Below are 72,089 nucleotides of genomic sequence, written 5' to 3' on the forward strand. Positions count from 1 at the left end.
ATGAACGGATTTGGGTATGAAAATTTGGATAACTCCATAGAGTGCTTCAGAGGGTCGATGAGGAGTTCTTGCGCGTCGGAGAAGAACAAATCGCACGGATCGAATGCACTCGAATATCTTGAATATTGAAAAACGGTGAATATTGTTCAATTATGATTTTGAATACGGTTATAAAAATCTTCATTCCATAATCGTTTTCGAATCCAACCCAAATGATATATATATAATATGTAACATAATTTATATATAATATAATATTATCATATAATATATATACATATATATATATATGTACATATGTATTTATATTCATTATTCACCGAACCTATTAGATGTAAAATACAAAAGTTGCATTTTGTGAGAAAGTTCAAAAGTTCTGAATCAAAATCAATGAAAATTTAATGATGCTTAAGAGAGATATCAAACGTTAGCCGACATCATTAATGTTTTAAATTCAATGCTTTAATTTTTGTATCCTACTATATTTGTTCATTGAATCATTTCATACAACAAATATTTAATAACGAAATTAGTATCTACTAAATTATAGTATATCAATTGAATGAATATATTTTTTGTATTGACAAAAATGGATATAACTGCTAATCCATGGAAAATCGTTACCGATGGATATGGTTATGGATAATCCCCGATAGTTGATTTGCGGTTATTGTTATAGTTAATTTTCATGGTGTTGACCTTAAAAACTACCTAACCTACGTGGCGTACAAGCCGAATAGTTAATAAGCTAACTATATCTTTCGGTTGAATGCGGAGGGTGCCAACTTGTTGGCCGAACTTAGTCAGGGAGTAAACAAATGTTGACACCTGAGCGGGAAGAGGGTCCAAAGTGAGCCTACCAGCGACGAGAACGAGGGTGAGAAGTCCTCGTGCTCCCACGATGGTGGCAGCGACGACGAAGACGGCAAGGCAGCGACATGTCAAAGAAGAAGCTCATGCTATCCAAAGAGCAGTCTCTGCTGCGCGATGAGACGTTCAAGAAGCTCAACACTATGAACCCGGTTAGATTTTGCTGTTTGGACAAGGGTGTTTTGGTCTTCACTGATGGACTGATCAGTGGCAATGGTGCAATTTTGGTGGTGAAGCAAGGGTGTTTTGTGTTTCAGAAGCTGAAGCAAGCGTTCGCAAAGCAGCTGAACCTAAGATCGAGACAAGTGGATGTTTGGTTTCAGAACAAGAGGTCAAGGTGAGAAATTTCTTCACTGAGCAAAGGGTGAAATTGTCTTTTAAGCAAGCACGGCCGTCTAATCCTCATCATCTTCTGCTGCTACGACTTGCTCCACAACTCTTACAAACGGCCCAACCCATTAAAATGATCCGCCTAATTTCCAACTGCCTATTCCCATCAGCCCATGGGCCAAACTTCCGATCAAACATCGACCGCTTGATGCATCCGCCCCTCGGTCATAATTTCCGGTTCGAAGTAGAGTTATTTGATGTGTTGGAAGTAGGACAATTTCAAAGGTGAGAAATGCTAAGAGGATTCTTTCAAAGTGAAATTTTGCATGGACTCTCTATACTAACAGTTTAACGTCAATTTATCATGTTAGCATTATAAAACATTATGAAAAAAAATATGATATGACAGAGAGATCATGGAAAGTCTCATTTTTTGAAGAGTTTAGCATTTCTCTTTGAAAGTTAATTAATAGAGGATAATCTGAATTTGTTTACATAATCTAAGTGGAAAGGTTGACCTTTTGAATGCTAATTGTTGTTGAATAAGAGGAAACATACAAATGTTCCGTATATAGTGATATTCATAATGAACTAGACTACAGAAAATAAGTCCCTGTTTCTACTTAGAAGCCTATTTTGATAAATTACTTTCTACACTTTCATGAAGCCAAAACTTTGAATACCCAAGATGCAACTATTTGTTTCACACTAGACGCCAATCTCAACGTAGTGTTTTAAGTGCCCGGAAAGACCATAAAGATTAGGCATTGCAAGGATGCAATGCTGTCCCGGACATACAAGGGAACCTTGTTCTTTATATTCCCAAAATCCCATCCACTAATCATATAAATTGGATTCCTTCAGAAATATAAGATACTCAACTGCCATATCTGATTCAAACAAATCTCTCTTAAGGCTTGACCACTGTTTTTTCGTACCCTAATAAAGCACAAGTCTAGGTATCTTGCCTATAATCCACATCATCTAAAAAGATAAAGATACAGAATGCAAGCAAAGAAAGAGCCAGACCTGCGTAACCAGTCAAATTCAAGTTCATTTCTATAGCTTAAGATAATTTGGTTCTCCGTTTGGGAAAATTCTCGACCAGTTTAACTGAAAACCCTCTAGTATACTCATGTGTACTCTATATTTGGTTAAAGAACTTCCAACAGTTTTAAGCACATTGAATCGTGCAACTATTACCAAACCTTAACGAGATCCGTGTTATATACAGAAAACAAATCAATACAAAACCACCTTCTAGCAAAACACAGTTCATTTTCTACATAAGTTTCAAATTTCAATTCAATAGATTATGTAAAATGCTCGAAACCAAAATGAGTAACAAGAGTAATGATCTGAAGTGGATCTATGGCCCAGAGTTCCATGGAATTCCAGGAGAGGGAGAAGATATGATATGGTTGAGGCATTGGAAGATGGATAATGAAACAATATTACAATATGGAGATGAAGTGCTTGTTTCAGTACACGAGTCCTAGTCAGTTTCAGCTCAAGGAGTTTGGTGTCGAGCTTGTGCAAGGGCACCAGAATAATATGAACACAACACCAAATCAGATCCATTTGTCATTGGTGGAGATTTGTCGATGTTCGAGTATATAGCAGGAATATACTTCCTTGGTTTCTCTATTGAAAATTTTGATGACCTTGATTTCTATAGGCCGAGAGGGTTTAATCGCCTCATCATGGACTCTGATGAAGACGACGCAGGTATGTTGTGTTGTTGTATTGCAATGAATTATACTCCATCCAAACACTTCCAGGTCAGTATGTATTCATTTCAAAAACATAAGTTTTATGTTGTTTGTATGTTTTTCAGACAAAGAGAAGGGGCATTACCTCATAACAAATAGAATCAGCGCCATTTTCTCCATGTTAGAGCAATACCTCATAACAAATCGTCAGCAAACAAAATCAGCTTTTAGTTTTTTGAATTAAAGAAAAAGCCAAAACATATTTTCAGAGAGTCCATTAGCCGGACAAAATCATAATAGCCATAGCAGACAAACCCAGAAAACGATAGAAACAAATAAAATACAGGAAACGGTTCAATTTTATAGGAATCAGAAATCACAGATGGATAAAATTAAATTAAAATATGGCAATTGAAATTTCCAACAAAGAAAAAGAGGAAAAAGGAAAATGGAAACCAACCCATCATTGTTCTATATGTAAAATCAAAATTCAAGAGAAATCCATCACAGAAAACCAACAATTCAACAACTTTCATGCACAAAGAAATTGACCAAATAACTTTTTTAATACCTACGCTCCTTGAACTGGCTTCTAGCTTTTACCAGAATCTCAATGCGACTCCTTGAATGCCTTTCAATTTTCAACCCAAATTAAAGGCTTAACCATGAAAGGGAAAAGGCCAACAATTAAATGGAATGAGATAATGTGCAGTTATAATTTCATGAGACAGAGAAGCAAAAATGAAGACGGCCCCAGCCGAAGGAAGGGAGAGAGATGGCGAAGAAGAAGAAACATACTAAAGTAGATGAGAAAGTTGTAAATTCCATTGAATTTACGGATTAGTATAGGATTATAGTTAACCATAATTATATGCAACCTGCACATCCATAACTCGTGTTTAAATTACCAAATGTACAAAACTTAAGAAAACCCCATCTGGTTATGATGTTAACAAATATGAAGCACAAATGTATTTGAGCATGCACGTGAGACCTTGGGAACTCTGAAATTTTCATTTTTTCAATTTAGATGTAAGACTTAGACCTGGTTTGGTACTGAGGTGATTCTGAAAAAAGCTGCTATAAAAAAAAGCTGGGAGCTGTTTTTGTGTTTGTTAAACACTCAGCTTCAGCTTTTTTTCACAGTTTTGGATGAAAAAAAGCCAAAAACAAGAAGCTGCAAAACCTAGCTTTGAAAAATCAGCTTTTTTTTCATTTCTGTTTTACATAAAAGTTTACCAAACACTCTAATACTGCTTTTTTTTTTCAAAAGCACTTTTACAAAAAAGTTTACCAAACACTCAGCTGCTTTATTTCACAGCTGCTTATTCTCACAGCACAACAGAAGCAGCTTTTTTTCAAAGCACAGCAATACCAAACCAGCCCTTAGTGTCCTACAGTGCCAAATACAGCAACTGCTGATTTCCTCATTTGCATCTGCCTAATCATTCTGCTTGGATCTCTCATATAAGAAGCAACTTGTTCACTAATATTCTGCAATTGGAAAAGGAAAAATGACTTCCTGGTGAATATCTGGCAACTCATGGCACAAGTCCGACATAGGAAAAGGCATGGTTACAAGTTCAAATTTCAATTATAGAGCCAGACATGATTAATAGCATGCAGTTTGCTTTTAATAGCAGCAACACCTGTGGTCACCTCTGTCTTCCTCTGCCATTTGTCTATCAATTTGTTCCTGAAAGTAGCTACTCTACAAGATACAACATGACAAGTTTTAATTAGACCAAGTAATCCGCATGGAAATGTGTGCATAGTGAAAAGTTGAACATAATAGAACAAATTTCTAAAATTCATGCAAGAGAAGTTATCGGAGCACGAAATGATTTATAGCAGAACTGCCCCAGAGTATACTTAAAGTAAACATATGGCAACATAGATTTTTACAAGTATAATTTACAAATGCGTTTCATGGTTCTTTGCCGGCCCCTTTAGATAACAAACTAATTTAATTTAGTGCCTAATGGAATTTAAATGTCAGAAAACTATTGTCTGGTATATTTCATATTGAACAGCTGAGACAAACTAGGACAGTCAATTAGACCATTCTAGCCCAAAAGCCATTTTTATGCTTAATCAGGCTACGGTTTATATGAAATCAAGCAGGAAAGATTTGCGCCGACATCCTAGGGCAATTTGAAGTCTGGCTTCATCTTGGCTATCCTCAAATCAACAAGACAAGACCCAACCTTCTTAGTTCGTCCAGATTTACCTACAGAACAGAAGTTTTTAATTTTTGTTGAAGACAACTATATTTCTAACCGATTGGACTACTCTGAACTTCCCACCTAATACGCGTAAACCATCACCTATTGGGACTGGCTTGATCTCAATCAGAACTAAGCATATACTTCACTACAAATCAGGAGACCCAAAGCTGGTGTGCCAAGATTTAGGTTAACAATTGAGCCGGTTTAAGCTCAAGCTCAATGCTTTGTGTTTTCAGATAGGCTTGGGCAAGGTTGAGCTCAATCCATTACTCTTGATTAACACTCTCACACTCTTAACAAAAACTGAGTACGAGCATAATCTGACTAATTATAGTAATTGGTGTAGTGGAACTTCTGAAGTTTGGGGAACCCTGACAATTATATGAAATAGAGGAAATAAGAAGCATTTCCTTAAAGTTTGATTTGATAAAATCGAACTCTATCTTAGCTAATTGTATAGTTATAAGCTAAACACACTTTACGAGAATTTAAACGGGTTATTAAAAACTTCAAACACAAAATGTAATACACTAAGCATAGCAAACCTTTCACATATTGGCAATTCTTATCATGCCGAAAATGATAGATTATGCACAACAAAGGAGAGCCAAATTGTGTTACAAAATAAATATAATAGTTTGATAAATGGAATTTGCACATACTATATGTTGCTTGAACGACAGACGGGTTATTCTCAAGTAAAGCCTGTAACAAGAAAAATAGCACGATGCGATAAATGTTAGCATATACAAATGGAAATATTAACAAATCATAATAATGTATAAAGTACTTATCATATTACAACAAGGTTGAAGCTAAACCACAGACCAAGTAGTAGGTAGACAACAAATTTTTATGACAGCCACAGTTCTCTTTGATGACTTAACTAGATCAGAATATGTTGCATTGACTCATGTGAATCACAAAATAAAGACCTAACTGGCTCCTGCAGACAACCTCTCAGGTAAGAACATAATATCTTAACATGCATGTCAAATGAAACAAAAAAAATGGAAAAGCAAAAGCAACCTGTGGTTATCTATTTGAACTTGAGAATGCTTTCCGAAGCAAGAATCTGAACTCAAGAGCTTTGTCCCGAAGAGCCTTCAGAAAAATGAAACTAAAAAACAGAATAGACAATGGGTAAGAATAAACATCGATCCGGCAATAATTCTCTACATAATTTTTTTTTTTTTCAGCTTTAAGGTGTGTAAGGTGTGGCATAAAAAGAAGCTTTAAACAATGAGCAATAATTTCATGTTGAAAAATTAAACCTATGTCATGGATATTACAAGAGCTATTATTTTGAACAGCCACCTTTTGGTTCTTCACTGCGTGACCTTTAAGATCTTTGTCCTTGAAGAATTTAAATTTTCGTCTCAATATTGTTACTTTCACGTCTAAAAAAGCAACCAATTAAACTAAATAACAATTCAATTTTAATGTTAAATGATTTTGGTTCACATATTCATGCAAAAATTCCAGTTTCATCAGTTAATGATTTGGTTTTGTCTATTGATTATTTTTAAATTTATTCAAGCGTACGACTAGAAATAACATGATGAGTGTTGAAGAAAAAATTGTTTATCTTTCATTGTCCCGTACACTAACAAAAAAAAAAAACAAAAAAATTCTTAAAAAACATATGAGAAAAAATCTTCCTAGATGTGTATCATCAAATTTGTATGTTCATGACTCGTATAGTTTGCTTTGCTATTTGCTTAGGTGCTCAACGAGCTCTATGTTGCATTGCTTTTGTTTTATTCTTTTGTCAAATGACCTCCAAGCCCCAACAGATAAGAATCATAAGATCACCACTCCGCAAAATCCCGTAAATCAAAACAAAACATAAAGTCAATAGCGTCATTCCAACCAAACGGTCATAACTACCGACACTCCACTTTTTGAATTCCCTTCCCCTCCGCGCACACTTTTTTCCACTCTTTCTTCTTCCTTGCCTTCAAAGTCTTCCTCGCTTCACACAAAATCCAAAACCTCCGCAGAAGCTCACCTGCTCATCAATGGAGGACTCCATCCCCTGCAGAAAACCCCACTTCCCATTCTCCGATCCAAATCCAGAAGCTCAACGAAACACGATTCGACACGGTAAGTCCTCACAAGCTCCGGAATTTATCAACCACAAGATCCTCACCAAGTTCTGGGTGTTAGAGTACGAGTATGATTCATACGGTTTGGTAATAATCCTTGTTGTCTCAGATTGCTATAAAGAAGTCTTAATATGTTTATGAGAGTTAATTCGACTTTGGTTAGGATTGAAACTCCGTGTTGATAAGCTTAAGAATAGAACTCATACTTGTACAAGGATTCGGTCTTGTATTCCTCGTGGGATTGTTATAGGGCAATCCAGGTTTTGTAGTATAAAACCACAAGCCCCTGCTCTCACAAAGCACTCTCTTATTGTTCTAGTTACCTATAACTTAGAGAGCATTGAGTTTTGCAGAGAGGAGAAGGTTGTGTGTAGATTCGTCCTTGGCTTCTTCATCCATGAACATGTCTGTGTTAAACTTAGAAACACAGCAACTTTTCAAATCAGTTTCATATCCCAAGCCTTATGGGAAGGCTTTGTTATATATACTACAACATACAAACTTTACAATTTAAAATACAAGTGACAGCACGCCACACATGCAGCAGCACCATCTGCTGTCACGAGCCTTTCTATCCATTGGGACGTCTGATCAAACACCCAAATATGTATACAATTTAATTCCACAAGGATTTAAAAGTTGATGGTACATACAACCTCATTCCAATATCCAAACCAATTTATGAATCCCAGATTCTAAACTTTTGAAGCTGAAAGGAGAAGAAAGACTGCAAGAGTTGAGAGAGGCATAAACGAGCCTCAGAAGAAGATGCAGGGTTTGGGTTTGGGTCCTTGGGGGTTTAAGGATTCATATGCAATTTACCGAGCTGGATGACCCGTTTCGAAAACCCCAACCCCTCTCCTAAACCAAGTCCCAAAATCTATCGATTAATTTCCCCTTCGTAGACCAAAAACATTTGGGCCTTAAATGGGCTTTATGGGCCAGTAAGGCCTATATGAAATTGAGCCAGGCCCATCTGATTTGATTAGCATTTCGTTGCACAATTAATGAGAGTGACTTATTTACTACTACAATTTAGTGATTTTTCTCTTCATTTGTAAATGATAATTTTTAGGTTTGACTCATGTAAATGGTCAATTCAACACTAAATTATGACGATTGCAAGAATTTGAAGACCAAAGGGTATGTATTCCAACTTACTCCAACATACATAATCTTTCGATAACAATCGATCCTCAAGGGGAACAGGTTGCTTCTCAAACGAATAGTTAGGGGCATGGGACCATGATTTTCCACGCCAGAGTAAGGTTGATCCGAATATTACTACCTTAGAAGTCCGGTCATGGACTCACCAGCTTTGGGTAGAGTTGTATCAGATAGAGTAGCAGTGCCACCATCACTCTACTCTAAGGCAATAGATGGAGTCCTGACGGCTTCGCTGGATGACCGTGCTTATTCTGCAAGACAAGCAATCTGATCGGGATATGGACACAATCAGATCCTATAAGTCTTGGAGTTCATACAATCTAGGAATTGGGATACACTGCAAGTAATCATAACTCCAAAGAGGATGCAATATCTACTCCTAGATATCTTCTAGCATTCTTCTGGCTTAGAACGAGAATTCTATTCTAAAATGTCTCTCTCCCCACGGTGTAAATACACCCATCTAGGGTTCATCTATGATAATGCCATCTAAACATTCAATTATCTTGCCCATTACTTAAGTTTAAAATCATTCACTAACTTGACCATTGTAGAGCCTTTGGCTGATACACACTCCTCCCCCTGTCTCAAACTTGCATACGATTGTTTATTGTTTTGCTGGTTGCTCGAGTTTGTGCTCAACCACTGCTCATTATGGTGTGTAAATTTGGTTCCAACACCTAAGTTAGACTTAACTGTCAGAAGAATGAATCTCAAGCTTTATGTTTCTAGGCTATAGAATGGCTAACTTTTAATGGAAATGATCATACTTCATTAGTACACGTATGACGCTCCCTAAATGGTTGGTTTGAACTCCACACAGTCTCACCCATTTAGCCAACAACGGTTGACCATGGGATGAATCCTAACAACGTTGGTGATGGTGGCCTATCTTTAAGCAATGATTATAAGGATGACTGTGCCTTGGAGATCTTGTTGAATCTTGCCATATCCATCTTTTATGGGCTAATCTCGCTTGTGAGTCCAACTAGGCTCACAAGATCCTTCATTGGGCCTTACATGGCTAATTAAGCTCATATCCTCTGCTGAGCGGGTGTGGCCAAACGCATCGTTTCATGGTAGTCCATCTTGTCTGGCATGAAGAACATGCTGTCCTGGCAAAGGTACCGGTTCTGCTGGGTGTGATTTACTAATAGACATCCCTCCATTGCATTAGTTTTCAACGCATGTAAGGGTTAAGTACTGGTGAAACTCTAGAGATAATTTTGTCATCTTGGCTTTGCTTTAGTACACATGGTGTCTCTTATGGGCCCGGTGAAATTTGGTTACCACAAACAACACCCAATATTCTGATAAACATCATTGAATGTAACATGCTTAAGGTTGGCAAAGTAGTATATAATATTTTCGTTACATATTATTGTGAGATATTTGAGTTAAAATGGGTGGTGGGTTTAGGTTTTTCTTTTTTCATTTTTCTTTCTCCTATAATGTAAAGATTTATTTTATTAGATTGGGGGCATATAACAATTCCTTATATGAAACGGGCATAAAATTTGTAATTTGGAAAAGCTCTGGTTGCTTGTTCGATAAACAAGTATGCTGCAAACTTTTCTGTTTTTACAACATATGAACTTTCTCATTTTTTTAAAAGGCTTTTTAGCCAAAATGGTCCCTGAGGTTTGCCGAACTCCTCATTTTGGTCCCTGAGATTTGAAATCAATAGAAGTGATTCTTGAGATTGTGCACCATCAATCATTTTAGTCCTTCGGTGAAAAATTATGTTAAATAAGGATCCAAATGACAAAATTACCGTCAATATAATAAACAATAAGTCAAAATGATTTGACAAAAGTTGAGGGTACTTTTGTCATTTAATCCTTATTTTATAGAGATTTTTCACAGAATGACCAAAATGATTAATTGTGGACAAACTCATAGACCAATTCTATAGATTTCAAATCTCAACGATTAATATAAAGAGTTATGCAAATCTCAAGGATCATTTTGACTAAACAATCTTTTTTAAATCTTTGATTGTGTACCAGGTGGCACTGGCAAAGCAAAGGGTTGATGAATACATATTCTCAGCTAGTACAACAAACCCGTCGCTCAACGGCTGGCGCAAGTTTCCTTCTATAATGCTTTTTTTCCCACTATCTCCTTGGTTGTGTACTGGCAATCGGTCATTTGTTATGCACAAGTTGCCTTTTGAAAAGTCACTTATGTTTCTCATCATGTAAATACCTAGATGTGAGAGCTACTATGCACTGGGACTAGTTTGGTACTTCCGCAAGAAGTTTTGTCTGGTAATTTTGCACAAACTGTGTTAGTGTATGAGTGATGCAGTTAACATTAAGTTGAGGGCGTAGTGTAGGAGATCTTCTTGCATTGAACGGATGTGTGCAATGTTCATCGCACAATAAATTTGGTTGCGTACTGATCGCTTGACCAGTTATTGTGAGGGGGAAGTTGTGTATACCCAGTATATGCCAGAATTTCTCCTAATTTAGATGTAGCATGAGTATCAACATTTTTTTTCTGCCGGGTATGGATGCTTCTTTCTAGGTAGAGTTAAACTCAAGTGAACTTTCATTTTAGTTCTTGATAATTCACTTTGGTCTTTGATATTTTATTGTGATCCACTTTTCCCGTAACATTTGCACATGTAGCAAATACGCTGTTTATTGGTTGTTAAGTCAAAGGAATATGATCCCAATTAAGCTGATATGAGGGTACAATAAGATTGAAAAATGTGTTCCCACCTAATGCAGAACAGCTGCACTCTCCTAGCTATTGCACACTATAAATGTTGTAGGTTGGAATTCATCTTTAATTTAATACCCTTGGATTGGCATAAATGTGGACCCTGTGATTACTAATTTTACTGACTTAAATGTAAAATTAACAGGACGGTTGATACTGCTACAATGTGCAACCTTAAGGGTTTAAATAAATTAAATTGAAACATTAGGTAAAGATTCACTCGCTACGTGAGGCAATGTGTGATTCGGTCTTAGCACTACGGTTTAGTGATCACCTTGGGTGAATACATGACTTAGTAGGTTTTTTATTTTTTTATTTTTCTTCTGGGCGGGGGCTGTGGAATGGAGAAGGTATCGTAAGGATCTTAATTCAATGCATGACGAGATGCTGTCTGTGCACTATTAAATCTTGGGACGTTCGCTCAGGAAAAGAAGGCTGAACTTGCACCTTTGATTTGCAAGTGATTCATGACTATTTGATTTACTTCAACTGGATCAAGTTTGCCCAAAAAAAAATATATATATATCAATGAGAATCTTTTATTCTGCTTGGATCAACCTCTCCATTTTCTTTTATACAAATTTCGCCAAAATTGGATCCGTCCTTATCTCTCGCATAGGTTTTAAATTTTCTTTTTGAATACAATATTTTTGTAATAACCTACCAAATTTTGCTTGTTATTAAGAAAACACTTGCCTGTCAACCAAAGTGTAAATTATCATTTATGAGATCAGGATTGTGGGACGCATTTTGACACATTTTCTTAGGAATCGCTCTATAATATATTTTAACAATTTAACTGTCTATCTTTTAGTTCTTCCATAAAAAAATATTCTCTACCAAAAATTTACACAACTTAGAAATCATATGATTCTATTGCATTAAATGATAGTCATTTTAATATTATTTTGATAAAATTATATTTATCTATTTTCTTCACTACAAATGATTGTTTAAGTGGTTTTAGATTTATCCAATTTTTTGTAAGGATAATCTAAGATAAATGAATTGAAATATAAACTGTTTGGATTCTTAAAAAAATATACGGAATGGAACCACAAGAAAATGTGTCGAGGTGTGATGATGATTATCCATTGAATCATTCTGAATAATCATAAGAAAATGTGTCTATTTAGGCTCAAAATATTGGGTCTAGACTGAGGATAACTTGAGTCTCGGCCCAGACTGCAAACCTTCAGTACCTTAGATTTCTTTGAGATAAGTCTGGCCCAAAGAAAGATAGCCGAATCCTAAATTCCAAATCATACTATAGCTCTCTGGAAACAAGGGTTGGATTCGATCGAGTCCTAGATTGAATAGAAATGTCAAACATCAGGGCAAATATTGATTAAATTAGGAATATTCCAAGGATTAATATTCGTGGCTAATCAGGATTAGAACGAATAAGAGATGAAGAAGGGACTAGGTTCCAAGTCCTAAGACAAGGAGGAGTGGCTGAGCTCTATGCAGAGATTGGAATGGATTAATACCGAGGAAATACAGTCAGAGTGGGACTCTACTTCGGTGTTAGGTGAAAATCACTCTTATAAATAGAAGAGGGTCTGTAACACTCAAAGCCTCTTCAAATCAATACACAAATATGCCAATTTATTACTCTACGAAACCTTCTTATGTTTTAGAAAGCAACTGACCTTCCTAACTTTGTCAAGCATATCTCTCAGTTTGTATAAACAACTATGTGATTGACAATCGTCGACATCTCTTCGTCAAGCATATCTCTCAGTTTGTATAAACAACTATGTGATTGACAATCGTCGACATCTCTCAATTTGTATAAACAGCTCTAGGGCTGTAAAGTCAAGCGAGCGAGGAGCATACGAGGAGCATCTCACTTTGTAGAAACAGCTCTACCCTAAGTTCGGCTGACTACCTAACCAAGTCTCTATCAACAAGGAATATGAGTCCTTGCTGGATGATGTCACCTCATTTGCTTTCTTGGCGAAGTGAGGTGTTACCAAGTTACGTTGTCCAACACATGGAAAATTGAACCTTTTTTATGATTGGATATTCACAAGTGCATTTTTGAGTTCGACATTCCAACGACTGAACTATATTTACAAACAAGGCACTTATCTCTTTTGAGTATTTGTGTCCATCCAAATTCGGCGCACTTATATTTGTATAAATACTATTAAAGCAGTCAATCCCGGTGCAGACCATTCATGAACTTCCTAATGACTAGTAGCCTTGTCTTCAGGCACTATAACCCAAAGGCTGAGACGAGATAAGAAGTCAACAACGCATTTGACATCATCACCACCACATTCATTTACTCATTGACTGAGCTCAGTCGACGAGTTAGCACGCCCCCCATTCAAACCACTTATGTAGTTAACTCATTAGCTATTCGATCTGCACGCCACGTAGACTTGGTAATTTTTAGGGTCAATTGTATTAAAAAATGTGTCCCTGATCATGACCCGTCAATTATACCCTTTCCATCTTTGAATATTTTATAATGAACTTAAAAGCAATATAATGATTAGACATAGTTTTACTCCCCTCTTCTTCACTTCCTACATTTCCTCATTTCATTCATAACCATTATTAATATTCTTTTTTTTTTTTTTTTTAATTTAAACACAGTTTTATTTTCTTTAAAAGAAAATATGTATATAATTATTACACATTTTTTTTTATCTCAAAGATAATTGCATTACAAAGAGAAGAATACAAAGGCAAAACAGGGAAAGCGGCCAAAGCCAGCTTCCACGGCCAAGGATAGAACAGAGAAACCCAGGGAGACAAGGAACTTAAGAGTGGTTAAGAAGACAACAGCTAATTGAGTCACCACTCAAGAGAACCAAGCAACCCAAAACAAAAATGAATGAGGGCAGGGTAGACCATCAATGGATAAAATATAAACTAGAGCCGCTGGGGGTTACTTCCGAACACATCCCTCTTCTACAATGCGGATTTACCTATTTTTCTTCACTCGAACCTTAGAAATCAGACCTTCACTATTGACCATCGCCTGCAACTACTCCATCGTCTCCGTCTGCAACAGCTGGTGAGAGCTTTCGTTTTCACTTCATTAATAGTTTCGATGCTTTCCTGATCTTACTCCTCAACTTTACTGATTCAATGACTCCATTGGAAGCTTAATATGATTCCCCAAGGCCAAAACCCATCTCTAAAACTAAAAGCCCCTTTTGCTTTTCTATTTTTAACTTTTTGTATAAATAATAATATTATTGTATTTTGTATATTATAATATATTATTGTGCAGTGGTCTGGATATTTAGATTATAATAATTTTATGTATATGCTTTCATGATGCGTTTTTTTATCTCTCAAGTTAACATAAATTTCTCATGTAATAGTCTGTCTCTATGGTGGATTGACTCTATGTTTGTTAATTTAGGAAAATAAATCATCCTGATAATCATGCGAATGATAATGCTAATCTGGATGAAATTGTTGAAAATTTAAATGCTTATTTTATAATGTTTTAGATATGTTTATTTATTTATATATATTTTTAATTGCCGTATCCCTAACGTATCGTATCTTCATTTTTAGAAATTTGATGTGTCCCCGTATCATATCGTGTCGTATCCCCATATCCGTGTCCATGTCCATGCATCCTAGATTATCTATAGCCGTCTTCAAAGATAAATTTCATGAGTATGATACATATCTCATCCTAAGTTTTCTAGAGTGTCATGTGAACATTGTGAACAAGCTCTTAACCAACACATCATATCATGCGAATATTGACCTTAAAAAACCATATCATGCCAACGTTGTGAACAATCTCTAAACCAAGTAGCAATGCTAGAAACAAACGCAACAACAGTTGCTGCCTCAGTCGCTGGTCGTATAAAAGCAGCGACTGCAGCAGTGTTTGTTGATAGAACTATGTGATTCACCTTGACCTTTCTAACTTCATCAAGCATATCTCTTAGTTTGTGTACAACTATGTGATTGACAACCAGCGATATCTCTCAGTTTGTATAAACAGTTCTGGGGCCGTAGAGTCAAGTGAGCAAAAAGCATCTCACTTTGTAGAAACAACAGTACCCCAAGTTCGGCTCACTACCTAACCAAGTCTCTACCAACAAGGAATCTCTAGGTCCTTGTTGGAAGATGTCATCTCATTAGCTTTCTTTGCAAAGTGAGGTGTTACCAAGTTATGTTGTTCGACACATTGAAAACCGAACCTATTTAATGATTTGATATTCACAAGTGCATTTTTGAGTTCAACATTCTGACGGTTGAATTGTATTTACAAACAAGACATTTATCGCTTTTGAGTATTTGTGTCAATACCAATTTGGCGCACTTATATTTGCACAAATATTATTAAAGCAGCCGAGCTCGGTGCAGACCATTCATGAACTTCCTAGTGACCAGTAGCCTTGTCTTCAGGCACTAAAACCCAGGGAGACAAGGAACTTAAGAGTGGTTAAGAAGACAACAGCTAGCTGAGTCACCACTCCAGAGAACCAAGCAACCCAAAACAAAAATGAATGAGGGCAGGGTAGACCATCAACGGATAAAATATAAACTAGAGCCGCTGGGGGTTACTTCTGAACACTTCCCTCTTCTACAATGCAGATTTACCTATTTTTCTTCACTCGAACCTCAGAAATCAGACTTTCACTATTGACCATTGCCTGCAACTGCTCCGTCGTCTCCGTTTGCAACAGCTGGTGAGAGCTTTCGTTTTCACTTCGTTAATAGTTTCGATGCTTTCCTGATCTTACTCCTCAACTTTACTGATTCAATGACTGCATTCGAAGCTTAATCTGATTCCCCGAGGCCAAAACCCATCTCTAAAACTAAAAGCCCCTTTTGCTTTTCTATTTTTAACTTTTTGTATAAATAATAATATTATTGTATTTTTTATATTATAATATATTATTGTGCAGTGGTCTGGATATTTAGATTATAATAATTTTATGTCTATGCTTTCATGATGCATTTTTTATCTCTTAAGTTAACATAAATTTCTCATGTAATAGTCTGTCTCTATGGTGGATTGACTCTATGTTTGTTAATTTAGGAAAATAAATCACCCTGATAATCATGCGAATGATAATGCTAATCTGGATGAGATTGTTGAAAATTTAAATGCTTATTTTATAATGTCTTAGATATATTTATTTATTTATTTATATTTTTAATTGCCGTATCCCTAACGTATCGTGTCTTCATTTTTAGAAATTTGATGTGTCCCCGTATCATATCATGTCGTATCCCCGTATCTCTATCCGTATCCGTGTCCATGCATCCTAGATTATCTATAGCAGTCTTCAAAGATAAATTTCATGAGTATGATACATATCTCATCCTAAGTTTTATTGAGAACAACTAGAGTGTCATGTCAACATTGTGAACAAGCTCTTAACCAACACATCATATCATGCGAATATTGACCTTAAAAAACCATATCATGCCAACGTTGTGAACAATCTCTAAACCAAGTAGCAATGCTAGCAACAAACGCAACAACACTTGCTGCCTCAGTCGCTGGTCGTATAAAAGCAGCGACTGCAGCAGCGTTTGTTGATAGAATTTGTTCCTTAACAAGTGTTCTACATTTCTAACAACCAAGACTCAAGAAGCAAAATGAAAAATGGGATAACATTGCTGACACAAGCACGAGATCATCTTACCTAGCCTTGTTGATACTCCACAATCGAGAAAACCATGCTGGTCAGCCTGGTCAATATCCTTCAAATATCAACCCTTCCAAATAGTTTTCAAGTCTCATCAAATCCCAGTACAGCTTTCTAAGTTGTCTCAAAAGAGATGTTCCTTTCCATTTATTATTTGTGTTCCTTTCCATTTATCATATAAATATCAACCACAACTAATTCGTAGATGCAAAATTCGAGCAAGCAAAAGATTTCGCACACAAAGAAACTATATTCAGAACATAGGACAACAACTCTCTGCCACCATAACAAACACAAAGGATCAAAATTGAATCCAAGCCTAGACATAAAACCGAAAAGTAAACCAACTCACTAGTCTATTCGTCTTTGTTGTTCCTCTTCCTCCTGTTCTTGTTGATCAAATGCTCCGGAACCGGCTGGAGGAGCTTCCGATCCTTCGTCTTTGCAATCTTTTTTATCGTTTTCGGGTTCGAAATCACCTGCAGCTTAGTACCACCGAAGCCCTTGTCTAGGCAGCGGAAATCGATTGTGCAGGCCATGGATGACGGGGCTTGTTTGATTTACAGTCCTAGGTCTTTCACTCATGTGCTGGCTCTAACACTGGATTTTCCTATTTATATGCAACTAATAAAAAAAATAAAAATTGCAATCACAAAACCTCCATGTCATACGGGTCCTTGACCACATAATGGTCACGTTTTAGGATAGCATGAAAAATAATGGTGTTCATACACTTTACTGCAGTTCAATTCTCCGTCAATTCCTTTTTTTTTCTTTCTAATAACTAATTATGATAATAATTTTAAAAGCTGCAACTAATTAATAGTAATGGTATAATTCAATTGGTCAAAAATGGATAAATGTGACTCGAGACAAATCGCAAACCCTTGAGGGCCCAAATAAAAATTGATTGGAATTCATTCTCGAGTCAAAGATATCAATATATGGTTACACGATGGATCAATTACTTGCTTCGTTTAAATCCAAATTTCTTTACCATTGACTCTTTTTCAAATACCTTATTACCACAATGGCCATTTACCGATTTAGCCTTTATTCTATGGGTAAATTTCTCTATAAGAAAAAAAAAATAGATGGAATTTGGTTAAAAGGGGTTATGTGTAAATGAATTAAAACCTCAAGGAATATTGATGTAATGTCTCAAACGTGAGATGTTTTTATGAAAACTTAATAAACTTTAGGTTTGTTAGCAAAATTAAATCTACTTTAATATGAAGGATAGCAAAAATCTTATGATGCTTTCAAAGAACAGTTGCATAAATAACTTGAAACATGGGTTGGTCAAATATTAATGAGTTTTCAATGGATATGATGAAGGAAATGGAATCTATGAACGTGCTTGAAACAGATTGAATTCCGAAAAGTGAATTATGCCGGGAAGAAGTTCAAGTAACTTGAGTTCTTTACCATTCTCTTTAGTAGAGCGAAATCTCAGCAAGTGCAATCTTTCTGATGATGCATTTCCTAAGGATTTGAGTAATCTAGCTATCCTCACTGCAAAGACTCTTACTAAATAGCAATCCAATTTGTAGCCTACCGATTTTCGTCAAATGTTTGATAAGGCTCGATGAACTCTCTTTCTGGGGATGTAAGAGGCTCAAATCACTTGTGGGGTTGCCGAAAGTACACAAACTGATGACCGCTGTGGATGACAACCGCAATCTAGTTGAGTGGTACTACGATTACAAATTGGAACCTACTGGAAGAGCTGATGCTAACTGATCAACCTTTTGGGGTTGCACAACTTGGAATCCATGCCAAATATTCAAATGCACAAACCATTCCGCGATTCTTAAGATGTTGATTAGAATCTCCTCCAGGTGCATCTCACTCTCTCTGATAAATATATCATTGGAATTGGAAAGAATTGACTAGTTAATGTTATGGTGTCCATAGTACATAAATAGGGATTGCATCAACATGATATATTCAGCACATTTTTTGCTGGGAACGGCCAAGAGGACACAAGTGTGGACCGTAGGAGAGGAAATCACGGCTTGGAAAGACCTTTCATCAGTAGATCCGTAGGCTGACCCAAGGATGGAATGAATTGTACTTTATGTGTGCCAAGCTTAACATGTTCACAAACAAAATGATAATTCAACACAAAATGTTTCGTGCGAGCATGAAAAACCGGATTAGCTACCATGTAGGTGGGGCTGAGATTATCACAGAAAATATAAATGGGCGTTGAAATCACACACCGGACTTCACGATGTAAGTAGGAGACCTAAAGAGATTCAGTACAAGTGTGAGCAAGAGCACGATACTCACACTCCACACTAGAACGTCGTACAATAGGCTGCTATGTAGAGCTCTAGGAGATGAGATTGGGGCCAAGAAAAAGAAGATACCTAGATGTGGATCGACAAGTGTATGGATGACCAGCCCAATCTGCATGAGAGTACCCAAGTAGAAACAAGTGGACCACAGTGAGGCCGAAACTAAGACCAAGTCTAACGAACCCTTTTAACATAATGAAGAACACGTTCAGCAGCAACCAAATGAGTCATAGTGGGACGAGCCATAAACTGAGCAATATGATTGACCGCAAAGGCAATACTAGGATGAGTTAAAGTGAGATATGTAAGTGACCTGAGAAGGTGACGAAACTCAGTGGGATCAGAAAGAGGAGTACCAACTTGATTAGGAATTTGTGACAATGTAAAATGGCGTTTCATGAATTTACATTGCAGGGCATATTGTCTTAATGATTTGATTATGATCAAATTGATTGCAATATATTTATGTTGAAACATACTTTCTATTTATTGAAATAATAATTGTCATTATCATTATAGTTTGCTATCTGCCGTTGCATATGGTGGTTTATCACAAGCATCGCCTTGCAGAGCATCATAACCTGGGATAGAAGCACTTTGCTTTTCTCTACTTTCTTCCAGTAATTAGGTACAAGTAGTTTTAGATCTTCAGTTAAATTCAAGCCATTGTCAACCTTTCAGTACAAAATTGCAGAGTTTGCTTTATCAATTGTCAATTTCAACTTTTTTCCTTTCAATTTTGGGTCAAATGTTTGTTGGTAGTATGATTATAATCCCTCAGCTTAAGATATATCTTTTGGCAGAGAATTTAACAGAAGTTCAATTTGAAGCTGTACTTTTTCTTGGGACAGATTGTTGCACTGCCTCTCATCCCAACATTAGCAGCATCTGTGATATATTCAGTCAAATAGGAAAACATCACCAAAAAAAGCAGAAACCAACCAAATGTTCTACGTAGTGAACATTCTCCGTGGCTCCAGATGACAGGTTACAGGTACTTAATTTTAATTATGTGGGTTCTTAGTTGGTTAATCATTTGACTGAGAATGTTGTACTCTACTACATCAATGTAACAATTATTTTGGTCCCTGCTAATTGTCTTTGTAAGATTTAGTTTAATAGTTTGATCTATTTATCCCCTTTCACCTATTTACAGAATATCCAATGAAATTTATTTGAAGCTGCAACATCTCTTATCACATAACACAACGGTGTCATCTCCACGCTTGCAGCAAAGACGGTACCAGAAAAATCAAAGCAGGTCCCATAAGAAAAAACTGTGAAAAAGACTACAAGTGATGCATTTTCCACTGGAAATGAGTATCAACAAAGTAATGCAGGATAGAGACATGGAGCTATGGGAGTATGGTTTGAACTTTCTGTTGTTTAAATTTTGGTAAGAAAAGCAAATTTAAACAGATCCACATGGCAACGGAACGCAAAGGCAGGGGGTTTAACATTTGATGTTATCTTGACTGAGCTTCTGGATTCAATATAATTGGATATGATTATTTTTTTCCTTACTTTTTGTCAATGTAAGTATAGTTGAATTACTACAAACTATAATGCAATTTACACTTCCAACTTATATTCTCATTTTAAATACTCTGTTTGCAGCTATGGAAACAAGTATTATTGTTGTGGCGGTCTTGAATTGACAAAGCAGTTTGCAGGTGGAATGGGAATTGCAAGATAAATGTCTAGAAAATAGTAGATATTATACTATAAAACCACAAACCCTATATACTCATCTTTAGCAACTTTTAATACGATAAACTAGTAATATGATAGAAGCGAGTTGTATTTTGTAGTACTGTAAGGAAAAGATGATATATATGAATTCTTACTCTTCAACTCAATGTCATTGTTTATTTTGTTATCTTACACTATTATTTGGTTCATTGATGTATTTCTTCATTTATTCTTTATTACTAACCTCTACGAATGACGTTTTCGAGCGTGCAAGGACCCTTTCTTTTAGGGATGTGCTATCCACACACTTCAAATTACTTCTCATACATCTCTTGTTAATTTATATCCGTTGATCTTCTTCAATTCATCCGATCTGACGACCGAAAATTAGAAGTGTGTGTAAAAATTAAAATGAAATGTGTAGATATCACATCCCTTCTTTTATCACGCATTTTATACAAAACTTAATTATGTTTTATTTCCTTTTTATTTGCACTATAGGTGCAATTTTATTTTTAGGACACTGCCACTAGCAGCCAGCCATGACTTAAAATAAAAGCTTCTTGGGTCAATGCATGGGAACACGACCCATTTTATAATTGTTTGTGAATGTTCCTGGAAGTAGATAGGAAGGGCCCTATAGAACCTTTTGTTTTAATCTCTGCCACTAGCGGTCGGCCATGATTTAAAGAAAGACTTTTTGGGTCAAGCATGGGAACAACCCTTTTTAAAAAGCATGGGAACAACCCTTTTTATAATTTGTAAATTTTCCAGTAGATAGGAATAACACAATTAAATATCCCCTGCACAGAGACATTTGCATTGCATCTAGCAAAGACCAGTTTTTTTGGTTTGAACATCAATGGCTCTCGTGAGAACATCTCAAGGAACCTCCTCTGATTCCAAAAAATTTCGGGGTTATCGCTACGACGTGTTCTTGAGCTTCAGAGGCGAAGACACCCGTAAGACGTTTACCGACCACCTCTACACAGCCTTGAACAACGCAGGATTTCTCACGTTCCGAGACGATGATGAACTTGAGAGAGGAGAATATATAAGGCCGGGACTACAGAAAGCGATCCAGCTGTCGCGGGCTTCTGTTGTTGTGTTTTCAGAAGATTACGCATCATCCAGATGGTGCCTTGATGAGCTTGTGATGATCCTTGAACGCAAGAGGCCTCCCTCGGACCATGTAGTTTTACCAGTCTTCTACCATGTCGACCCGTCCCACGTGAGGAAGCAGACAGAAAGTATTGGAAAAGCATTTGCAAGACACCAGAAATCTCAATCGCCGGAAAAGGTGAAGAGATGGAGGAAGGCACTTGCAGAGGTCGCAGATCTAGCAGGCATGGTCTTACAAAATCAAGCTAATGGGTAACTTTCATTTTCTCCATTTCTCTTCTCTTTCTTGAGTCAAATTGATATATGATATATAGCGACCTTGATTTATATACTAATGATATTAAATAGACTAAATTTAGAAGGAAAATTAACGAAACAGACTTCAAAATTTTACATTTTAACAAAAAACCATCTAATAATTTTATTTAATCATAAGAACAAATAGATAAAAAAAAAAACATAAAATATAAACATGTGTTCCTAGCGCGTTAAGCTTCATAAACAGTCTATTAAGTTTTATAAACAGTATAGTACTATTAAGTTTTATAAACAGTGTAGTACCATTAAGTTTCATAAACAGTATAGTACCATTAAGTTTCATAAACAGTATAGTACCATTAAGTTTCATAAACAGTATAATACCATTAAGTTTCATAAACAGTATAATACCATTAAGTTTCATAAACAGTATAATACCGTTAAATTTCATAAACAGTGTAGTACCATTAAGTTTTATAAACAATATAATAAATTTCATAAATAAGTGTAGTAAGTTTCATAAAATAGTAAATGTGAGGACAGTCACTATTTTTTTTTTAGTTTTTTTAATATTAAAATTATGTCTTTTTTATTAAAATTTAAGTTATTTTATTCTTTTTATTAAATTTAAGGATTTTTCATTAATTTTTTTTTTTCATTAAATAAAGTTATAGCATTGTTTTTGGATGAAATGAATTTAGCTCAAGCTCTTTTCATGAAAGTTCCCAAATTTAGAAACATAATTTGTAAAATAAATGATGTGTTAAAAATGAGCACAGTTATCAACGTTTAAGTAATAAATTAATTATCAACTTTTATCTACAAATTTAGTTTACCTGAAATTTTCCTTTGTGTGTGTGTGTGTGTATATATATATATATAATTCAATCTCAGTAGTGGATAATAATCCCAATTTAAAGAAATCAAACTTGGCTCAACTTAAAGATTAGTCATTTCCGTTTTAGTCTACTGGTCACTTTGCTTAAAGTTTTTAGGCTAATTTTAGGTATACTAAATTTTTTAAACTAAGTAATGTGTGACTAATAAAAAATAATCACATTAGTCAACAGTTAAGTGATAATCTATCACTAATTTATATGTCATTTAATTTACAAAATTTAGTCTACAAATTAAATCTTCTTAGCATTATCTATTTTTAAAAAGGTAATGGTAGAAAAATTAAATTTTTAGATAAAAAATGTAAATAATGTGCCATCAGCAAGAACGATCATATTTATCAATACTTAAGTAATAATTTATTAACTTTCATGTCAGCAAGTGTGGGAAAAAGTTAGGAGGTAATCTATGTTATATTTGTGTATAGTTGGTATAAATTCTACGCTGTACTCCCTTCTTTTCATTTTAATTTCGTCAGCAGTCCTTTTTTTATTTTTCAAATAAAGGCCATCAACGTATGTTTGATTTATTAATTATCTAAATTCCCCACTTCATTATTCATTCATCCAATACTTCCGTGAGACATGATGTCACGTCCCAACATTTACAACCTTATGCTAAAACTCACATTCATTCTAATTTAACTCATGTTATACTTACAATCGTACTTGATTATAACTCGAGTATTAATATTACACTTCAAAAATATACAACAACCACATCATGCAGAAAAGTTTACAACCCAAAAAAAAAAAAAAAAAAGACAAGCTTAGCAATGCACTAAGACATAGTGGTTCACTAAACATCCCAGCAAAATACAGTCATGATACTTACTTAGTAAGCTCTAGTCTATACCTTCACGATCTGCTTCTGAAATGTATAAAATCGAATGGAAACAAAACAAAAATATAGGTGTGCTCTTAAAGCTCAGTAAGTAGGGAGTAAGCATTTATTGAAACAAAAGATAACTGTATAACTCAGTTAAATTTCTCTTTTGCATAAAATCAAATTGAAGAACTATAGAACTTTGAATCATAGTATTAGCGAAACTAAAAGAAAGTTTTTAACATAGCAATACTTGTTAAGAAAAAAAAAGAAAACAAATCACACAATGCGATCTCTCCGCCACAAATGGATCACACAAAAATGAGCTGAGCTCAACCACAAATTCACTTGTCGGAACGAAACACATAACAAAACCTATACAAAAACTTTCAGATAAATACTTATAATCAAATGAGAAAAACTCCAAAATTAAAGTAGCATATATCTCTCATTCATTTTTTTTATTTTTTTATTTTTTACCTTTGCTCTTTCAAAACCCAATCCCTTAGCTTCCACCTCCTTCTAAAACTTCACTGCTGATCTCCAAAACTTCACTCTTTCTCTCTCTCTAAGGAAGAGGTGGGCTTAGCTTCACAATAAGCTAGCAATAATGTGATTTAATTAGTTGTTTATTAAATATTATTTTATCTATTCTTAATGTAAATTCAATAGAGACCGATTTTATTATATTTATTCAACTGCTTTAATTGGTTATTCATTTACTTCAAATATTTGACTTTCCTCAATTTACACATATAAATACATCTAAAACGTGTAATTCGAGCTTAACAGGCCGTGATTAAAAAAATGTCTTCTACACTCGCATGCATTAAGGCTAGTATATATAAAGCCACCAAGGCCAATGAATAGTATTTTTTTGGTGTCACAAGCTTTATAAAAAAAGAATTTGGACAAAAATGCTCCTCAAACAAAAAAACTTCAAAAGCAATCCAAAATAATGCATCAAATGTGGCAGGAGTATTTTCGTCATTTTAACAGTTTTTTTTTAATAGGTATCTCACAATAGGTTAGTAATAATGTGATTCAATCAGTTGTTCATTAAATATTATTTTCTCTATTTTTAAACACGTTCAAAACATCTTAAGAGTAGTGTAATCCTGGTTATAAAAAAAGTATTTTGCACGCGGATAATAATGTGATTAAATTAGTTGTCAAATTATTGTTTTTTTTTTTTTAACAAACGATATTATCTACACTAAGGGGGAGGGGGTGGGCTTAGCCGCACAATGGCTAGCAATAATGTGATTCAATCAGTTGTTTATTAAATATTATTTTATCTATTCTTAATGTAATTCTATAGAGGCCGATTTTATTATGTGGATTCAGCTGATTTAATTGGTTTATGAGGGGTTTCTTCCAACATGATCTAAGATTATTCATTTACTTCAAACATTTGACTTTCCTTTTGTCAATGTACGCACAAAAATACATTTAAAACGTGTAAGTCGCGTATAACATGCCGTAATTCAAAAAATACATTTTGCCCGCGTGTGAGCGTGTGCATAAAGGCTAGTCTATCTTAAAGCCACCTGTCCCCTTCTAACCCAAAATGTTGTCAGCTTCCCTGAAGTGAAATCTTAATTGGGCAGCTCTACTCCACTAAAAACTTAATAATTGTTTAGGTGTAATAACCACAAGTGCTAAATTACTTAACAAAACACATATAACGTACCAGACACTAGAGAGAAAACATCTACCACTTTCCAATTGGAAAAAAAAAAAAAAATCTAGTCACATTAAGATGGTTTATTACACATGAAAGGTTTGATTTATTTTTAATGTTGTTTGCAAATTATTAGGTACGAATCAAAGTTTATCAAGAAAATTGTTAAAGTGATTGGAGACAAGTTAAGTCGCACACTATTGAGTGTTGAACCAAAATTGATTGGAATCCAATTTCAAGTCGAACGCATCAATTTGTGGTTACAAGATGGATCAAGTGATGTTGGTATACTTCTTGTGTATGGCATGTCTGGAGTAGGGAAGACAACCATTGCAAAACATGTTTACAATTCAAATTTTAGAAGCTTTAAAGGAAGTAGTTTCATTGAAAATATCAAAGAAAGAGCAAATCGACCAAATGGCTTAGTTCAAATACAAATGCAACTTCTTTCTGATATTTTGATTGGTAGAAAAGTGAAAATACAAACTATTAGTGAGGGAATAATTAAGATTGAAAGCGCCATAAGCTCTAGAAAAGTTCTACTTGTCCTTGATGATGTGGACCATATGGACCAATTAGATGCAGTACTAAAAATGAAAGATCGGTTTTATCCCGGAAGTAAGATACTTATAACAACTAGGCGTGAAAGATTGCTAAGAGCACATCAAGTTACAAAGGTGTACACAGTTGAAACTTTGAATTACAATGAATCACTAGAGCTTTTCAGTTGGCATGCATTTGCCCAGGACCGTCCCATAGAAAATTACATGGAGCATTCAAAAATGGTAGTGCAACATAGCGGCGGACTTCCATTAGCTCTAAAAGTTTTGGGTTCTTCTTTATCAGGGGAAAGTATGGATGTATGGGAAAGTGCATTGGAGAAGCTAAAAGTTATCCCTAATGGTGAAATCATGAATAAACTAAGAATAAGCTATGACAGTTTACAAGATGACCATGACCAGAAATTATTCCTCCACATTGCTTGTTTCCTAATAGGAAGGGACAAAAACTACATTGTTAGAATACTCGATGGATGTGATTTCTGTACAATTGTTGGCATTCAAAATCTCATTGATAGATGCTTGGTGACAATTGATGGATACAACAACGTGCAAATGCATGACATGATCCGTGACATGGGAAGAGAAATTGTTCGCCATGAATCAGAAGAGTCTGGAAAACGTAGTAGATTATGGCGCCATAAGGATTCTTTCGAAGTACTGAGGGAAAAGAATGTAAGAAACATGCCTTTTATGTATATATATGTATTTCTCCTTGTGAAAATTATCCATAATAATGTTTTAACTTTTTCTTTTCTTTTCTGTTAGGGTACACAAACAATTCAAGGTCTTGCCCTGGATATGCGTATGCATCTTGCAAACAGACCAATAAACACAAATGAGACTGTCTTGGAAACCAATGCATTTGAAAGGATGCGCAATTTACAACTACTCCATCTTAGTCATGTACGACTGGATGGATGTTATGCAGATTTTCCTACAAGATTAAGATGGTTGTGTTGGCTTGAATTTCCATTGGATTCTATACCTGTTGATCTTCCTTTGGAGTGTCTAATTGTTCTTGAAATGCAACATAGTAGCTTAAGACAAGTCTGGAAAGGAACAAAAGTATGTTACTCTACGCATTTCAATTCATTTTCCTTATTTTGTTAGTTTTTTTATTTGTTGACTAACTCCATGTGTTAAAATGAACTCCTATGTTTTCTTTAATTCGATGACTAATTTCTTATGTTAGATACTTATTTCATTGTTTTTTTTCTTTTTCTTTTTTCCTTTGTTTCCACAGTTTCTTCCATCGTTGAAGATCCTTGACGTCAGCCATTCCCATTCCCTCATTGAAATCATGGACTTCTCACTTTGCCCTATTGTAGAAGAATTGATTCTTATTGATTGCACCAGCCTGATTGATGTTCATGAGTCCATTGGAAACCTGGAGAGACTCGTGTACTTGAATATGAAGGATTGCAAGAATCTTAGGATGCTTCCGAAGAACATGTGCATGCTTAAATCACTTGAAAAACTCATTTTATCTGGCTGCTCAAATCTTGAAGAGTTTCCAGTGGAGATGATGAAGAAGATGGTGTCTTTGAAAGTTCTTGAAATAGATGGAATTCCAATAAGTGAATTGTGGCCAGAAAGAAGTTCAACTATCTTGAGTTCTTTTCCATACTCTTTACTAGAGTTAAGTCTCATGGGGTGCAATTTGTCTGATGATGCCTTTTGTAGGGATTTAAGCAGTCTATCCTCGTTGCGAAAACTAAAGTTAGGTGAGAATCCAATTTGCAGTCTGCCAGGTTTCATCAAAGGTTTGAGGAAGCTCGATAAACTCTCTTTCAAGGGTTGTAATAGACTCGAATCGCTTGTGGGGTTGCCGAAAGTACACCAAAGGATGAGTATAGCCGGATGCATATCATTAAGAAAAATAATACCTCTTTCCCCTGAGCCATGGCCTGCAACATTTACGGTATATGACAACTGTAATCTAGTTGAGTGGCTGTACGAGTACAAGTTAGAGCCTATTGATAGAGTTGATGTGGAAATGATCAAACTTTTGGGCTTGTGCAACTTGGAATCCATGCCCGCAATTCGAATGAACAGCCAATTATTCTCACATCCAAAAGTGAGCCCTGTCCAGGTGCGCCTCTCTCTCTCTCTCTCTCTCTAATGTCATGTATACAATGGGAAGTAAATGACTTACTAATGTTGTGATGATCATGGAAAATTCATAGGGACTATATCGATATGGTATATTCAGCACATTTTTTGTTGGGAATGAGGTTCCAGGCCGGTTCAGCTATAAAAGTACCAAGTCCTCCATATCTTTTAGTGTCCCTTTACTCCCTTCTAGTCATAGAATCCGAGGCTTGAACATCTTTGCTACCTACGCAAACGAGGAGAATTCTAATTATAATGATTGTGGATGGGTATGGGTTTCAAACATAATCAAATTAAGTAACAAGAGCAAGGGTCTGAAGTGGATCTATTCCCCATTATTCTATGGTATCCCAGGTGACGGAGAAGATATGATATGGTTGAGCCATTGGAAGATGGAGAATGAAACAATATTACAATGTGGAGATCAAGTGGTGGTTTCAGTAATGACTGGACCAAATAAGTTTTTTCGGATAAAGGAGTTTGGTGTCGAGCTTATGCAAGAGCACCAGAATAATATGATGATAAGTACCCAACACAACACCAAATCAGATCCTAATTATCCATTTGTCATCGGGGGAGATTTGTCCATGTGGGAGCATATACCAAGAATATACTACCTTGGTTTCCATGGCGAAATTGTTGAAGATAGATGGTTTAATCGCCTTATCATGGACACTGATGAAGAAGACACAGGTATGTCGTATTGTTGTATTGCAATGAATTATACTCCATCCAAAAACTTCCAAGTCTGTCTGTATTCAATTCAAAAACATAAATATTATGTTATTTGTATGTTTTTCAGACAGAGAAGGGCAAGAGGATGAACCTGATTACACAATTGCAAGGACGAGGGCTGCCAGTAACAACTGCAGCCTCAGAGGCTGGAAGGTGCTCGTCACAGCTGCCGGATTATTTTTCACGCTTGCTCTAGTAGTTCGGTCCTCCATCTCCCAGAAAAAGAAGCGACAATAGTCCACAAGCCATCCATGAGTTTGTAATTTTATTCAATACAGAAATCTTTGGGTTCCCTCATTGTTTTCAAGATGTTTTCTGCCTTCAAAATATCGAAGTTTCAGATGTGTTCAACATCATCAAATATTGCCCAAATATAGCATAAAATACATCCAACATTAGCGATACTTAAGAATTTTTCTTCCCTGCCACTGATTGCATAGAATCCTGTACTAGAGAAGATAAACAGATGGTTGTATACTAGCAGTAAATAATTGAAAAAAAAAATGATTATGAACATATAAGGGAAGGACGTATCTTTAGCAATACCAGGCAAGAATCAATTCATCGAATTGGGGTAAATGTCAAATTTACCGATATTAATTGTCATTTACAACAAAATCATACTTCTTAAAGTCTTGGCTCCCATTGAAAAATTGTGTAAATTACACAAATATCAGTGCAACAGATATTAGATTGAATAATATATCAAATAAATTAACAGCTGACAATTTCTTAGCCTGAGATTCAAGGACTATACAGCTGATTCAGCCTTGCATCGCTACTACACTACGGAAGCTGGTTTCTGCTTCTTCAACCCGAACAAATTATTGAGGTCAGGAAGCATAGGAGAAATGACCATGGTCTCTGGAGCCATGAAATTTACTATCTTCTCATAAACATTATACCTGCAAAAGCATAATGCAATAAGCCTTAAACAATCTAGCCTAGTTTGCTCAACATATGCTCCAAGATATTCCAAAACAAAATCACAGCATTTTCACATAGGGAACCGAAGAATCTATTGATACCTTATCTTGCGACTATTAAAGGCTCTTCTGCCAACAATCTTCCTCTTCTTAGCATGCAACTTTTTCAAGGAATAAAATGATGTCTCAGCGGATAATCAAATAGTGAAAAATCAGAATCAATAAACAATAGAAGTTCAGGATCAATTAGGTTGTGATTGTTAGCATGAATAACTGCTAGCTTGTTCCATTTTTATGTTACAAAAACATAAAAACTTGAAGAAGTTCGGGATTGATTAGGTTCTAAGCCTACTATAAGCAGAGACAATACAATGTCATTGACTTCCATACCTGCAGATGCAGATTGTTTGAATGATCTCATGGCTCAGACTTAGTTACTTATAGTTGGGACTGGCGTGACCTCAATGAGAACTAAGCATAGACTTCACTACAATTCAGCAGACCCAAAGCTGATATGAGAAGATTTACGTTAACAATTGAGTCGGTCCAAGCTCAACCTCGATGCTTTGTGTTTTGGGATAAGCTTAGGCAAGGCTGAGCTCAATCCATTCTTCTTGATTAACACTCTTACACTCTTAATGATAACTTAGTACCAGCTTAATCTGACTAATTATAGTAACTGTTGTAGTGGAACTTTTGAAATTTGGGGAACCCTCACAATCATATGAAATCGAGGAAACTTGAAGCATTTCCTTAAAGTTTGATTTGATAAAATTAAACTCTATCTCAGCTTATAAGCTAAACACACTTTATAAGAATTTAAACGGTTATTAAAAACTTCAAACACAAAATGTAATACACAAAGCATATCTACAAATCTTTCACATATCGACAATTCTTATCGTGCAGAAAATGATAGATTTGCATAACAATGGAAAGCCAAATTGTATTACAAAATAACTATAATAGTTTGATAGATGTAGTTTGCACACACTATCCATTGCTTGAACAAAGGACGGGTTCTTCTCAAGTAAAGCCTGTAGTTTGCACACACTAACTAGGTCAGAATACGTTGCATTGACAGCCTCATGTGAATCACAAAATAAAGACCTGATTGGCTCATGCAGACAACCTCTTAGGTAAGAACGTAGATCTTAACATGTCAAAAATCTAAAAACAAAAAAAAAAAGGGAAATGGAAAAGCGACGTGTGGTAATCCATGATTCCATGTGAACTTGAGAATGCTTTCTGAAGCAAGAATCTGAACTCAAGAGCTTTGTCCCATAGAGCCTTCAGAAAAATGAAAACAAAAGGGATAGAAAATGGGTAAGAAAAAACATCAATCAAACAATAATTCACTATATAAATAATTTTTTTCAACTTTAAGGATTGGCATAAAAAGAAGCTTTAATTTGATGTTGAAAAACAAAACCTATTTCATGGATATTACAAGAGTTATTATTTTGAACAACGTACCTTTTGGTTCTTCACTGCTTGACCCTTAAGAAGATCTTTCATTAAAAAACAAAATTAACTTCATATGTAAGCCTATATAACTCCATTTTGTGCTTTCATAGTAAATAAATTAAATAGATACTGAAAATTAGCCTTGAGCTAAGATGAAAAGGGCACTAGTATTCAATTCCTATAGCTACACTCGCGTACTATTTACATTATTCAATGACTTGTGTAACCTAATATCAAATTTCGTCACCAACCTCCGACTGCTATGCATATTATCTCCTATAGTCACATTATTTAGCTCTATGTCTTCATTGTAATGAAGCATCACAAGTTTATAATTAAAAATAAAAGGATTGTGAAGAGAAGTCTCTTACTGCTCCTGATGACGAAGATTCATGTATTCTTTCTCGAGTTCTTCCATCTCGGCATCTTTATTATCATTTTGCCCATCACCATTTTCCTCTTCCCCAACTTCTTCTCCATCTTCTTCTTCATTTTCTGATTCTTCCTCCTCCTCCTCGCCGTCGTGCTCATCATCAAAGTCATCCTCTTCCTGCTCCATCTATATCACAAATCATCAATTAACAGCAAAATCACCACAACAAATTGAATAATTACCGAAACCCAATAACAGAATTTACAAATCAAACTAACACTCAGTTCATCGGTGACGAAATCGCCATCGTCCTTGAACTCACTGTCACGAGCCTTCCTCTCCATTGTGACGTCTGAGCCCTACAAATTCTAACAGTCAAATATTTATAGAATTTAATTCCACAAGGATTTAAGCTTTTGATGGTACCTACAACTTCGTTTTAAATATCCAAATCAGTTTATGAATCCCAGAGTCTAAAATTGATGATTTTTCCTTGTTTTCTTTCGAGCGAAACAAATAAAATATGTATATAGAGAGAGAGACCCTAACATTTTCAAGCTGAAGGGAGAAGAAAGAAAGACAGCAAGAGTTGAGAGAGGCGCAGGCGTGTCTGAGAAGAAGCTTGAGGGTTTGGGTTTTGGGGGTTTAAGCATTGATATGCAATTTACCGAGCTGGAACCACCCGTTTCTTAAACCCAAACCCGTCTGCTAAAACATGTTCCAAAATATATCGATTATTTTCCCCTTCCACGACCAAAAAACATTTGGGCCTTAAATGGGCCTCATGCACGATATTTGATTGAGTCATACTCATCTTATTTGATTAGCAATTTGTTGCACATTCATAAGGTGAGCACGATAGGTAGGGATTGTAAATAAGTTCAAAGTAATTTGGTTTAAGCTCAGTTTTCAAGTGAAATGAGTTGAGCTCAAAAGAAATACTAGATTAGTTAAAAAAATGAGTCCCTGTGGTGCTTTGTATGTTAAGCTCATAAAGCTAATGAACAACTCATATCTTAATGAGATAGTTCGACTTGTTCAATAAAGCTTAGCTCCTAAGTATACCTTATGTCTATTACCAATCCAGAAATACTTGTATGTGGAAAAGATTCAAATAATTAGATAAGCTAATTTTGTGAGTTGTCTCACTATCTAAAGTGTGAAAAAGGGACGATCTATCAAGCGAGCGATCAATAGGAGCAAAAACAAGCAACTTGTAGCAACAGCTCAACGAGAGGAATTGTTAATTTTGGGCGATAGATCTGTTTGGCCAACTGATCGGTCGTTTTTGCATGTTCCTTGTTTTTTGTTATGCGTTTTCAGAGTCTGTCTAGAGAGTAGGTTTTGGGGTTTTCATGAGATTCCTTTATTGTAACTAAAGCCTATGTAGATAAATTCATGAATCATGTTAAGGAATGAACCTTAGATTGATTAAGTAAATATGGTAAATAGTTAATTAGTTATTCACTTGCTTGTTTTGTATTTAACTGCCTTGTTTATAGGTTTTAGTGTAGGATCTGAATTGATAGGTGACTCTATATAATGTTGTAACCCTAATTCGATCAATGAGAAGAAGAAACACAGACCTTGCATTTCTTTACATGGTACCAGAGTGTTGATATGGGAAAAACAGCAAAACACAACACGCCACCCAAGCCAACGTAGCCATGGGTGACAAATCAAAAACACAGTCACATCTAAAGTGGGAAAATCCAAACCACCCACTCTACCTTCACCATTCGGACCAGCCTGGTGCAGTGCTTGTACCGCAGCCATTGGTGGAAGATAATTATAGTACATGGGTTCAATCCATGACAATGGCCACAACAAAATGGTGTTGCTGAACGCACGCATCGACACTTGCTCAATGTTGCTCGAGCCCTACTATTTCAAGCCAATCTTCCTAAACAGTTTTGGGGGGATGCCATCCTCACTTCGGCCTATCTCATCAATCGCACATCCACACCTCTCATTCATGGGCAAACACCATATCAAAAATTGTTTCACAAAGAACCAACTTACATACACCTACGTGTTTTTGGCTGTTTGTGTTTTGCGTCCACCCATGCACAAAAACCTTCAAAATTTGACCCTCGTGCACGTCGTTGTATCTTTCTTGGTTATCCTTATGGTCAAAAGGGTTATAGGCTGTTTGATATCACACTTCAAAAGGTTTTTGTGTCACGAGATGTAACATTCTTTGAAGACCATTTTCCCTACCACACCTCAGATATTTCCGCTGCCCCTAGTTCCTTGCCCAATCTCACTTCTTCACTATCACACTTTAACATGGATGTTGCACCCCCTCCTCCTCTTTTGACACGTCTTCTATCTTGCCATCCCATGCACGTCCAACCGAATCCCACTTTGCTCCCATGCAACATCCAACTTCCATTGATACCTCACTTCCCATGCACCATTCACCTCCCACCGCTACACCACTTCCCACCGACTCAACTTCAAATCATATGCCATCTTCATCTAACCCTCTCGACAACAACATTACAACCCCACAGTCATCAGCCACATCACCTCTAAACCCCACCCCAGACTTCCCCATGGCTGTTGCACTACCAGCACCACGTCAAGGTACACGCCCCACCAAAATCTCCACCTTTTTGCAGGATTTTCATGTCGAGACTTCTCTCCCGTCAAGACCTGATCCTTCCTCTTCCACGAACGTGGTCAAGTCCTTAGGTACCTCTCACCCTCTCTCACACTACTGATCTTACCACTGCATATCTCCAACCCATAAAGCTTTTGTCACTAATGTAATAGCCATCCAAGAACCTACCACATTTTTGCAGGCTGTCCAAAATCCAAATTGGCGCGCTGCCATGAAGCACGAAATTGAGGCTCTTCAGGCCAACAACACTTGGTCTCTCGTTCCTTTGCCACACCACAAATGACCCATTGGTTATAAATGGGTGTATAAGGTCAAACTGAAACCTGATGGGACTATTGAGCGATACAAAGTATGGTTAGTTGCGAAGGGCTATAGTCAAATTGAAGGTGTTGATTACCAAGAAACATTTGCTCCTGTTGCCAAATTGACCACTGTTCGTATCCTACTTAGTGTGGCTGCTGTCCGTGGGTGGCACTTGCACCAACTCGACGTCAACAGTGCCTTTTTACATGGTGACCTCGACAAGGAAGTTTTCATGCACTTGCCTCCTGGTTTCGGCCGAAAGGGGGAGACTCGTGTATGCAAGTTACATAAATCCTTATATGGGTTAAAACAAGCTTCGAGGCAATGGTTTCCTAAACTCTCTAATGCTTTCAAGGCTGCCAGATTTCACCAATCATGGTCTGATTACTCACTATTTGTCCGAAGTCGTCAAGGTAACTTCATCGCTTTGCTAGTCTATGTTGATGATGTAATACTGGCAGGAAATAATTTGCAAGAAATTGAAGATACAAAGTGGTTTTTCTCGCAACAAGTCAAATTGAAAGACTTGGGCCAACTTAAATATTTCTTGGGGATAGAGGTTGCGCGGTCCAAACATGGCATAACTTTGTGTCAACGGAAGTATGCATTGGATATATTAGATGATGCGGGGTTTTTGGGTGCCAAACCTTCAAGATTTCCCGTAGAACAGAACATTTCTCTCACGGAGACAGAAGGAAAGCTGCTAATTGATGCATCACCATACAAAAGGCTTGTCGGTAGATTAATCTACTTGACCATAACGAGGCCGGACCTAGCCTATGTCGTCCACATGTTGAGTCAATTCATGGAAAAGCCTCGACAACCACATCTTGAAGCAGCACACAAGGTTTTTAAGTATATCAAAAGTGCATCGGGACAAGGTATTTTTCTACCTTCCACAGGATCATTACAATTAAAGGCATTTTGTGATGCTGACTGAGCTAGATGCAAAGATACAAGGAGGTCAATAACTGGTTACTGCATTCAGCTTGGTCAAGCACCGATATCTCGCTCCAGTGCAGAGGCCGAATACTGTTCCATGGCCACTACATGTTGTGAGATTACTTGGTTGAAGAACATTTTAAAGCATTTGAATGTGAGTCATCCACAACCAGTCACATTGTTTTGTGACAATCAAGCAGCCATGTATATTGCTTCGAATCCGGTGTTTCATGAACAGATAAAACATATAGAAAATGATTGTCATCTGGTAAGAGAGAAGATTCAAGGAGGAATGGTTCGTACAGCCTACATACGAACATCTGATCAACCAGCTGACATCTTTACCAAGCCATTGAGTTCAACACAGTTTGAAACACTACTCAGCAAGTTGGATGTCATTAACATACACTCCAACTTGAGGGGGAGTGTTAAGGAATGAATCTTAGATTGATTAAGTAAATATGGTAAATAGTTAATTAATTATTCACTTGCTTGTTTTGTATTTGACTGCCTTGTTTATAGGCTTTCGTGTAGGATCCGAATTGATAGGTGACTCTATATAATGTTGTAATCCTAATTCGATCAATGAGAAGAAGAAACACAGACCTTGCATTTCTTTACAAATCATATTTTTTAATTTTTTTGATTCTTTCATTTTTAATTCTTGATTAAGAAATTTGAATTAAAGTGCACAGGTGAAGCACATGTTGGACACAAACAAAAAATTTATACAGAAGTCGGGTTTTCTCTCCGGTGTGAGAGTCCTCCGGTGTGAGTGAGTTTCTCTCCGTTGTGGGAGTTGACAGCTGCATCCTTTTGTTTATTGTTTCCTGGCCTATTTTTAACTGATCGTTTGAAATCTCTTGGTCGATTGTACTTCTGGTTACTCTTTTCCATTATTGTATCTTTGCTTTATCCTTTTCTTAATTGTCCTTCTTGAACAAGACTTGGCTTCTGAATTTTCAGCAGTCACTCATGCTTAAATTCAATCTCGAGTGGATACGTGTTCAAATTTTAATTTTTTTAATTAAAACTTGAACACGTGTCTATGCAGAATTGAATATAAGGAGGAATGACTGCTGAAAATTCAGCAACCAAGTTAATTCCGTCCTTCTTGCTTCTTATTGTGACTTTTGATGGGAGGTATGAGTCAGCGGGACTCCCTTCTTTCTTGGGATTTTGGGGGGAGTTAATAATCCCAACAACCCATAGTACTATTGCACGAGCTTTAATAAAAAAAAAAGGAGCAGATTCAAAGCTTTACTGATAGACTCTCTGCTTTTAAGTCCTTATTTTTGGCTCTTGGTAACCGTGTATTTGTTCCATTTTCCAGTTGTCGTATCTCTGGAGGTAGGTGATCGGGATCTGCAGTGTGATTCTGGTTCTGTTGTTAGGGTCTGTTCCTCTGTGGAGGGTGTGGAGTTTGCATTTTGGCTAACAAGGATTCTCTCTTAGCATGGCGCAAAGGGAGGTTGAGGATCTGGTGGTTCATCTAGAGGAATCTATGGAGTTGACGTCTATGAAAAGTGGGATTCGCCTTATTGGGGCTGTTTTGGCAGAAAAAACATTAAATAAATGGGGCATAAGGAATGTTTTGAGGTCATCCTGGAGGGAGTTTGGGGATATTCAAATCAAGTGGGTCAAAGATAATACTTTCATTATTACAGTCAGAGATGAGGAAGTCACCAGTCGGATTCTAGAGCAGGTGCCATAGGCGGTCATGAAGCAGAATTTTGTGGTTAAGAGATGGCCACAGGAACTTGCTTTCGAAGAGGTCCAGATGGAGATTGTGCCATTCTGGGTGCAAATCAGGGGGGGTTCCATTATACCTTAATTCGGCAAATAATGTTCGAAGATTGGCTCGAGAAATTGGAGAGTTCATTGAGATGGAGGATTTATCTCATGCTCGAGGTTTTTTACGAGTTTGTGTGAATTTTAACACTAGAAATCCTTTAGTCACAGGATTTTGGTTACCCAGGCCAAATCATAGAGACATGGATAAAATTCAGGTATGAAAGGCTGCATGATTTTTGCTACAGGTGTGGTAGAATCAGACATGTCAACACGGAATGTTCGTTTGGATATACTAGAGGGGGCCCGTAGGTTATGGAGAGTGGACAAGAACTGCAGCCATCAGGGATATTCAGGAACGTAGAAGTCAGTTGTTATCTCAGGGTGAAAAAAGACTTGCTAGAACGAGTAAAGAGGCTTCGGATATTGGTCCGCAGAGGAGTTGGGATGCCACGCGCGACCTTGAAGTCAAACTGTGGGTCCCAACCTTAAAGTCGCTACATGTCGACCAAGGTATACCGATTCGGGAAGGATCTCGATGGGGACTATAGGAAGAGGCGGTGAGGGTGAGAGGTTACAGTGGTTAGTAGAAGGACCCTCATCTCATATGAGAGCAACTCCACCTCTAAAGACTTTGCGCCAGCATCCAGCCCATTTATCCACTTAATTGAACAGTAATAGACCCAATGAACAGTAATAGGCCAAAGCATCTCCACCCCTACAAAATGCGCTGGCACCCAGTCCATTTAAAATATTAAATAATTTTTTGTTAAAATAATAAATAAAAAAAATAGTTTTAATTTCGGATAGGATTTTTAACCAATCTCGTCACGCCACGTGTCATTATCCAAATGTACTATTTTTTTAATAGATTTCCGCTAAGATTTTCAACCATTCCCGACAACCCACGTGTCACTTCCTGTTTACAATAATTTAGGCAAGATTTCGATAAGATTTTTAACCAATCTCGTCACGCCACGTGTCATTATCCGAATGTACTATTTTTTGAATAGATTTCCGCTAAGATTTTCAACCAATCCCGACACGCCACGTGTCACTTCCTATTTACAATAATTTAGCCAAGATTTCGATAAGATTTTCAACCAATCACGTAGTGCCACGTGGCATTGTCCAGAACCTCATCTCCTTTTTTTTTGTCCATATAAACCCTACATCCCTACATCCATCCTCACACTAAACTCAATCCTTTTTTTTAGCTCAGAATTCTTCTTTATCGTTTTCAAATCTTGAGTTCTTACAATGTCTTCTTCAAGGAGAGCGTATAAACAGTTGCAAGAGCAGCAGAAAAGGTTGTTGGCACAACAAGAAGAATTGGTCAATCTTGACCAAGGTGGAGGTGGAGGTGGAGATGAGGCCTTCGCAATGGAGGAGGATGAGGATGATCACCATAGAAGGCAGAGGGCCTCACATTCTCGCCGTATCATGGAAGCTATGGGTCAGATAGCCAAACCCAGACGTGCGGCAAACATCGATAGAAGAAGGGAAAGACGAGGTAAAGATCTCTTGGAAGATTATTTTATTCCCAACAGCGTTTTCCCTGATCATGTTTTTAGACGTCGTTTTAGAATGCAACGAAGTTTGTTCGATAAAATCATGAGTGATGTTTGCAACCATGATCCATATTTTTTGCAAAAAGAGGATGCTTTTCATGTTCTAGGTCTTCTTCCTGAGCAAAAAATTACGGCTGCCTTGCGAATGCTTGCATATGGAACATCTGCAGATCAAGTGGATGAGATCGCAAGGATGGGAAAAACAACAGTTCTGGAGTCTCTGATGCGGTTTTGCTCTGCAATTGAAGCCCTCTACACCAATGAGTACCTTCGGCAACCCACGACAAGGGACATGCGAAGGCTTCTAAGGAAGGGTGAGATGCGAGGCTTCGCTGGCATGATTGGAAGCATCGACTGCATGCACTGGACATGGAAAAAATGTCCAAGTGCGTGGCAATGAGCTTATGGCGACAGAAAAGGAGCCAAAAGCATCATTCTGGAAGCGGTGGCTTCTTTTGATACATGGATTTGGCATGCTTTTTTTGGTGTTCCAGGAGCTCAGAATGACCTAAATGTCCTTGCCCAATCTTCAGTGTTAGACGAACTACTACAAGGAAATGGGCCGAGATGCACATATTGGGTTAATGGTAATAAATACGAGGGACCATACTACCTTGCAGATGGTATTTACCCAAGGTGGTCAACATTTGTCAAAACAGTGCCACACCCGCAGAGTGAAAAAGAGAAACACTTCGCAAAGTGTCAAGAAGGGTGTAGGAAGGATGTCGAGTGTTGTTTTGGTATCCTGCAAGCTCGTTGGGCCATTGTCAGGGCTGCAGCTAGAATGTTTGATGTCGAGGATCTTCGATCCATCATGATGACGTGTATTATTCTCCACAACATGATTGTTGAAGACGAGTATGATTATGATGTCGTCGATGAATACGAGCCGGATCCGATGAACAACTCAAGAACACAAATCTACTATGCTCATGACCAGACCGAAGATCCCGTGCAACACGAGCCGTTGGAACGGGATGGACGTTACAATGAATTGATCGTTCAACGGTACACTTCATTGCAAGAGCCATACTGGCACATAACCCGCCAGAATGACTTGATTGACCATCAGTGGAGATTGCACGAAGGCGAAGATAATTAAAATAAGGCTTGTGGTTGAAGAATAAAGTGTATTGTTTTTTAAGTAATCTTATTTAGTGTGTTTTTTTTTTTTTTAAGTTTAAATGGTGAGGTTATGTAATTTTATTTGGTGTTTTTTTTTTAAATGTTTATTTGGTGAGTTTATGTAATCTTATTCAAATATTTAAATAAAGTACAAAAATTACATAAGAAATTAAATAAAGTTCTAAAAATAAATAAGAAATTAAATAAAGTTCTAAAAGTAAATAAGAAATTAAATAAAGTTCTAAAAGTAAATAAGAAATTACATAAGAAATTAAATAAAGTTCTAAAAATAAATAAGAAATTACATAAGAAATTAAATAAAGTTCTAAAAGTAAATAAGAAATTAAATAAAGTTCTAAAAATAAATAAGAAATTACATAAGAAATTAAAAAAAGTAGTACAAATAAATGCGAAATTATACAAAATCTGTGGAGTTAGGATGTGTGGTGCTAGGATCTTGGTTGCTAGGATTTCTGTAGCTGGAACCCCCTTGACTTGTTTCGGCGTCTCTTGCACGCCTCCTTCGCACGACATCTCTTTTTTCTGATGTCCAAAAATATTTTGAATTCGGCGGTTCATAGTGTCACGATTTGTTTGAGCCATCCTTTCTTCTCTAAGCATCTCATTCTCTCGATGAAGTGCTTCTCTAATCATCTCGTTCTCTCGATTAACTATTTCTCTTTGTCTCTCAGCCACCGCATCACGAGCCTCAGTAGCTGCTATTATTGCTGTCATAGCAGTAGCTTGTTCCTCATCTTTAGCCTTTTCCCATGCCATGTTCAGTTCACCTTGACGAGTAAGTTCCTCCATATATTTAGTGTAGTCATTTTTGGAAGAACTACATTTTTTCTTTGATGCCTTTTTACCTTGAGGGCTGAGGGACTGACGAGTCGGTTGGGTCTCTGGCACTTGTTCAGGCGTCCCTTCCGTGTCTTCAAATGTGTTGGCTTCTTGTTCGACTGTGTCTGCTTCTGGCGAACTGTGTAGACCCATACCGTGCATGACAACTTCTGGACCGGTTGCCACAATTTTGTATCTAGGGCAATCTTTGACAATTTGCCAACATTCCCATTTGTTGAATGATTTGTTATGGTTCTTTGCATTGTAGAATGCTTGTGCTTGTAGTGTCTATAAAAATGTGGGATAAGATAGTATTAAAAAATACGGGTGTAACACAAATAAATAAATTAAAATATTGATGGACGTGGAATGCATATAAATTACATAAAATATTGATGGGCGTGGAATGCATATTACATAAAAATTACATAAGAAATTAAATAAATTAAAATATTGATGTGGGTGGAATGCATATAAATAAATAAAAATATTGTTACCTCATCCGCTAAACTTGTCCCACTACGCAGATTACCAGAAGCATGAGAGAAGGCGTTTTTCCAACAAGTAAAGGATGCGTTGAGTTTTTTCCAACAACCTTGAAGACCTTGACTAGATCTGGCATCTTTTCCATGTACATCGCAAAACGATTTCGTAATTTTACTCCACATTTCTCGCTTATCCATCTCATTACTCGTAATCGGGTCATGAGTAGTGCGAACCCAACATTCACACAACGTAACATCTTCACTGGGCTTCCACGAAGTCATTTTTTTCTCTCAAAGTGTACAAAATATTCAAATGTAGAAAGTGTAGAAAATATTGAAATGTGGTGTAAGGTGGAAGATGAGGGTTAGGTATTTATAGAAAAAAAAAATTAATTTTTTAAAATTTTTCTGTATTTTTTTAAAAAATTTCACAATTTTTAATTATTTTTTAATAAATTTTAATGTTGTAATTAATCTGGACCGTTGGATTTGAAAAATAATCAAATCCAACAGACAATAAGATGCCACGTGGCCAACAGTCAAAATTATGACCGTTGGGCCTTTTTTTAATTTTTTTTATTTTTGGTGAAAAAAACGTAGACCGTTGATCTGTGATTGGACAGTCCATTTTAAAAGTCAAATTTAAATTTTTTTTACCGTTGGAAATCCAACGGCCTACAAAAACTAGCCGTTGGAAATCCAACGACTCTGAGCATGGCCACGTGGCTCTCACCGGATCGAACCCACTTGCGCTGACACGCGGGCCCCGCGCGCTGCAGCGCTGTCGGCTACTCGCGCCCAGGAGCGCGTGTTGTGCACGCGCCATGGAATGGACCGGCTTCTGGGTCTGTCCGAAATGGACTGGGCTGCTGCCTGGCTTGGGCTGGGTGCCAGGCTGTTTCACGGGCTGGAGGGTGTGGACTGGGTGCCAGGCTATTTTTTTCACTTGGTGCCGGTTCATTCGGTGTGGGCTGGAACTGCTCTGATGCATCAGGGGTTCGGTGGAGGTGGGCAAAGTTTTGGGCCGACTATGGTCTTTGTTGGGCTCAGCTAATTCCCAAATCAGGTGGGTCATGCAGTTATTGAAGAGGCACCAGAAGAGATACCTGATCGGCAAAGGCCTAATTTTTTAAGTGCACTTGAGGGCAACAACATATTGTCGACAGCTGGCCTGCATGTTGAGGCCCATGAGCCAGTTAGTGAAGGCGTTTCTCCCACGCCATATCTTCAGCCTGCAATGGGCACTAATATTGTTGCTACAGGGTCTTTAGAACAAGTTGGGAGTCAAGAAAGAGCTCCATCAAATTTATTTCATTCGATGAGGCTTAAACGGCGTGCAGATGGTAAGTTGGAAGGAGCTTCTGGTTCCAAGAGGAGAAGGGCAAGAAAGGGTGAAGGGAGTTCGTCTTCAGTGATTAGTGGGGGTGGCAAAATCGAAGGTATAGAGCTCGGGGACGTTAGTTGGAACGGGAAAGGTTGTTATGTGATGAAGGCCATTTGCAAGAAGTTCCAATGATTCAACTACATCTGGAGGATTCTAATCAGGGAAGGGTGTGTGATGATGACTCAAGTTTGGGTTGTGGCGGCTGTCTCCAATCAGCCGTCAGGGAGCCATGATTTATCTACTATGGAACTGCCGTGGTCTAGGGTCGGACAGGGCAGTTCGAGCTCTTCACGGGCTTATTACTAGATATAGACCCGTTATGGTTTTTCTTTCTGAAACCTATATGAAAACTCATAACGTTGCAGCATTGCGTAGGATGATGGGCTATGCTAATGGCTTTCATGTCCCACCAGTTGGTACTGCTAGAGGTTTAAGTTTTTGGTGGGACAATGGTCTGAAGGTTAGAATTCCGTTTTCTTCAAACTTTGTCATTGATTCATATATTTGTCTGGATGCCTCTCAACGTCAATTTCGAGTCACGTGGATGTATGGAACCCTTTATCGAGATGAGAAGAAGGAATTTTGGAAATGGATGGAAACTACATTCGGGCCTTGTGATATATCGTGGCTGTGTGAAGGGGATTTTAATGAATTCTTATGGAAGGATGAAAAATCGGGAGGACGTGAAGTTAGGATTAATCATCATAGATATTTACTAAATTTTATGATTAGCACGAAACTGTTTGATTTGGGCTTCAAGGGGCCTAAATTTACATGGAGAGGAACAAGGGCAGGACAATTGATGGAAGAAAGAATTGATAGATGTCTAATTAATGTGAAATGGCAGGAGTGGTGGCTGGATACAACAGTTACGCATGGGTTGGTTATGGGATCTGATCACTGTCCACTTATAGTCAACTGTGAGCCTGTGAATGTTCGGGGTAAATGTCCATTCCGCTTTGAAGCTTTTTGGATGAAAGACAAAGATTGTAGAGAAATTATAAAAACGTGTTGGGATGAAGCGTGTGATGGAGATTTGCTACTGAGATGGCAGAAGAAAATTAATCTATGCCGGGGCAGGTTGAAGGAATGGAGTAAGCGTAAATTTAGACAAAGAAAGGAAAAGATAGAACAGTTAACGCAACATTTGGGCGTTCTACAAAATAACTGGAAGGAAAATGTTGAACAAATTCAGGAGGTTTCTATTCAGCTTGATAGACTATGGGAGCAAGAAGAGATATATTGGAAGCAAAGGTCAAGGATCAAATGGGTGCAACAGGGTGATGCCGATACATCTTTTTTTCATCAATCAACAATGCAACGAAGAAGGCAGAACAAGATTGTGAAGCTCATGGATGTCAACAGGCAGTGGGTTGAAAAAGATTTTTTAATAAGAAACACTGTTGAACAGCACTTCAAGGCCTTATTTACTTTTGAAGGCTCAAGAGACTGGGGAACTCTCCTTGATTGCATTGATCGGAAAGGAACTTCGGAGATGAATCATACCCTTACCCGACCGATATGTGATAGTGAAGTGGAGGATGCGGTGTTTCAAATGGGGAGTCTTAAAGCACCAGGGCCGGATGGATTTCAAGGGATTTTTTTATCAAAGCTATTGGAATGTGATCCCACAGAAGGTAAAAGGAATTGCCATGGACTTCATGAATGTGGCGGTTAGTCCTAAAAAGCTAAATTCCACAGATTGTTCTAATTCCCAAGGTGCCGAATTCGGAGGCTGTGACACAATTTAGGCCTATAAGCCTGTGTAATTAATCCTACAATGTACTCTCAAAGATCCTTGCTAATCGACTTAAACCTCTCTTACCCAATTTAATTTCTCCGATGTAGAATGCTTTTGTAGTAGGCCAGGAAATACAAGACAACATATTGATTGCTCATGAGATTTTTCATTTCATGAAACTCAGGAGGACAAAAAGAAAATTCGAGCTGGGTATTAAGCTGGATATGAATAAGGCTTACGATCGTGTTGAGTGAGACTTCTTGGAGGAGGCTATGCTCAAAATGGGATTTGATCGGAGATGGGTGAGTTTAATCATGAAGTGTGTGGTCACTGTTGACTTTTCCATTATAATTAATGGAAGACCTAGAAACAAATTTCTTTCGTCCCGGGGTCTTCGTCAAGGGGATCCTCTGTCTCTCTATCTTTTTTTTGGTTTGTAAGTGATGTTATGTGTTCGCTTATTCAAAAAGCAGTAGATTGGGAGTTTCTTAGCGGTATTAAAACCAGTTCTCATAGTCCTTGCCTTTAACATATGTTCTTTGCAGATGACACTTTGTTTTTTCTCCAGGCTAATCAACAAAACTGCAGGAATATTGTTAAAATCTTACAAGCTTATTGTGCTGCCTCGAGACAACATGTTAGTCTTAATAAATCAAGTGTTTATTTCAGTGCCAATACCCCAAGGGCAATTAGGGAGGAGATGGGTGCAATACTTGGGATGCCTATTGTTGAAAACTCTGGTACTTATTTGGGTCTGCCAACAATCTAGGATAGGATTTTGAGAAAGATTCAGGGGTGGAAACAAAAATTGTTGTCACATGAGGGTAAAGAAGTCCTAATTGAAGCCATTCCTGTTTATCCAATGAAAATTTTTAAATTCCCTGCTCAGTTCTGCGAGGAATTAAATTCTCTGATTGCTGGTTTATGGTGGGGGCACAATAATGAAAATAAGAATATTCATTGGGTTAGCTGGGATGTTCTTGGGTTATTGAAACAAGAGGGTGGGTTCGGATTTAGAAATTTACAAGAGTTCAATATGGCTTTGTTGACAAAACAGTGCTGGAGAATGTTGATGGAGCCTGATTCTTTGTGGGCCAGAGTTATGAAAGCAAGATACTTCCTACATTCCTCATTTCTTAAGGCTAGAAAGGGATGTAGAGCCTCGTGGGTGTGGGCAAGCTTACTCGAAGGACGGTAGATTCTTATGAGAGGTGTTAATTGGCAGGTAATGAATGGTATGAACATCAGAATTTGGGTGGATCGTTGGGCTCCTTCTTTGCCAAATGGGCATCCTAATCCTTTGGAGCCTGCTAATATAAATTGGAATCAAAATGTTGCCTCTATAATTCGGTCATCCTCCAATGAATAAGATCTCCAACCCCTTAGTTCTTGTGTGTCTCAGTCAGAGATGGATCAGATAAAAGAAATACAAATTGGAGACCCTTCCTGTGATGATAGATTCATTTGGCCATCGGAGAAGAGAGGCATGTATACGATTAAATCTGGCTATCATTGGATACATAACAGAGAGGCTCCTTTGCGGCATAGGAGATCATCTTTACTTGCATCTATCAACAAACATGTTTGGACAAGTATTTGGAAGCTGGAAGCCCCGCCAAAGATCAGACTGTTTATGGGGCGCATCCTCCACATAGCTCTTGCAACCAGAAAAGACATGTTAATATTTCTCCAAATTCCCTTATATGCAATAATATTGGAAGAAACTTTACTTTTCCATGTTTCCTTCCATGTTTTCTGCTTCCATGTTTCATGCTTTGCTTTTTACTTTTCCATGTTTCCTTCCATGTTTTCTGCTTCCATGTTTCATGCTTTGCTTTTTACTTTTCCATGTTTCCTTCCATGTTTTCTGCTTCCATGTTTCATGCTTTGCTTTTTCTTTCTTTATGTTTTGCTTTCCTTTCTTCCGCTCATTTATATGAGCTTTCCTTGTAAGTTACACACATATACAAAAATAGACATTCAAAATTCAATATGGTATCAGAGCAGTGACCCTAACCGGCCTGTCTCTGTGGTGTTCTCTTGAGAGATTTGTGAGCTTCTTGTCCTTCAATCATGGCTGAAGAAAGCTTAGTAAATTTGGAAGGAGACGGCTTTCATGCTACTCCACCATCACCACACTCAGATATTGATATCAACCCAAATCAACGTCTTAGTTCTGTCTTGCTAAATGAGTTTAACTATCTTCCATGGGAGATAGCAGTTTCTCTTGCTCTGGGAGGACGATCAAAGCTTGGTTATGTTAATGGTGCTATTCCAATGCCTGAGACTACCTCACCGGAGTATGATGCTTGGCTATGCAAAGACCAGTTGGTCATGTCGTGGCTACTCAATTCCATGGATCGTAAGATTGCAGAAATTTTTAGCTATGTTGAATCCTCCATGACTCTTTGGAAAAATCTCAAGGAAATGTATGGAAATCAGAACAATGCGGCTAGAGTGTTTCAGTTAAAGAAGGACATTGCTGGTTTGCAACAGGAAGGGAAGCCATTTGTGCAACATCTTGGAAAGCTGACCACTATGTGGAACGAGCTGAATGTGTATCGACCACACACCATCGACGCTGCTGTGCTAACTAAAAGAGCTGAGGAAGACAAAATATTCCAACTCCTAGCAAGCCTGAGCCCTGAATTCGAAGATCTTCGAAGCCATATCCTCATGAATCCCGACCTGCCTTCTTTTTCAAGTGTGTGTGCCACAATTCAAAGAGAAGAGGTTCGAAGGAAAGTCATGACCTTGGACATGAAGGCAAATATACCAGAAGCTAGGGCTTACTTCTCTAACCAAAAACTTGGTGAGGAGAGAGGCTACAAAGGAAAGAAAACTGGCTTAAAATGTAGCCATTGTGATGCTGGTGGGCACTCAAGAGACCGATGCTGGATTCTTCATCCAGAGTTAAAACCAAAGTTTCCTAGGGATAACAAAGGTGTCTCGAAAGGCTCGTACAACCCTTCTTACAAGGCAAATCATGTTGTCACAACTTCTTCTGATGGAGCACTGAAGTTCACCACTAATCCAGCTGCACTGATCAACGAGTTTGCTATGTTTCTTCACAAGAAACAAGGTCTTGGAGATAGTGAAGGACCACTAAATCAGTGTGACAACAATCAAACTGCACTACTAGGACAGTTTGCTGGCTTCCTGGCTGGAAATGAAGGCGTGGTACAAAGGGACATCCCAGGTATCTTACACTCCTTCTCAACTGCTCTCAGCATTGGTAATGTGCATGATTATTGGATTATAGTGATGCGAGAATTATACGCGCACAAATTAAACCCTCTTTTTATCAATTGTAGTAAGTATGTAAGTAGGGATCGTTCTAGACCGGGGATTAGGAGGGATTGTTAATCACTTGGATTTGACTTAAAAACGTAAAAACACAATATAAAACACTAAACTAGACTCAAAGAATGTAAAACTAAACTTTAAAACACTAAAACAAATCAAAAGACTCAAAATGCTTTTAAAAACACAAACTAAAATGATTTCTAACTAAATTGACATTAAAGTAAAGGGGGATTTAAGTTTATACGAAATTAAATTAAATGAACAAATTAAAACAGAATGTAAATATGAAATTGATGAAATAGAATGGATGAATGCTAGCTAAGGGGGTCATCTCCACATATGTTACACTTGCATAATAAAAAGATTTCCAATTACATTTCAATAAATTATGAAACTCATCACCCCGGGTCAATTAGGTCCGCTTAAATTAACCGTCAAGTTTTCCTTAAGTTAATGAATTGGATGGGTTAGCGCAACGCAATTCACTACATTCTCCAAAAGTCCTTTACGTGAACAACACAATAAAGATACAATCAAAGATCATTAAGCATTATGAAAACTATAAGTGTTGACGAGGCATTCGTTACTATGGAATACGCATGAAACTCGTGCCAAGAATTCATTTAACGCGATTGTTTATAAGCAACCTCCACTACTTGTGAATATAAGTTCATAACGATTAGGTGAAACTCACTTATATTCTAGCGTCATATTCATGCATGAAAATTAAGTGTGCACTCTCAATAAACATACATAAATAAGTTATCAATCAAACGGTTAAACAAATTGAATTCACAACTTATGAAACGCAATTAGAAGTAATCAAATCAAAATGCAAGCATAAACATTTATTTCGAATTACCCCCTAGCTAAAGGGGGATTAGTTCTTCATAACATTGAAATCAAAGAAACACCTAAACATTCCAACAACTCAAACTTGAATTGTATGAACGTTTAAGCACTCTTTTCTTCCATTCCTCAAACATACAAAACAAAGAGAATTGAATTTAAACATTGAAATCAAAGAAACACCTAAACATTCCTACAACTCAAACTTGAATTGTATGAACGTTTAGGCCCTCTTCTCTTCCTCTTTATTGTAGCACAAGGTCTAAGGGATGTTGTTGGTGTGTTGAATGGATTGGGGAATTATGGAAATGGATGAGGAATGGTAGAAAATGGAAAGAAACCCACGGCAAGGAAGGGAATTTCAGGATGTGAAGATGGTGTGTGTTTGTGTTGTGGTATGTACAATGGAAAATGAGATGTTATGGGGAGTGAATGCAAGGGCTTTTATAGGAGAATGAAGGTGTAAATGGCTGTTTGTTTAAGCATGCAAGTGGCTAATTAATGATGAACAAACAGCTAGGAAAGCATGTGAAAGCTGGAATTGCATTGAAAGCCCACGGCATTGAGTGTGTTTTCTGGAATGATGGCAGGTTGTGTATGTGTTTGGGAAGAGAATAAATGTATGATGGTGGCTGAATGATTAAAGGGAATGAATGGGAGTGACACTAGGTTGGTTATGCATGTGGAATGTGGCTGAATTGTTGGTGAAATGATGAATGGGAAAGCTGGAATTTCAAGGGAACTCACGGCAAAGATAAGTGTTTTGGTGATGGGTGCATGTGTTGATGGTTTTGCATGTGAATTAAAACTAGAGTGATGATGATGAATGCATGTGTAAAGGAAGTGGATTTTCTGCAAATGCAAGACTACTTATACATGGCTGAAATGATGAAGAATAAAGGGTGCAAGTGTGAATGATTGAATGTGCATGTGGGTTGGAAATGTGGCTGCAATGATGAAGTGTAATGGCTGAAAATGGGATGGATTTATGATGGGAGTGCATATGATTAAAGAGTGGGAGTGCATGTGGGTGAATGTGAAGGGAATGCATGTGTTGATGACTAGGTTAGTGGGTGGAAATCTGAAAATGGCATAAGGGAATGGGAGCTCACGGTTTTGGCTAGTGTTTGAATGTGTAAAGTGTGTGTGAATGCATGTGAAGATGCTAATAAATAATGCATGTAGGGTTAGGAAATAAAATCATAACTTAAAGGGGGATGATTAAAGGGTGTTGAAAGGTTTTGCATGGCTTTGAAGTGAATGTGGATTGGGCTAGAGTTTAAGTACATGAAATGGACCCAAATTGCTCATCCTTGCATGGCAAGGAATGGTGTTTGTGTTAAGCCCATGGCAAGGTGTTATGTGATTGGGTTAGGGCCATTGTTTTGTGTCTTCAAGTGCATACAAGGCCTTCAATTTCATCCAACACTTGGGCTCCAAGTATAAGCTATCCATCCTTAGCTCAATAGTGCTCCAAAACACTCCACAATGCATCCTTTCGTCAAACACGTCTTATTATCCTGAAAACACACAAAAGAAGCATAAATGACTAAAATAACTAAAGAAACACAACGTAAATGCACGAGAACAAGCAAAGTAAGTCGCCTAAATATGCTCCTATCATATAGATTCTGGAGCCACTGATCATATGACTAACAAGTCTACAAACTTGCATAAATTTGAAAAATTTTCTATTCCATCCCAAGTGTTAGTTGCCAATGGAAAAAATGCTATGGTTGTGGGAAAAGGAAAAATACATTTGATCTCAAGTGATGTCGAGTCTGAGGCTCTTTATGTTCCCTCATTCCCTTTTCAACTTTTATCTGTTAGCAAGATCACAAACTCATTAAATTGTCTTGCCATTTTCTCTCCCAAAAATGTGATCTTTCAGGATGTAGTCACCAAGAAGACGATTGGTGAAGGATTTTTCTTAAATGGTCTCTACTATCTTTCCAAGCATATTCAAGTTCCCAAGGTTTTTCAAGTCACTTCAAGCTTAGCTCAAGAACAACAACTTTGGCACCAACGTCTAGCACATCCTTCTGAAAAAGTTCTATCCACCTTGTTCCCAAATATGTGCAAAGTTACAAGTCCTTGTGATGTTTGTCATTTTTCTAAGTTTACTAGATTACCATTTACTTCCTCTTTGTCTAGGGCTAGTAACCCTTTTGAAATTGTGCATTCCGATGTTTGGGGACCAACTATAGAGTCTTTTGATGGATACAAATATTTTGTAACTTTTGTGGACGATTTCACAAGGATTACTTGGTTGTATCTTTTGAAATTTAAAAGTGAAGTGATGGAAGTTTTTCAAGATTTTCATAGACTTGTGGCCACCCAATTTGCTTCAAAAATTCATATTTTACGATCAGATAACGGCACAAAATATATGTCTCATAACATGTCACACTACTTGAGCACGCATGGTATATTACACCAAACAAGCTGTGTTGGAACACCTCAACAAAATGGGGTGGCCGAGAGGAAGAATAGAGATCTACTTGAGAAGACTAGAGCTCTTATGTTTCACATGAATGTGCCTAAGAAGTTTTGGTCTCAAGGAGTCCTTACTGCGGCATATCTCATCAATAGATTGCCTAGTAAAGTGTTGAATTTTAAATCACCTTATGAGGTCTTGAAAAATAGAAAGATCAACTTTTCCCATTTGAGAGTCTTTGGGTGTACATGCTTTGTTCACATTCAAACTCAAAATCGTGACAAGCTAGACCCAAGGGCTGCCAAATGTGTCTTTCTAGGTTATTCATCTACCCAAAAAGGTTACAAGTGCTATAATTCAACAACTAGAAAAATGGTTGTTTCAAGGGATGTTAAATTTGAAAAACATGTTCCTTACTTCTCACAATCACTGGATTACTCTAGACAGGGGGAGCATTTGATGAACTTATTTCCTTTTCCACATCCAAACGGAGAAGATGCAACATGCACTCCTAGTGATCATGTTCCGGATGATGTTAACCTTCACTCGGTGGAACATCTTGAAGAAGAAAACCCTTCCTCATCAGAGATTCACACTGCACCCTCCAGTGATCCTTCCAACCATGATGTTGTTCAAATACCTGTAGTTCAATCTCCTACAGTTCGTCGCAATCCTGCACGAGAGAGGAAACTTCCATCCAAGTTGCATGATTATGTGACCTACACTGCCAGGTATCCCGTGACTGATGTTATTGATTATAGCAAAGTTTCATCTTCTTTTGCTACATTCCTAAGTGCCATTAATGAAGCTTGATAACCTCAAAGTTTTCAAGAAGCCAATCTTTACAGTGAGTGGAGAAATGCTATGGCAGAGGAGCTTCAAGCCCTCCATGAAAATAACACATGGACTATAGTGAAACTTCCAAAAGGAAAGAAGGCAGTGGGGAGTCGTTGGGTGTACAAAACTAAGTTTCATTCAGATGGCACAATCGAAAGGAATAAGGCTCGCTTGGTTGCTCGAGGTTTTACACAAACCTATGGCGTCGATTATAAAGAGACATTTGCTCCGGTGGCAAAAATGAACACTGTTAGAGTATTGTTGTCGGTTGCAATTAACAATGCATGACCTCTCTTTCAAATGGATGTTAAAAATGCTTTCCTGCATGGTGAACTTGAAGAAGAGGTTTACATGAAGCTACCCCCAGGTCATCCTCAATCAAACAATCCAGAAATGGTGTGCAAACTCCATAAATCCATTTATGGTCTCAAGCAAAGTCCACGTGCATGGTATGCCAAGCTCAGTCATGTTCTGGAAAGGGTTGGTTTTTGTCGAAGTATTGCGGATTCTTCCCTATTTGTTCGTTCCAGCTTAGTGGGTAAACTAGTTGTGCTCATTTATGTTGATGATCTAATTGTGACAGGTGATAATATTTCAGAGATTAATGCTCTTAAACAGTATCTCAACAACAAGTTTGCTATCAAGGATCTTGGCACTCTCAAATACTTTCTGGGCATCGAGATGGCACACTCTCACAAGGGTTTCTTCCTCAACCAACGCAAGTATGTCATGGATCTTCTTCACGAAGCAAAAATGACAGATTGCAAGCCTGCTCGTACCCCCTTGGATAGCAACTTGAAGCTAAAAACTCACGGTGATCCAGTTCCCAATTTAAGTTACTATCAAAGAATGGTTGGCAAACTCATTTATCTGACTATCACACGTCCTGATATATCATATGTTGTCAGCATTGTTAGCCAGTTTATGCACTCTCCAAGCATGGATCATTTGAAGATTGTTCATCGTGTGCTACGTTATCTTAAGGGTTCCATTGGTAGAGGAATTCTTATGCGCAACAATAGTCACACTCAGATCTCAGGCTATACCGATGCTGACTGGGCAGGCAATTCTCTCGATCGCAAGTCTACCACTGGGTTTTGTACGTTTGTGGGAGGCAACCTAGTTACCTGGAAAAGCAAGAAACAAAGTGTTGTTGCACGCTCTAGTGCAGAGGCAGAGTATCGTGCTATGGCGTCCACTGCTTGTGAACTTATTTGGCTCAAAAGCCTTCTGTTGACTTTAGGTTTTCCTCATCAACAACCCATGTCCCTACACTGTGATAATCAGGCCGCGATGCACATTGCATCGAATCCTGTATTCCATGAGCGAACTAAACATATTGAAGTTGATTGTCACTACGTCAGAAATCAAGTTCAGTCCAAGGTGATCGACACTCACTACACGCGCAGTCATGATCAACTTGCGGATATTTTCACAAAAGGATTACCCTCTGCTGATTTACAACGTCTTTTGTTCAAGCTTGGATCAATTAATCCCTTTGATCCAGCTTGAGGGGGAGTATTGGAAGAAACTTTACTTTTCCATGTTTCCTTCCATGTTTTCTGCTTCCATGTTTCATGCTTTGCTTTTTACTTTTCCATGTTTCCTTCCATGTTTTCTGCTTCCATGTTTCATGCTTTGCTTTTTCTTTCTTTATGTTTTGCTTTCCTTTCTTCCGCTCATTTATATGAGCTTTCCTTGTAAGTTACACACATATACAAAAATAGACATTCAAAATTCAATAAATAAGGAAGATGAATTGGTGGAGCATATGCTTTTGTTGTGCCCATGGGTCGAACCGGTCTGGTTTGGAGGCCAACTGAATTACAAGGTGAATCGATTTGAAATTGATACGTTGAAAATTGGTTATTTTCTTTAATTAAGGCTGATATGGGGAACAAACAAGAAAAAAATCGAATATTATCACAAGTGGCTTTTACTTGTTGGAATATATGGAAAGAGAGATGAAATGCTATTTTAAATCAGAAAATTGTGTCACCTTTGCAGGTAATTCATAAGATTAATTGTGCCCATGCTGCTTTCAAGGCAGTCACGTACATTCAAATGGGGTTCCTCAAATAATATCGGTTTGGTCTCCACCTAAGTTTGCATGGTACAAGGTAAATGTTGATGCCAGTTGGAGTTCGACGACGAAAAAGGGCCATGTTGCCGCCGTGATTAGGGACTCCAATGGAAGGTTTATTGCTGCCAGGAAACAAAGTGTTACGACATCTGGAGTGCAAGAGGATGAGGACAAGGCCCTGTTAGAGGGGTGCAAGCCTGCTAATTATTTGGAGTTAGGGAAGGTTATAATTGAATCGAATTCTAAGGAAGTTGTCTCAAGCTTATCTAATTCCATTTATCAGGGTAGATGGGAGATGGTTCCGGTGCTTTGCAAAGCAATGAATATGAAGGGATCCTTCCAACAGTGTCTTTGGTCTTGGGTTCCTCAATCCGCCAATAGGGCGGTGGACAGACTAGCTTCTATGAAGAATTCGGAGATGAGCAATTATACTTGGGTCGAAAGACCCCCATCTTTGATTGTATATATTCTAAAAAAGGATGGTCTGCCGTGCCCACACTAAGCTGAGTCATTGTTGGAGTGATTTAGGGTGACATATTTGTTATTACTTGTGTCGGTCTTTAACCCTGTTTCACTCGGTTGTTTGTAGTCTTTTTGGTTTTTTAGCTTGGTTAGTCCTCTGTGTGGGCTTTCTTGTTGTACTCTAACTTTGCCTTGGTGTATTTCCAGTTTTCCAAAAATAAAAAATAAAAAATTTATACATAAAACTGTATTTTGAAAAGCACGAAACACATGTCAAATTGTAATGGACACGAAAAAGTTAAAAACAATAGCAAAGTATTAATTTTCTTTTCTGTGAAATGATGCCAACTCATTCTCTCAAACTTTTAGATAATTCTTATCGTGTTTTATCTATTTGCATTGTGTCCATTCTATACCTAATTTTTTTGGATTAGAAAAGACATTGGAAGATCAATTGAATCCAAAACATTGGAAGAGTCATTTAGTACTATGGTATAGTAGTTTCCTTTTTATTTGTAAATTAGAAGTCTTAGGTTCGATTCTCGTCAAAGACAAATTTGACCCACAGTATTACTAATCTATTGTGAGACTAAACTCATCTCTCCCTTTTAGTGCAGATATTATCCTTTGTTTAAAAAAAAAAAAAAAAAAACATTAGAATAACTCAGTTACATCTTTAACTTACCAAATTCCTTATCAAAAAAAGGAAAAATTTTTACTTTCCAAACTCCCACTTTAACCACAGTTAAAACCCTACACCTAATCATGGTTTAAACTGTTGGTAAAAATGCTAACAACTAGAAGCCTAAAACCTAGAGCTATTAAACTCATACCATTGGTAGAGCCAACAGGATCAGGATCCTCTCCTGAACAAATGGTGAGGATCCTCTTGACCAGGCCCATCGGACCGTTCAAATTTTTTCCAATGACTACAATTATTATAACTTTTAGAGGAACCCCCTGTTTGTAACCGTTGGATAAAATTTGAATGGCCCGATGGACCTAGTCAAGAGGATCCTCACCATTTGCTTAGGAGAGGATCCTGATCCGAGCCAACAGGCAATAAGGTCTATCTCCTATGACACAAAGATCATGATCAACTCTACACTCTCTTCCCAATGGGCTCGTTTGGAAGTGTTTTTAAAATAACTGAAAACGTTTTCAATCAATTTAAAAGCACTTCCAAACTAGCTTTATGCATTTCACCGCTGGCTCACTTGAAACCAAATTCAGCTAAAACAGAATTCCAGGTTCACCCGAGGCCAAATTCTCCCCAAACGCCACAAGCACCATTTCCAAATGCTTGTTGCTGATCTCAAAACTCTCTCTATTGAACTTGCCGTGCCACACTTTTTCAACAAGTTGAGATGCTTTTCATTAAGTTCGGAGGTTATAAACTCTCCAACCCACAAAACATCGTTGCCTTGGAAGTGTGTGGCCGAACTTAGTTTCTTGTAGTGAACTCTGACATTCATCAACATATAGAGTTTACAACAAAGGACTTCGCAACTATATTATTCAGTGCATTGATTAATTTGTAAAAGCTCTCATTTATCCTAATTACAAAAAATATAATCAGTACAGGCTACAGGACATTAAAAAAATGGAAGTGTCTTTCAACAGTTTGGATGTCATTTATGACCATATCCTTTATTTCCACCATTCTTATCTACCGGATGGAGAGAAAATATGTTATCTCACAAACTCAAAACATGGCAATCGTCTATTAGAAGAGTAATCCACGTTTTGAGTTCGTAGCAAAAATTTATTGAATAATGATGCGTAAAATTTTGTTGTAATCTCTCATAAAATAAAATAATGAATAATCAACAGAAGTAACAGCACACCAAGTTGGCCCTTTTCCAACGTTGAAATGAAAAATGAAAGTAGATCAAGTTGGTATTATTCATCCACAATTAAATAATGAATAATCAAGAATAATATTGCATGGGGTATCCCTCTCGTCGCTTACCACTAGTGGCCATCACTTCCCTAAGCAAAAGAGACATCTTTCTAGGGGTGGGTTTAAAAACCGCCAAACCTTAAATCGAATTAAACCGCAATAAAAAAAATCGTAAAAAACTATGTTGACCAAAAAAGTCAAAGCCGAAACAAAAATCGAAGCGAACCGTCTGAACCAATTCTAGTTTTGGTTTGGAAATATTAAGAACCAGAAAAACTGACCAAACTGCTTTTAATATAAATTATTGTTTTATTATTATTTTTATATCAATAAGACATTTCCAAGAAGGCCATGCGCATAAATCTAATATTTTTCTTCACTTTTCTCCCCCTTCTTTGTCGTTTTATCACTTCTCTGCTCCTACTTTATTTTTCTTCATTCTTTTCCTGTTAATTATGCATTATGTACACTTTAATTTTAGTTTAAGATGAACAGTTTGGTCTTGATCTGAGTCTTTCTATTTTTTTATTTATATTTATATCTACACTTTCTATCTTCTGGTCTCAAATATTGTAGATCTAGTAGTGGGAACTCAAATTTGCTTGAATTTGCAGTTGAAATATGTGTTTGGTATTGGAAGTATAATCAAATCGTAAACTGGCATCAACCGAACCGAAATCGGCATAACTCCTCACTTTGGTTCATGAGATTTAAAATTGATAGAACTGGTCCCTTGAGTTTGTTCAACATCAATCATTATGATCTTTTCCGCGAAAAATATTCCTTGAATTACAATAAAATAACAAAAATACCCTCAAACTTTGTCAAATCATTTTAGCCCATTGCTTATTAAATTAATGGTCTTTTTGTCATTTGGTCCTTGTTAAATAGAGATTTTTCACAGAATGACCAAAATGGTTACTGGTGAACATTCAGGGACTACTTCTATTGATTTCAAATCTTAGAACCAAAGTGAAGAGTTATGCCAATTTCAGAAACCATTTTGGTTAAAATGCCAAAAATAATAATAAATGATTAGATTTGTTTTAAGTGTTGAGAAAGATTTCAAAAACAATAGAAATAGGTGTAAGACTAATCTTATTTTTTCAAATCAGGATAGGCCTTAAACCACTCTGGTCCTTCTTGGCCTCCGCCAATGGTCTCGAAGTCAAAGAAGCCAACGTCAAATTTTGAGCACCATATCAAAGACAGCATCTCGTGCGGAACAACGATGCAGCTGCCGAACGACGACGTCAGCAGCAGTCCCGGCCCACAGTAGCAACTAGAGAAGAAAGAACCTGTGACTTATTGTCTCACTCTCACGAGGCAGGAAACAGAATTCAAAAAAGAGAGAGAAAGCTACAGTGAAGAAATATAATTGGATTGGTGTCAACGTGGAGAGGAAACAGAAGCAACAGCTCTCCTATTTAAATTCATATGGGCTTTATAACTTAGGGCATCATCAATTAAAATTGGGCCAATGACGAAATGATATGGTGGCGGCATATCGGATTCAAGCAGTCCAAAACAAAAGAGTGTAGCCGAGTTTGACAGCGTCAAACTATGATGGATTTCTAACATCTCAATTTAGTGGATGCGAACCATTTTAAATTTTGTGGATACAAACTACGTCGAATTAATGTACCAAATTTCCGTTAATTCTTAAATTTCCAAAATAAAAAAAAGCAAGATCATCCTAAATAGAATCTCTGACTCACTTGAAACAAAATTCAACTCAAACAGAATCCTTGTTCACCCAAAGACAAAATTCTCAACAAACACCACAAACACCATTTCCAAATGCTTTTTGCTGAAGTTGCCGTTAGGCTGGGTTCGGTTCTAATCGGTTCGGTTTTTTCTCAAAACCGAAACCGAACCGAAATTTCGGTTCGGTTTGGTTCGGTTCAATTTTTTTTCGGTTTTTTTCGGTTCGGTTTTTCTCGGTTCGGTTTCGGTTTTTTTTCGGTTTTTTTTTTTTTTTTTCTCCCTCCAAAATTATTAAAAAAAAAAAAAAGAAATATGAAAGTTCACATTCAAAGCCACTAAGTTTGTATTAAACCAACCAATTTCACCCCCCACCAAACCAACCAAGAAGCACAACCCAGAAAGATCAATTCACTCAGTTTCTTTAACCAACATTAGTTCTAAGTGTCCCCATTTATTGGCATCCCCTCAACAATAACTTGTATGAAAAAAATTCAGTAGAAAAAAAGGACCATCTTTTATGTTGGTTTTAATTAGGAAAAAACCCCTTACAACAGCAACCAGCTTCCTCCATAAAGATTATAAATGGTATGGGTATAGGTGGAATAACCAAATCATTGGAACTCACTTTCCTAATCACTCACAAATGCAGAATCAATAAATCCCACAGTAATGTCAATGTTTTGTGCTATAATAAAGTGAACCGAAATTGTATCAAAAGTGGTTATGTCATCTACTTCTACTCCAACAGGGGAGCAAATTGAACTGAAATGCTCCAGGAATTTGCTTCAAATATTGAATGAACAAAACAATAAGCAATTGTGAAAAAATTAAAAAACCAAACCCCATACAATGATGCTGCAAAACAGATCCACTACCACACATGATGCTGCAAACCAACCTAAATTCATTCTGACTTAGTTTATCCCAAATTGTTGTCCATATTGACAACAAGCACAGTTTTACAACATTCATTCTAATGTTAAAGTCTTTAACATCAATATTACAACAAGGAAATAACCAACAGGTTCTCAAAATCGAATATTACGAATTCAGAAATCGAATATTATAGTATAACCAAAACCAACAGGTTCTCAAAAGTCAAAATCCCAAAAAACCATCAAAATCTTCAATCACGAATTCACGATTCACAACAAAGAATAATTAATCAAATATTACAAATTTACAATTTCTGAATTCTGATTCTGCATGCAATTTTAATGACTGGTAATTTGGTAAGCAGAAGCAGAAGCAGAAGCAAAAGCCCAAAAGGCCAAAATCGGTAAGCAGAAGCAGTCAAGCAGAAGCAGAAGCCCAGATATGAGAGTCAGTATGATAATGAGACCAACCTTTTGCAGTCTCGAGACTCGAAGTCGACACGGCAAGAAGAAGCTCACGGCGAGATCAAAGACTGGCGCTGGCGGCGAGGGCAAGGTGTGACCGTGTGAGAGATTGAGACAATTTGAGAGTGAGAAAGGTCCGCCGGTCGTGAACTCGCGGTCGCCTGGGATTCAACTATTCAAGACTGAGAGAGACAGAGAGTTTAAGAGAGACAGAGAGTGATTGAAGTTGAAGTCTTGAAGACCGAGAGAGAGAGAGAGAGACGAGGCTAACCTTTTGCTGTCGACTGTCGAGACTTGAAAACGGCAAGAAAAATCTGACGGCGAGATGAGAGAGAGAGACTGACGACGCGAGTCGCCTGAGAGACAGAGCGAGAGAGAGACGAGGCTCAGGGCCTCAGGCTGCGCGAGACTGCGAACGAACTCTGAACTGAAGAAGAAGAACTGAAGGCAGGGAAGGGAGGGAACGAGAGTCTAGAGAGAAGAGGCCAGGCGGAATGAAAAATAAGGAGGAGGAGGGTTAGGGTTACAGTTAAGGGTTTTGTTAAAAAGATTAAAAAATTAAAAATAATCTCACAAATCCTGGAGGCATGAGGGTTCGAACCCATGCCTCCAGCTTGTAAAGTTTCACTGAAACCAACTTGGCAACAGGTTCTGTTTTGTTATGATTGTATGACTAAACTATTTATAAATATTCAAAAAAATTATATATATATATATATATATATCGGTTCGGTTCGGTTTCCGAGCCTCAAAAACCGAAACCGAACTGGTCAGATTCGGTTCGGTTCGGTTTGACAATTTCGGTTCGGTTTTTTTCGGCCTCGGTCCGGTTCGGTTGTCGGTTTTTTTCGGTTTTCGGTTTTTTGAACCCACCCCTAGTTGCCGTGCCACACTTTTTCAACAAGTTGAGATGCTTTTCATTAAGTTTAGAGGTTATAAAGAAAACTCCCCAACCCACAAACCATCGTTGCCTTGGAAGTGTACGGGCAACGACCGAACTTATTTTTTTGTAGTGAATTGATTAATTCGTAAAAGCTCTCACTTATCCTAATTACAAAAATATAATCAGTACAGGACATTAAAAAATGGAAGTGTCTTTCAACAGTTTGGATGTCATGTATGGTCATATCCTTTATTTCCACAATTCTTATCAACCAGATGAGAGATTCCCTTATCTCACAAACTCATAACGTAGCAATCGTCTATTAGAAGTGATGTGGGCACTACAATAAGTATGGTCCCTATATTAAATATGGGTTTTCGTGGCTTCTCATCTATCAAAGCCATGCTTTGATCTGTTAGGTTGCAATGTAACTATAATATGTTATTAATTGTCGATCCTACCACTGTAAGGTAACCTCCTATTTAAAAGGCTTCATATGAAAATGTTAAGTAGCCAATTAGTGAATTAAAGTTAATCTAAGAAGAGAGTGATTTTCTCCTTTCATAAATCAAGCGTTAAGCTTGATCGTGTCGAGTGAATCCACGATTAGCAAAGTGAGTGATTTCGTTGCCCCTGGTTGAATGATTCCTAGGTATCTATCCTCTGTCTCTTCAAGACTCCCTCGGCTTTCCTACGTCAAGAAGGGTAATGTACGTTTTGAACTCGTGGCAAATATCTATTAGGCAATGGCGTCACTGAAAGTAAAATTTGGTTGTTTGAAAGAATAAAATTGAATAATCAACAAAAGTAATAGCACACTAAGTTGGATCTTTTCGAACATTGAATTGAAAAATGAAAACAAACCAAGTTGGTACTATTCGTCCACGATTAAATAATGAATAATAAAAAAAAATATTGCATGGGGTCCCCCCCCCTCATCACTTACCTCTAGCAGCCTACTTCCCTAATAACCCCAGGCAAATTGCTCCAATATAATCAGCACAAGACATTTAAATATATGAAAGTGTCTTTCAACCATTTGGATGTCATGTATGGCCATATTCTTTATTTTCACCATTCTTATCAATCGGATGGGAAGAGAGTATCTTATCTCACAAACTCATAACGTGGTAATTGTTTATTAGAAGGGTAATGTAAATTTTGAAATCGTGGTAAATAACTATTGACTAATGACGCCATTAAAATTAAAAATTGTTTGTCTAATAAAATCTCTGATAAAATAAAATAATCAATAATCAATAAAGGTACATAACAGCACACCAAGTTAAACTTTTTCCAACGTTGAAATGAAAAATGAAAGTAGACTAAGTTAGTATTATTCATCAACTTTTAAGTAGTGAATAATAATAAAAAATATTGCATGGGTCCCCCTTTCGTCACTTACCACTAGTGGCTGACGCTTCCCTCAGCAAAAGATATCTTTCCACTTGCTTGACCAAAACAAGCATTGACTTGGTTGTTCATCCATCAATAATAGGTCCACATCTCAGCCTAAAAATACAACGACGTCAAAGGAGAGGGGAAATTGAGAAGGAAACTCTAGAGAGTATAGAGAAAGAAAAGGAGAAAAGGAAGAGGGAAAATGAGGAGAAAGTTTTATTTGTGCCAGCAACACAATAGGTATACCATGTGTTATTATATAAATGGTGAAAATTTTTATTTTTATATTATTAATTTTTAACACAAGAATTTTACTAATTTTATAGAGACACGTGTACCATTTCGTGTTTGAGACACATTGAAAAATCTCTTCAAAATGAGAGGAAATTTCGGAGAATAAAGAAAAGGAGAAGGGAAAAGAAGAAAAGCAGGAAAGAACGGAAAAGGGGAGGCCGCTTCGAAGAGTAGAGGAATAGCATAAAAAGGGGAAAAAAAATACAAAAGGAAAGCCGCCTTCAAAAATTATGTTTACTAACTTTTACCCATTTTCTTATTATGTATGGCAAAGAGCACAATGCTCCCAACTTCCCTTGTTTCTTACATTGTAAATTATATTTCGTATAATGAGAAACCAGTATTACTACTTTGAGGATGTAGAAACAATTTGCCGAACCTTGTAACTATACAATATCATATAACTACACAACAATTTGATTAACCATCTTAAGTTTAACCATACATGTATCCAAATTTAGGTTTTTTCAAACTTTCCTTATGAAAGTAACTAAACATTACAAGTGCCACATTATTATCTATCAAGTTTTAATTTTTGTCTCATAACCACATCATCTTTAGGACAATCAATCTTGCAGTTGAATATATAACCCTTTGAGATGGTGGTATTGGAAACACTAGTTGGTGGGTTGATTGGTAGAAATGGTTCCAACAATTCAAGGATGAGAAATGAGTATGGAGCAACGATCAAAGTGTGTTGTATTTTATTACAAAAGATCTTTGTGCAATTTTCTCACTTTATATATTTTGTATATATGTGCAAAATATGTTCCAACAAGATCTTCAACATGTAGCTCAAATATTAACAAAAGAAAAATGTATAAAAACTCTACTTGTGCGCAATATGGTTTGGCTGACGAAAACAAGCCTACCAAGTATTCGACGAAATGCCTTAGTAAACAAACTGATTTTATTTTATTTATTTTTTTTTTTTGCGTGCTTCCAGCTCTGTTTGTATCTAAAAAAACTTGAACATTCAACACTGAGATCCCCAAAATTCAAATACTGGATCTGCCACTATCAGCAAGCGATTTCTTTTGGTCCAGTCTATAACTGCACAACACTTTGATCAACCACCTCAAATTCAACCATACATGTACTCAGATTCAGGTTCTTACAAACTCTCCCTAAAAGTGCCACAATATTATGCGGCTCTATCAAGTTTTAATTTTGCCTCATAACCACATCCTCTTTAGGACAACTAATCCTGCAATTGAATATTAAACCTTCGAGTTGGTGGGTTGTTTGGTAGAAATGGCTCCAACATTTCAAGGATCGGAAATGAGTATGGTGCAATGTGCTGCATTTTATCACAAAAAAAATTTGGTGCAATCAAGTGCATTTTATCACAAAGGGTGAGCAACGATAAATATAAATTGTAATTTATAAAATCACATTAAAACAAGAAGCATCTTTTTGAGTCGATGCATGGGAACAACCCATTTTATAATTGATTGTAAATTTCCTGGAAGTATATAGGAATGACCCTATTAAATATTTCATCGGCACAGATACGTTTGCATTAAAATGGTTTATTACACATGAAAGGTTTGATTTATTTTTTATTTCGTTTGCAAATTATTAGGTACGAGTCAAAGTTTATCAAGAAAATTGTTAAAGTGATTGGAGACAAATTAAGTCGCACACCATTGAGTGTTGAAACAAAATTGATTGGAATCCAATTTCAAGTCGAACACATCAATTTGTGGTTACAAGATGGATCAAGTGATGTTGGTATACTTTTTGTGTATGGCATGCCTGGAGTAGGGAAGACAACCATTGCAAAACATGTTTACAATTCAAATTTTAGAAGCTTTGAAGGAAGTAGTTTCATTGAAAATATCAAAGAAAGAGCAAATCGACCAAATGGCTTAGTTCAAATACAAATGCAACTTCTTTCTGATATTTTGATCTGTAGAAAAGTGAAAATACAAACTGTTAGTGAGGGATTGAAAGCGCCATAAGCTCTAGAAAAGTTTTACTTATCCTTGATGATGTGGACCATATGGACCAATTAGATGCAGTACTAAAAATGACAGATCGGTTTTATCCCGGAAGTAAGATACTTATAACAAGTAGGCGTGAAAGATTGCTAAGACCACATCAAGTTACAAAGGTATACAAAGTTGAAACTTTGAATTACAATCAATCACTAGAACTTTTCAATTGGCATGCATTTGGCCAGAACCGTCCCATAGAAAATTACATGGAGCATTCAAAAATGGTAGTGCAACACAGCGGCGGACTTCCATTAGCTCTAAAAGTTTTGGGTTCTTCTTTATCAGGGGAAAGTATAGATGTATGGGAAAGTGCATTGGAGAAGCTAAAAGTTATCCCTAATGGTGAAATCATGAATAAACCAAGAATAAGTTATGACAATTTACAAGATGACCATGACCAGAAATTATTCCTCCACATTGCTTGTTTGCTAATAGGAAGGGACAAAAACTACATTGTTAGAATACTCGATGGATGTGATTTCTGTACAATTGTTGGCATTCAAAATCTCATTGATAGATGCTTGGTGACAATTGATGGATACAACAACGTGCAAATGCATGACATGATCCGTGACAAGGGAAGAGAAATTGTTCGCCATGAATCAGAAGAGTCTGGAAAACGTAGTAGATTATGGCGCCATAAGGATTCTTTCGAAGTACTGATGGAAAAGAATGTAAGAAACATGCCTTTTATGTCTATATATGTATTTCTCCTTGTGAAAATTATCCATAATAATGTTTTAACTTTTTCTTTTCTTTTCTGTTAGGGTACACAAACAATTCAAGGTCTTGCCCTGGATATGCGTATGCATCTTGCAAAACAAAACCGAATGATTACCAAAACCCAATAACAGAATTTACAAATAAAAAACACTCAGCTCATCGTTGTCGAAATCGCCATCGTCCTTGAACTAATTGTCACTGTCACGAGCCTTTCTATCCATTGTGACGTCTGATCAAACACCCAAATATTTATACAATTTAATTCCACACGGATTTAAAAGTTGATGGTACATACAACCTCATTCCAATATCCATACCAATTTATGAATCCCAGATTCTAACCTTTTGAAGCTGAAAGGAGAAGAAAGACTGCAAGAGTTGAGAGAGGCACAAACTAGCCTCAGAAGAAGATGCAGGGTTTGGGTTTGGGTCTTGGGGGTTTAAGCATTCATATGCAATTTACCGAGCTGGATGACCCGTTTCGAAAACCCCAACACGTCTCCTAAACCGAGTCCCAAAATCCATCGATAAATTTCCCCTTCGTAGACCAAAAACATTTGGGCCTTAAATGGGCTTTATGGGCCAGTAAGGCCTATAGGAGATTGAGCCAGGCCCATCTCTTTTGATTAGCATTTCGTTGCACAATGAATGCGAGCGACTTATTTACTACTACAATCTATTGATTTTTCTCTTCATTTGTAAATGATAATTTTTAGGTTCTACTCATGTAAATGGCTAATTCAACACTAAATTATGACGTCATAGGCACTGGAGGTTACTTATCACAAGTCATAGGCGTAGAAATGAAATATAATGGTTGCCTGGAAATTCATTCCCATTCGACCAATGTGTGTGTGACATATATATGGATTGATTTATCCATATGAGTATGATGCATCTCATTAACTGGGCATATTTTTCTGCGATTAAAGTTTTCGTATCTTCTTGTTGAGTATTGGTAAGGATTGCAACCGGACTTAACTACTTTGGCAATGCGCATAATGTAGTTGGGCAGAATCAATAACTGCTTATAAGTTTATGAGTTTGGTTCTGCAGAGTAGCGCAAAAAATGAGTTGCATTTTAAATTGAGGAAGTAAATCTTTGTCAGCGGTTGTGTAGCCTCTTTCTTTGCAAAAGAGAAGGTTTTTCTTATGTTAGTATGCATATGGCACAAAACTTGTTGAAAGTCCTAGGATGGGTACTAACTTAATCTATAAATGACAACTTAACGCTAAAGCAAATTATGGTTTCAATTAATCAGTTATGCAAAATTAATCCTACACAAATATTCAACATGAATATAAAAAGCACACACATGATGTAGGATTTAACGAGGCAAAACCCACCACTGGGAAAATCCTCGGGCTACCAAGCCAGGAAGCACTAAGAAAGAAAGAATACATAAAGACTTACAAAACTCATCAACTAGACACTCATACCAGTTGGCAGCTTTGTCTTCGCGCTTTGCTACTCGATCTTTCTTCAGTCCTCGAGTTGAAGTGGTACGATACTAACACAACCGTCAATCACCTTTCCCTCGAACTTTGCACGATGCTAACTCGATCATGCAGAATGTTTATATGATGAAGTGTTTGTTTGGAAAACAATCAATTACGAAAATCACAAAGCTCATTTCCATAATTGATATTCTAGTTAAAACCTCAAATAAAACAGCATGAAAAATAATATCTTATTTTAAAAACCCATGCTGTTGGAACCGTAAGCTAGCAACAACATTCAAAATGTTTTTCTGCGAAGAACCAAGCTGAAGCTCCTTAACCAAAAAACCTTTTTAATAAAAATAAGTTTTTCATGCATATATGGCTCCCTTTAAAAACACATGCTCATCAAAAACCACAATGTGGCAGCCACTAAAAAATAATGTTCTTTTGAAATCACCAAGCTGCTCACTGTATCTTTTGAGAATAACATGCATATATACGACTTCACAAAAAAACTGAGCACTTCCCTGACTTCCCATATATTAATCAAAAGCACCACTCCATATTGATCAATAACTCTACCAACGCCCAAACACCTTTTGATAACACGGTTTGAAAAGTCTCAATACCACCAGATTAGTCCTAATGCAATTAGACTATTTTGCATGCTTTAAAATCTCGAATATAAAGGAATAAGATATTTTAAAGAGATAAACCACACAATGGTTAAGAGTCCTATATCAAGAACAATAACATGAGATATAGATGAAAGTAGTTGGATGTATGCATGCAAACTTACCTGAATATTTATCGCGTGTAGGTAACATCTTTGCATCGAAAGTGTGAGAACCCTTCCTAGACTTAAACTATTACAATTTAAAATGTATAACAAATCTAAGCTATTACAGACTCAGGCATTATGTCAGGGATTGCCAATTTTACCCTAACACTTGTGGTTGTATACTGTAGATATATATGTGAGAGCTTCAAAGCCATAGTGATACGGAAACATGAATATTTGAGTTTTTGTCTCCCAATTAGCTAAAAGATCATAATTCAATCTTTAATGTTGTGGCTGGGCATCTAAGGATATAGGCTATATGATCTGCAAACTCATTGATTGAATTAGCACATTCATAGAATGATGAGCACTTCCTGATAAAGGAGTAACACGTGAAGGCACTACAAAAATGAGTTTTGCTCATAAGCCATCTTAGTCATGGATAAAACCAAAGCCAATTCCTTTGCGAAGTATACACTAAAAGTGTGGGGGTCTTCGTAAAAGGAATGATGAGGAACTGAAATTGATGCTTATTGAGTAAGCATACACAATTAAATTAGACATGATGATGCTTATTAAGCAACAATATGGATGGACATGTTATGAATTCAATGATGCTGGCTAATTTGAATTTTGATAATTTAAAGTCAAAGTACATATAGGTGGATATACAAAGGCATAATCTATAATGGAATTGAATACAGCCTTAAGGCTAGAGAAATGTACTTTGTGATAATTTAGTCGAGTCAGGGCTAAACACAATGTCCAAATTGTAAAGAGTAATTTGTTTATTAAAAGAGAGAGAATAAAAAGCAGTTATCTCTTATAATGATTAGCTTTAAGGTATAAAGAGTTAGAGACCTTCCTACAAATACCTTAAATGTGGGGGAAGTCTACTTCCGAGTGTTAGCAAATTACTTACAAAAGTCCCAACATATATATACTTTTGAGGACTTGAAATTGAGAAACAACTATTCTCGTATGAAATATAATTTCATAAGATGGATTATATACACCATTAAAGATAGTCAACCTAAATGGTACCAATTATTAAAGGTTTGACTAGAGAGTAAGTTGATCATCGAGGGGAATAAGGCTAAAGCCAACATAACTAATGAATCAGTCGGGCGGAAACCCAACTTATTTGATTGGAGATCCCATGGTCTAAGTTCAATAGGCAAACTGGTTAGGCATGATTCAAAGAAGTTAACACACTATATACCTCATTCCTATGGTGGAAGAAGTATGTTGTCTGCAAAAGTTTTAGGATGTATATTTATACTTAATGACAGTGATATCTTATAAATAAGAGGAATAGAGCAGACTATTCTTAATCAGTGGTCACCTATGTGAGAGTAGAAGTGGGTCGCTTCTATGAGTATGAGATGGCCAAATTCTCTAAAGCTCTCATGAATTCGAGATTTGTTCAGGACCAAAATGAACACAACCGTATGAACCATAATATATTAGGATTAGTGATGTGTGTTGCTTATTGTCTCGGTTTACTACTGCGGTGAACAGTTCAAGATTCTATATTTATTGCGTCACCAAGTAAATCCGATAAGTATTCACTAGGGTAGATTCAAGTCCAAAAGACACCTCTCCCGATGCATCTCTTGTCCGCATGTACTCTCAAATTCTTCCAAATTTTTCATTCATGCGGGGGATTGTTGGAAATTATATATTATAATATGAAATATTGTAATATATAATTTTAATAATTGAATGAAAAATATTGTCAACCAATTTCTTAGAAAGGTTATGTTGTTTAGGTGTATTCCCTTTATAAGTGATGTATAGTTATAGATGAAAAGTTACATCTCTTTAATAAGTAGAAATTGGATTCTATATAAACCCATGAAACCATTGGTATTAGATATAAAAAATTAGAGTTAAATTTTACTCTTGAGAAATAGGGTTTCCCCACTTTGTTTCTCTCATACTTCGTGAGTCAAATTCTGAGTCGTGTCTTGAAAGTACAAAATAAATAAAGTTTGCCAGAGTCCGAAAATTGAAGTGCTTTGACTTCGGATTATAGATTGTTGAATCCTGGGAGATGGACGCCTACCGAACTACAAGCACAAGAGTAGAGGCAAAATTCTATCTTTGGGACATTGCATTTATACAAGCCTCAATCTCCAAGTTTGTTAGTTATTCTAACTTTCTCTCTAGTTGTTTATTAATCTCATATATAATTGATGTTGTGAATTTCTTTATGATTATTATCATTGGAATTATATTGTTATTTTTCATATTTTCTAGTATTGCTCCAACAAATGGGCGTTGAAATCACACACCGAACTTCACGATGTAAATAGGAGACCTAAAGAGATTTAGTACAAGTGTGAGCAAGAGCACGATACTCATACTCCACACTAGAACGTCGTATAATAGGCTGCTATGTAGAGCTTTAAGAGATGAGATTGAGGCCAAGAAAAAGAAGATACCTAGAGGTGGATCGACAAGTGTATGGATGCCTAGCCCAATCTGCATCAGAGTAGCCAAGTAGAAACAAGTGGACCACAGTGAGGCTGAAACTAAGACCAAGTCTAACGAACCCTTTTAACATAATGAAGAACACGTTCAGTAGCAACCAAATGAGTCATAGTGGGACGAGCCATAAACTGAGCAATATGATTGACCGCAAAGGCAATACTAGGATGAGTTAAAGTGAGATATGTAAGTGACCTGAGAAGGTGATGAAACTCAGTGGGATCAGAAAGAGGAGTACCAACCTGATTAGGAATCTGTAACAATGTAAAATGGCGTTTCATGAATTTACGTTGCAGGGCATATTGTCTTAATGATTTGATTATGATCAAATTGATTGCAATATATTTATGTTGAATCATACTTTCTATTTATTGAAATAATAATTGTCATTATCATTATAGTTTGCTATCTGCCGTTGCATATGGTGGTTTATCACAAGCATCGCCTTGCAGAGCATCATAACCTGGGATAGAAGCACTTTACTTTTCTCTACTTTCTTCCAGTAATTACGTATACAAGTAGTTTTAGATCTTCAGTTAAATTTGAAGCCATTGTTAACCTTTCGGTATAAAATTGCAGAGTTTGCTTTATCAATTGTCAATTTCAACTTTTTTCCTTTCAATTTTGGGTCAAATGTTTGTTGGTAGTATGATTATAATCCCTCAGCTTAAGATATATCTTTTGGCAGAGAATTTAACAGAAGTTCAATTTCAAGCTGTACTTTTTCTTGGGACAGATTGTTGCACTGCCTCTCATCCCAACATTAGCAGCATCTGTGATATATTCAGTCAAATAGGAAAACATCACCAAAAAAAGCAGAAACCAACCAAATATTCTACGTAGTGAACATTCTCCGTGGCTCCAAATGACAGGTTACAGGTACTTAATTTTAATTATGTGGGTTCTTAGTTGGTTAATCATTTGACTGAGAATGTTGTACTCTACTACATCAATGTAACGATTATTTTGGTCCCTGCTAATTGTCTTTGTGAGATTTAGTTTAATAGTTTGATCTATTTATCCCCTTTCACCTATTTACAGAATATCCAACGAAATTTATTTGAAGCTGCAACATCTCTTGTCACATAACACAACGGCGTCATCTCCACGCTTGCAGGTCCCATAAGAAAAAACTCTGAAAAAGACTACACGTGATGCATTTTCCACTGGAAATGAGCATCAACAATTATTTGAACTTTCTGTTATTTAAATTTTGGTAAGAAAAGCAAATTTAAACAGATCCACATGGCAACGGAACGCAAAGTAAGGGGGTTTAACATTTGATGTTATCTTGACTGAGCTTCTGGATTCAATCTAATTGGATAAGATTTTTTTTTTTTCCTTACTGTTTGTTAATGTAAGTATAGTTGAATTACTACAAACTATAATGCAATTTACACTTCAACTTATATTCTCATTTTAAATACTCTGTTTGCAGCTATGGAAACAAGTATTATTGTCGTGGCGGTATTGAATTGACAAAGCAGTTTGCAGGTGGAATGGGAATTGCAAGATAAATGTCAAGAAAATAGTAGATATTATACTATAAAACCACAAACCCTATATACTCATCTTTAGCAACTTTTAATAAGATAAACTAGTAATATGATAGAAGCGAGTTGAGTTGTATTTTGTAGTACTGTAAGGAAAAGATGATATATATGAATTCTTACTCTTTAACTCAATGTCATTGTTTATTTTGTTATCTTACACTATTATTTGGTTCATTCATTTATTTCTTCATTTATTCTTTACTAACCTCTTCAAATGACGTTTTCGAGCGTGCAAGGACCCTTTCTTTTACGGGTGAGCTATCCACACTTCAAATTACTTCTCACACATCTCTTTTTAATTTATGTTCTTTGATCTTTTTCAATTCATCCGATCCAACAACCCAAAATTAGAAGCGTATGTAAAATGTAAAATTGAATGTGTAGATATCACACCCCTTCTTTTATCACGCATTTTATACACAACTTAATTATGTTTTATTTCCTTTCTATTTGCAACTATAGGTGCAATTTTATATTTAGGACTCTGCCACTAGCAGCCAGCCATGACTTAAAAGAAAAGCTTTTTGGGTCAATGCATGGGAACAACCCTTTATATAACTGTTTGTAAATTTCCCAGTAGATAGGAATAACCCAATTAAATATCCCCTGCACAGAGACATTTGCATTGCATCTAGCAAAGACTAGGTTTTTTGGTTTGAACATCAATCCGCATCAATGGCTCTCGTGACAACATCTCAAGGAACCTCCTCCGATTCCAAAAAATTTCGGGGTTATCGCTACGACGTGTTCTTGAGCTTCAGAGGCGAAGACACCCGCAAGACGTTTACCGACCACCTCTACACAGCCTGAACAACGCAGGATTTCTCACGTTCCGAGACGATGATGAACTTGAGAGAGGAGAAGATATAAGGCCAGGACTACAGAAAGCGATCCAGCTGTCACGAACTTCTGTTGTTGTGTTTTCAAAAGATTACGCATCATCCAGATGGTGCCTTGATGAGCTTGTGATGATCCTTGAACGCAAGAGGCCTCCCTCAGACCATGTAGTTTTACCAGTCTTCTACCATGTCGACCCGTCCCA

At 36.9% G+C, this 72,089-nt stretch overlaps 3 protein-coding genes and 1 pseudogene across 3 annotated transcripts; 3 read left to right on the forward strand and 1 right to left on the reverse strand.

Moving 5' to 3' along the window:
* The first annotated feature begins 21,504 nt into the window (after positions 1-21,504).
* Positions 21,505-29,339, forward strand: LOC148695639 (TMV resistance protein N-like). The gene is made up of 6 exons (XM_088697930.1): positions 21,505-22,156; positions 25,705-26,803; positions 26,897-27,196; positions 27,375-28,223; positions 28,318-28,936; positions 29,046-29,339. The coding sequence occupies exons 1-6, from the start codon at positions 21,645-21,647 to the stop codon at positions 29,213-29,215; spliced, it is 3,549 nt and encodes a 1,182-aa protein (XP_088554056.1). The 5' UTR covers positions 21,505-21,644; the 3' UTR covers positions 29,216-29,339.
* A 279-nt stretch (positions 29,340-29,618) lies between these two features.
* On the reverse strand, positions 29,619-32,090 carry LOC148695640 (uncharacterized). The gene is made up of 3 exons (XM_088697956.1): positions 32,023-32,090; positions 31,743-31,930; positions 29,619-29,883 (listed from the first exon to the last, which is right to left on the reverse strand). The coding sequence occupies exons 1-3, from the start codon at positions 32,086-32,088 to the stop codon at positions 29,760-29,762; spliced, it is 378 nt and encodes a 125-aa protein (XP_088554082.1). The 5' UTR covers positions 32,089-32,090; the 3' UTR covers positions 29,619-29,759.
* Positions 32,091-46,539: 14,449 nt separating this feature from the next.
* LOC148695641 (uncharacterized) lies at positions 46,540-54,679 on the forward strand. Its single transcript, XM_088697177.1, has 6 exons — positions 46,540-47,787; positions 51,485-51,875; positions 51,969-52,165; positions 52,565-53,446; positions 54,028-54,524; positions 54,671-54,679. The coding sequence occupies exons 1-6, from the start codon at positions 46,626-46,628 to the stop codon at positions 54,677-54,679; spliced, it is 3,138 nt and encodes a 1,045-aa protein (XP_088553303.1). The 5' UTR covers positions 46,540-46,625.
* Positions 54,680-63,308: 8,629 nt separating this feature from the next.
* Positions 63,309-64,821, forward strand: LOC148695642 (disease resistance protein RUN1-like; annotated as a pseudogene).
* The last annotated feature ends 7,268 nt before the right edge of the window (positions 64,822-72,089 follow it).

The sequence above is a fragment of the Pyrus communis genome, chromosome 7, assembly GCF_041283825.1.
Source record: "Pyrus communis isolate YQ-2024b chromosome 7, ASM4128382v1, whole genome shotgun sequence".
NCBI classification, from domain to species: Eukaryota; Viridiplantae; Streptophyta; class Magnoliopsida; order Rosales; family Rosaceae; genus Pyrus; species Pyrus communis.

Excerpts from the sequence above, each read along its gene's own strand:
- LOC148695639 (XM_088697930.1), top strand. The coding sequence starts at position 21,645 with ATGGCTCTCGTGAGAACATCTCAAGGAACCTCCTCTGATTCCAAAAAA. Across the intron at positions 27,197-27,374 it reads AAGTCTGGAAAGGAACAAAA|TTTCTTCCATCGTTGAAGAT; the intron begins GTATGTTACTCT and ends TTGTTTCCACAG. Across the intron at positions 28,224-28,317 it reads CAAAAGTGAGCCCTGTCCAG|GGACTATATCGATATGGTAT; the intron begins GTGCGCCTCTCT and ends GAAAATTCATAG.
- LOC148695640 (XM_088697956.1), bottom strand. The coding sequence starts at position 32,088 with ATGGAGAGGAAGGCTCGTGACAGTGAGTTCAAGGACGATGGCGATTTC. Across the intron at positions 31,931-32,022 it reads TCGTCACCGATGAACTGAGT|ATGGAGCAGGAAGAGGATGA; the intron begins GTTAGTTTGATT and ends TTTGTGATATAG. Across the intron at positions 29,884-31,742 it reads AATCTTCGTCATCAGGAGCA|GTATAATGTTTATGAGAAGA; the intron begins GTAAGAGACTTC and ends ATGCTTTTGCAG.
- LOC148695641 (XM_088697177.1), top strand. The coding sequence starts at position 46,626 with ATGGCTGAAGAAAGCTTAGTAAATTTGGAAGGAGACGGCTTTCATGCT. Across the intron at positions 51,876-51,968 it reads TATGTGACCTACACTGCCAG|TTTTCAAGAAGCCAATCTTT; the intron begins GTATCCCGTGAC and ends ATAACCTCAAAG. Across the intron at positions 53,447-54,027 it reads ACCCTCTGCTGATTTACAAC|GCAGTCACGTACATTCAAAT; the intron begins GTCTTTTGTTCA and ends GCTGCTTTCAAG.